Source organism: Pseudonaja textilis, chromosome 1 (assembly GCF_049901715.1).
Source record: "Pseudonaja textilis isolate UNSWEBS1 chromosome 1, rPseTex1.2, whole genome shotgun sequence".
NCBI classification, from domain to species: domain Eukaryota; kingdom Metazoa; phylum Chordata; class Lepidosauria; order Squamata; family Elapidae; genus Pseudonaja; species Pseudonaja textilis.
Window position 1 is genome coordinate 220,403,493 of NC_141990.1, and position 58,575 is coordinate 220,462,067.

The 58,575-nt window shown below is 41.1% G+C and overlaps 1 protein-coding gene across 4 annotated transcripts; it reads right to left on the reverse strand.

Annotated features, from left to right (window-relative positions):
- Nucleotides 1–256: 256 nt before the first annotated feature.
- On the reverse strand, nucleotides 257–51,236 carry LOC113441099 (protein lifeguard 3-like). 4 transcript variants are annotated; one of them, XM_087920566.1, is made up of 12 exons: nucleotides 51,139–51,236; nucleotides 14,767–14,884; nucleotides 11,113–11,177; nucleotides 9,756–9,820; nucleotides 8,994–9,047; nucleotides 6,497–6,547; nucleotides 6,269–6,308; nucleotides 5,558–5,595; nucleotides 3,703–3,790; nucleotides 2,796–2,891; nucleotides 1,665–1,718; nucleotides 257–823 (listed from the first exon to the last, which is right to left on the reverse strand). In XM_087920566.1, exons 2-12 carry the CDS (start codon nucleotides 14,870–14,872, stop codon nucleotides 677–679), a joined length of 804 nt encoding a protein of 267 aa, XP_087776692.1. In that variant the 5' UTR covers nucleotides 14,873–14,884; nucleotides 51,139–51,236; the 3' UTR covers nucleotides 257–676. The 4 variants fall into 4 exon arrangements, with proteins under 4 accessions (XP_087776692.1, XP_026563694.1, XP_087776691.1 ...); XM_026707909.2 differs by having other exon boundaries at nucleotides 11,113–11,180; XM_087920565.1 differs by having other exon boundaries at nucleotides 14,680–14,884.
- Nucleotides 51,237–58,575: the final 7,339 nt, after the last annotated feature.

Consider the following 58,575-nt stretch of genomic DNA (forward strand, 5'->3'; position numbering starts at 1 on the left):
ATTCCCTCAGTTCTTAATGTTGCTATATACACTGACAAAGGAGTGGCTATATACTCATTTCGTCTTGAATGGAAATGAAACTGTGAATAAGGACTTCAATAGTCTCCGGTTTCCAATCACACAGTAAATTCCTCCTTCGACGACAAAGCAAATTAACTTCTCCTTCAGATCATGCAAAGGATTGCTAGAGGACCATATTCTTAGTTGAGCAGGTAAGCAATATACCCTCTCCTTACATAAATACATGAAAGCTTAATTCAAAAATATATATTTTATTTGCACTTATGTAATAGAGTCTTGCAACAATAGATTTTTTTAATTAGAAGAATCGTCTGCACCTTAAAGGCTGACAATAATACAATAAATGGGTAAGTTAAAAGACTGCAATACATCATATCAGAGTGGTAATACATACTACATTCATTATTCCCAGGCACAAGTTAAAAGAAGGATATGCCACATGTGGAAATGCAGAAGCAAAACGAAAAGATTAAAATCCATATCTCACTGAATACAAATATATGGTTCCTTATTATGTTTCTGGGTCCACTCTGAATCCTTCCTTGGCATTTATACATTGGCTGGAGGCAAGCACATAACAGTACATTAGAGCCAGAAAGGTGTTGCTTCCTGATCTCTGGGGAAGATTGTCAAAGTCTTAAATAGTTTCATCCATCTAATCTCTGCTGCCCACAATCTGCAAGAGGAAGGTGAAGATATAAACAATGTCTGTGTAGATCTTGAGGGCGCCATAGACGTACTCTTCAGGGCTGATAGTGTGCTTCCTGTTGCCCAAGACCAGTTGAGTATCATAGGCAAGAAACTGTAAAAAGCCACAAAGTAGCAGTTAAGTTAGAAGGGACAAGAAATTATTCAACAATAAAAACCATTCTCCTTGCCAAGAGCTACATCACAAAAGAGGGAAATGCATTCCAATATCTGTAAGTCACAATCAGAAAGGATGCACGATGCAGTGAGTCAATGCCTAAATCTACTCAAGAGTTTTCCAAAGTTCTTCTCTCTCTCCTTATTTACTTCCATTCGATTTTAAAGAAGAGCCATTTCCCTTCCACCCCCTCCCTCCACCACTCCTCCAAATTTCAAATGCAAGTTTTTACAAAATGCTAAAAAATAAGCAAATAAAAATATAATTGAAACAAAACAAGTACGAATCCTTTTAAAGACAACAGGAAAGTTACAACTGGGTAAAAAGTATTTTCAAAAGACACTTGGGAATAGTATAATTCTGAAGCCAAAAATAGAATCATGTAAAAATAAACCCAGAATTTACTATTCTAGCACTTGGATTTAATTTACACAGCAGAGTAGATCCAATAAGGGAAAATTATTCCAGTTCTATTTGTAATCACAACATATTGATTCATTCCATAGTTCAAAATCCGTCTCCTTTTCTAGATATTATATAGCACCCCCTCTAAATATAGGTAAAGACAGAATCTTTACAGAGATAACCTATAAACTTTATAAAAGCGATCTCATTTCTCTACTGATGCACCCATGGACCCAAGTAAAAATATACCTTCAAGAGAGGACAGCATTATGATTGTAATTATAATTCTAGTTTTGCACATATTTTGCTTAATTTTAGATTTGTGTGACAGAGGATGGATAACTAAGTCTACAGAAGGCAACTTCCTACTAACCAGAGTGAAGGCGATTGCACCAATAGATGCATAGAGCATATGGAGCCAAGGAACCTGCAAAAAGAAGAAAAAAAATGAAGGTGGTCTACATCTAATTTTATTGGTTTGAATTTAATTAACTCTAACAACAGATTTTTCCAGACTACAGCACAAGTAATAGAAGAAGGGAATCATTATCAACTCATCATTCATTTTAAGAGACAAAAGTTTAGGGCAGGAATCTTCAAACTTGACAGCTTTAAGACTTGTGGACTTCAATTCCCAGAATTCCTCTTCCTGTCATGTTAGCTCAGCAATTCTGGGAATTGAAGTCCACAAGTCTTAAACTTGCCAAGTTTGAAGACCCTTGCTTTAGGGCTATTAATTACTCAACAATAGATCCTGTCTCCATGTTCTCTCTTACTATGTGGTCTCTCAGAGCAGTAGATACAAAGACTGTTGTTTTTTTATGATTCATTTTTATTAGTTTACCAAAGTATAAAATACAAAGAGAAATTTTAAAATCATAGAAAACTGAGGGGGAGAGAAAAAGAAAAAAGGAGAAAATATGATGTAAAGAGAAAAAAGAAAAGAAAAAAGCACCTACTCCCAACTCTCTTTAGCAGAGTAAAAGAACATTACAACCTCAACTTTCCACTTTTACACAACAATATATACTAGCCATTTCTGTAGCAACAAACCTATCTAATCAGTAGAAACAAAATCAAAGTTTCATTTTTCCCCATTTTGCAAGTGTAAAGTCCGGAAGCAATTTCCAAATAGAAGCAAAATTAAATATATTCTCTTTGGATAAAATAGTCAATTTAACCATCTCTGCTTCTCCTTGCTGTGGGGAACAGCGCATGCTTCTGTTTACTCATTACTTTTTATAAACTGTCATAAGGCTGTGTTGTTTTGATTTCCATACTGTGAGAGATCATAATGGTTGGACTGGGTTGTTGAAAACAGGAGATGAACTTGGAAACTGAATCCCAGTTCAGAAGCAACATGTTAACCACTATAGTATCCTGGTTCTAGGAGAGGTTCTGGGACAGGAATACCCTTCCAAATGCAGTAAAATTATTCAGAGTCACACATCTAAAAGGACCATTGGTCCCCAAGCCGATCCAATTTCTACCAATAATTTCTTACGTATTTGAAGGACAGGACTATGGCTGTGATAATTCCAGTCACCATGACAACGATGCCCAGCACACAGAACAAACCAGTGCAGGATGTGAAATCCACCTGCCAATGAAAACAAGACACGGTTTGGGAGAAGCTGGCATATAGCAGGTCACCTTTTGTGCACAGAGAATTAGCATCCTTTGTAGGAAATTCCTTAGCTTCACCACCCCCTTATATAAAAAGTGCCCAAGCATATGCATAGACACATTAACACCATACTGAAATGATATTCAAAATGCAAAGTGTGTAGGAAGAAGATTTGTAAGTTTTGGTTCTCATATGTATTATGCAACCAACAATTTTCAAAGAAACCCTAAAACTATGTAAGAACCTTGGAAGGAATGGGAAATATTAAAAAAAAAAGCATAAGTACTTCATACACATTTTACTATGCCTGCTAAATATTATTTCAAATTGAGATGATTATGATTGTGATGAACACTGAGAAAATCTATTGGAAAGTGTTATTTCTACATTGCTGTGACTGACCGTATGCCCTTCCTAATGGCGAAGGAACTATTCCTTGATAGTTATATTTAGTGTATATTGTGAACTAAAAGACAGCTGCCTTTTATGCATAGTGATTCTACAGAAATGTAAGAAATCCTTGAATCTGAGCCATTTTGAGCTTTCACAAATCTGAGCCATTTTGAGCTTTCTTGCCTCAGACAGAAGGGTTCTGATGTTGAATCAGCCAAATTTTAAGATCCAAATGAGCATTTTTGAGCCTGAAACAAAACAGCCCATCTAAAGCACAGATTTTCAACTTTATCAAAAAGACGCAAGAAACTTTTGGTGTCAACACTGGAGGAATCCAATCTATGTATCATCGAACAATGCTGACATTGCTTCAGAGAAAGACACTTCTCACCTTTGTCTGGAAACAGAAGATGGTAACAATTATGGACACAATCGCTGTAATGAGCAGAGCAATTAGAACAGCCTTGGTAGAGTACATGCTGCAAAGAAAGAGTTAAATAGAATAATTTCATCACATGATAATTTCAGTGGTTCTGTTTTCTTAGTTAGTTAGATATGGAAGGAACTATACAGTAATAAAACAGCACTTTGGCCAAAGTGGTTTGTTCAAGTTTATGCACAATTTGGGGTACCTGAAATTCTTTTACCTATATCAGAATCCCGAATTAAATATGGGTGGTGGAACATGAAATATGCAATTCAATTTGTGAACAGAGTTTCTTTGGTAGAATTCCTTAGTGATCTCTTGCAGCTGCCCTTGAAGACCACTTGAAAGCTACACAAATCCAGAATGCTAAGGTAGGCTCACAAAATGCCATCCTCCGTGAATTGCAGTTGAAAATCAAGGTGCTGGTTGTTATTTACAAAATCTCACACAGAACCAGGTCTTAAGGATAAGGATCTATCACCGATTGTCTCTGCCTAACAATATTAGATGCTCTGTGTTAGATGGCATGCTCTAGATCCCATTTGTTAAACAGTACCATCTCATAGGACCTAGGAAGTATGCCTTCTCTGTCCTGCCGAACAGTATCCCCCCTGAGATCTGGATGGGCCAACCCAGCTGGTGATTAGAAAGCCCCTGAAGGCCTGGCTCTTCCTCCACCAATAGGCCCAGAATGTTACATGAATTGTGAAATGAATTTTGACCTCAACGCTAGAGATGTACACATGTTCTTTTTTTTCAATTTTCTTTTTCCTCCCTGGATTGTAATTATTTAGATCTTTGTTGCTTTTAACATTACTAGCTAGCTTGAGTCATCAGCAAGGGGGTGGCTAAATATATAAACGCATCCCTATTTTTGTGCCATAGAACCTCTTATCCGGAGTTTCTCTGAAGATGACTTCAGTATGATACGCCGAGCTTCAACAATGATCAAGGCACTTCTCCATAAAGTGTTTCCATCACTCCTGGATCAATACACACTTCTGTGATCTTACACATTACCTCTTCAGCAGCCTAGCAGAATCTAGAGTTTACTTATGTGTAGCTGCTATGCAAGCAGAGCATCTCTGCAGCCAGTTTTTAGTTGAAAATGCTGTAGTTCTCTGAGATGGAGGGAGCTCTTGCCTCACTCCATTCATCCCAGGTTCTCCTGGTTCAGTCACCCTCTTTAACCCTTTAAAGAGGATGGGGCATCTCCCCTCAGCACTCCCAGCAGAGGGAACAAGATGACATCAACAAGATTTAGTCAATTTCAATGGAAGACTTGAACCTGCAAACACTAGGCTGGTCGCCTTCTCTAAAGAGAAGAAAGAAGCTTGCTTTGAAGCTTCAGGATTTGCAGCATCTCAGATCAAGAGAGTGATTTCTCCACTTGTTTTCAAGGCTGATAGATCTGAAGACAGACCCATACGGTCTTTAAATGTTTTGGATAAAATGGAAATGAACACAGTAGTAGTAACAGCATGTGTATCATCTCCCAGTCAACCATGAGATACAAATGAGGAAAGAGTTGTTGTGGAAACGGGGCTTCCCTATATATCAAAAGGTGGCATCATTTTATCTACAATTCTCCCTTAAGCATTTATTTAATAAAGTTATTTTCTAAAAACTGAATTGCTAAGTGTTGAATAAAATTATAACAAAGATGTTGCTGAAATAGGTACCCAGAACTGAGGTTTGTTTTCTTCACAGAAGTATTGGATAGCCTTCCATGAAGTACACACTCAAAATATTTAGGCAGAAACCGAGCTTAATTGAGCAGACAGAAACAGAATAGACATAGACTACTATTATACTTTACCTAGCAATGGTGCCTGTCATGAATCCCATCGCTAGTGTCTAAGAAAGAAGAAAAAGAAGATGACCAGCTGGTCTCCATGCAAATATGCACGCATATACACCAATAATCTTGCCTTCTACTATCGAGTGTGTTTGATTTATAAATTTCAGATTTCAAATGGCAGGCTCAATGTCTCCCTTTGTCTGTACATGCAGGAAATCTTCTCTTTATCCAAGATGGCACTGGATGTCTATGCTGACTACTACCGTGAAGCAATTCTTGACTGATGGCTATTATTTTTCAGTGTGCATTTCAATTTATGGATTTTTGTTTGTTTTTATGGTAACTGTGTTATCCTTGAATTGTATTACCATTAGCAACCTCTGATTCTTTTTTGCCACAAGCCAACAGTTTATTCCGTAGTACTTAAGTTTCACTGCTGCCCATTTCAATGTCAAAAACACATCGCCCTATATATCCATCTCATTCTACTTTCAAGCCATGACTGGATCTGTGCCCTAATACTAGTCCTTGATTTCAACTTTGAACCTCTCAATTTGATCTTATTTGCACTTTTGAAAGGATACATGGGAAACAGAAAAGCACAGTGCAATATTTCAAAAAGAAGGCAAAACAATGACTTAGTAATGATGCATTTTTAAAGTCCAACCATCCTACAAAGGGAAATTCATGTAATTTCAGCCACAATTCATAACAAAACCATTCACTTACAAAGATAGACAGAAGGATGAGGTTCCATGGAAAACGTCTCCTGCAAGAAATCAACAAAACCAGATCAGTTCAGCAATAGGGTTATTTTGAGGGGACACAAGACATGTTACGATTTCTGCTGTTAGATGTCCATTTATATCAAAAAGTATTGATCAATGAACATAAATCAACTGAAGTGAATTGATTCCCATTCAAATCCAAATGCCAATATATCTAGCATTAACTCACCGTGGGCCCTCACAACACACCAGCACCAGGTAAGTGACCAGGAATACAGCACTGGGAAAATAAAACAAGCATTATATTATTTTCAATACATCCTTGGCAAGAGCTTGGCACTCTACTGCAAAAAACACAAAGGCTATAATCATTTTGCAAATCTTCTACATCGTGGTATTATCAGGGGACTTGAGAGCACTTTGCTTTGCATCTTCAACATCAAGAAGTGCTATGTGCTTTTCTTTGCATCCTGCATGTCTGAGCAGTGTCAGATCTCACTGCAAATATTTTTATGTTATCTTTATCCCATCACTTGTAGGTGACTGGCTACAGCACAGAGTCAAGTGAACAGCTGCAGGAACTGAGTATGTCTAGTCTGTCAAAGAGAAGGACTAGGGGCAACATGATAGCAATCTTCCAATATTTAAGAAGTTGTCATAAATAGAATAGAATAGAATAGAATAGAATAGAATAGAATAGAATAGAATAGAATAGAATAGAATAGAATAGAATAGAATAGAATAGAATAGAATAGAATTCTTTATTGGCCAAGTGCGGTTAGACACACAAGGAATTTGTCTTCAGTACCTAAGCTCTCAGTGTACATAAAAGATACAAGGGATAAATCATGATCATAATCATCATAAATACATTCATCATGAATCATAAGATACAACACTTAGTGATAGTCATAGGATACTAAATAAGCAATCAACATAAATCATACTAGGAAACTAAATAAAACAATATAAATTGTAAAGACACAAGCAACAAAGTTATAGCCATAAGTAGAAAAGGAAATAGGTAATAGGAAGGATGAGAATAATAATAGTAATACAGTCTTAGTAAATAGTTTAACAGTATTGTGGGAATTAGTTGTTTAGCAGAGTGATGGCACTGGGGGAAAAACTGTCCTTATGTCTAGTTGTTCTGGTGGTGCAATGCCCTATCACATCATTTTGAGGGTAGAAGTTGAAACAATTTATGTCCAGGATATGAGGGGGCGGGGTGGACTACCTATTCTTCAAAGCACCTGAGGGCAGAACAAAAAGTAATGGATGGAAACTTATCAAAGGAAAATCCAACTAGAACTAAGGAGAAATTCGACAGCAAGAACCATCAGTGGAAGGGCTTGCCTCCAGAAGTTGTGGGTTGGGGGTTTTTAAGAAGAGATTGGCTAGTAATTTGTCAGGGTCTCCTGCGTGGGCAGAGTTCCAAGGTTCCTTCCAACTCTGTTATTCTGTATTGTGTATCTTCATCCAGCCTGAGGATCATGACAGAGTCTCATGTTTAGTTTCATCCGATTTTCACCAGCTCTTCCCAGATATCAAGTAAGATTTTTAAGGAGGGAAAAAAAGTGCTTTTACAATTACTTTGAAAAGCTCAGAAAATCTTTTAGCCGCATCAACTGATAGAAGAAGCAGCATTAATTCTTCTTTGCCTCTAAGGTCAAAGCAACAGATGTTTTCTTGGTTAATCCTAACCCTTCATGAGGACAGCTATTCTTATCTGTTAACCTAAACAGCCAACGTTTCAGAAGATACTAATACTAATAGCGTTAGGACTATACAAATTTAATTTTTTATATGTGTAAAATACAATTTAAAATTTTCAACATGGTTTATGATTATATAAAGCTCCTGAAACCCTTTTTGTGCGTGCGCCGTATTTGTCTTTGATAGAAAAAGCCTCATACATCTGCATAAAGCAGAGGTCCCCAAACTTGGCAAGTTTAAGACTTGTGGACTTCAACTCCCAGAATTCTCCAGCCAGGTATGCTGGGAGTTGAAGTCCACAAGTCTTAAAGTTGCCAAGTTTGGGGACCCCTGGCATAAAGAATCATCTCTAACATACTGTCCTTCCCATAGGATAAATTCATTGTTAACTTTATCCTACCAAATCTCAGTGCCTGAGTGTAGTGATTAAAGACACTGGGACAGAAGCTGGGACACTGTCAATTCTACTTCTGTCTCAGGAAAAAGCCAGTGGAGTGACTTTGAGCCATCACTCTCAACCTGGGGAAGAATGCAATAGCAAGCTACTTATGAAAAATGTTGCCAAGGCAATTTCATGGACTTGTTCAAGTAGTCACCAGGAGTCAAGATTGCCTTGAAAGTATAAAATTATACAGTATAGCAAAGATTTCCAGCATGAGGTAACCAGCTTCCCATGAGATGTATATGATAGAACACATCCATTCATATCTATCAAGAGCCTTGGCAGCTGGATGTATCACTGTAGTAATGCTCTGTAGAAAGGGAATGAACTCACATAATATAACTTAAGCCAATGTTCAGGCAAATCGTATAAAGCTCAAGCCCACTAAATGTTGCTCAGCTGCAAGTTTATCATAGGTTTTTTTTTTTCCAGAATAGCCAATGGGCATAAATGCTGGGAGTTGGGATTGCAAAACTTTTAGAGAGCCACAGGTTTCCCAATTCTGCTATAAAGTTAAGAAGCATAAAATAAATCCTCTAAGCATATAGAAGAAAAAAATGGTACTTACTAGGATGCGTAGTACACGGCAACATTACGCCTCACAAAACCTGACACAGGTTCACTGTGGAGATTGAAAAAAATTATATAGAAAATACGTTACCGGTGGTTACATCAGATATGATTTTAACAAAGAATATTTTGTTCCCCTCTCCATTCGGGACACCACGGTTTTCTAAGAATATCTGGTGGTTCCTTCATTTTCCAATCTTTTTCTCCCACACTAAAAAACCAACAAACCCCCAAACCAAACCTCACAGTTTCCCATGTATCATAAAAATTACAAAAACAAACTGACACTAGTCAAAATTCAGCCAGAAGCGCATTTATTCACAAAATATATTTTAGTAAGTGCTGAATACAGACACAACTTGGCCAAGTGCACCACAAGCAGGTATGCAAGTTATGCATTGCACAAAGATGCCATGACATGGGAGGGGGATGCCAAGCGATGAGAATGACAGCAGAAGGAGCCTACCCAGTTACTGTTCCGTGGGTCTGGACAACAAAAAGAAGAACAAAGTACTGGGAAATCACAGCTGCCACCTGACGTAACTTGATGTTCTGGAGGTGAAAAACTTTTTGCACAAACATCAGCGGTGGTCCTACAGCTATCTACTTGTCCCCTCCCTACACATAAATGCACATATATCCAGTGTTTCTATCTCACTAAACATCCTCCATTCAATCCTGGGTTGTAGCAGGATGTGGAAGCATAGTTGGCCAATTTTCACATCCAGAGAATAGCAGAACTGATCTTAGAAATACTTACACAAAGGTGAAGATTGCAATGATGCCTACTGTCACAAGCAACTGCACGGAGATAATGCCATAAACCTGGGAATCAACAGATAAAGGGCATCTGTGTAAGAATGGATTGCTTCAACTAGCCAAACAGCCTTTCAATTATACCTCTGTAATTGAAGGACTTCCTTAGAACTATGTGCAATGTTATACTAACAGCATAGAAAAAGAGAATTTGGCTTGTTGCAACCACTCCCTTTTTATATAACCTAACAGATATTATTGGCTTCAAATTCTTTGGTTGCAAACCATAGTTTTCTTATCCTTGTCTCTTATCCTGGAAAGATGACCTGGTGTCCTTTGGAATTCAGCTCCTATCAGTCCTATGACAACAGCATGGGATTGTTTGAGTTGTAGGCCTGAACATGGCAGATTGACTACCCCTGTCTGAGAGGGATGCAAATCTAAATGGCTATCACCTATCATGCTCACCTAAACGAAAAGCTAGGGATGTAGTTTCAAATAGATCTTTGTCTTCCATGACAAAGAGGGGATAGGCTGCTGCTTTTTCTTGTTATTAATGTTTTTGCATCAAACATTTTTATTAAGTTATAAAGTTACTGTAAAATACAAAAATAAATAAAAGAGCAGTGAAGTGGGAAGGAAAGGGGGAGAGAGAAGTATTAGGAAAAGAAAAAGAAGCATTAACTTCCGACTCTCTCTGTTGCAGTAGAATAGAGCGGGGTCTCCAACCTTGGCAACTTTTAAGACTTGTGGACTTCAACCCCCACAACTCAGCTTTGCTGAGCTTTGCTGAGCTTCAACTCCACTTTGCTGGCTGAGGAATTCTGGGAATTGAAGTCCTCAAGTCTTAAAGTTGCCAAGGTTGGAGACCCCTGGAATAGAGCATTAACACTAACATCAAATCACAGTTTTTATCCCCCATAATAATAATAATAAGTCACTTCTATAAAGATCTATCAATCTAATCTGTTGGTGCTGCTTCTTGAAATTCCAGGTTTTGGAGCAAGCACTTGGGAAAGCGAGTAATCCAAAAGCAAAAGGAAAAAAAAAACCCAAATGCACACTGGTACATTAGTGTTTCTTATTAATAAGCCTGTTGCACTTCCTGATAGGAATTCCCAAACCTTTCAGGTACAGATCCCTCCTGCTGATCACGGTTTTTCATCTTCCAGTGCAAGGCGGGATATCTTGGTCTTGTTATCAAAGACTATTTGAAACACTGATCTTCCCTGGACAAGTCTGTATATTGCCGTAATGTGAACCCAGAGTTGTTGTTGTTGTTGTTGTTGTTGTTTTCAAAAGCAGCATTCAAGAAAGCAATTTTCAACAAGATCAGTGCACGGCGGGTGCCTTCAGCTTACCTTGCGGATAAAAGTGTGCCTGACTTTCTTATCATCCCAATCGGCCACATGGAAATCACTGTTGACTCCTGAATCAATGACACAGAAAGACAAGATTTCATGGCCTTGCATATTGGTGCCATTCTTCAGACAAAAAAGAAGAACAGGCCAGCAAGCTCTTCTCTCTTAAAGTGATAGGGCACTTTCAAAACTGGCATACCATATCCACAAAGCGATAGATAAGTATACAAAACCATTTCTATAAAAGGCTTGTAATAATTCAAAGGACACGGCTTCACCCTGCCTATAGCAACTCCTTGACGTCCATGACAGATTAATTTGCCTCATGCTTTCACATGGATCACAAGATTAGTTAGCGCCAAGTTATTGCTTACAGCTGCAGAATATTCTTCCTTATAAATTATCTTTACACTGTGCACATTTATTGCACAAAGTCCCTTTTCAAAGGCATTTCTATTTCAAGATCTTTGTCTTGAGAATCAGTATATTTATATTCAGCATATATCATTCGTTTGGTTCTTAGGAAACACTTATGGTATTTTAACCTAAACTTTTTTCTTTCTTTCTTCACAAAAGAAGATAAAATCTTTACAGGTAGCCCTCAACTTATAACTATAACGGAGCCTGCCTATGTCAGTTCTAAGCTGTGACAGTCATAAAGTGACCTGATTTTTCAACACTTTTGGAGGGGCAGCAAATGGACATTGTTCGCTATGAGCCATGGTGCCACAGTGGTTAAGAGTGCAGTACTGCAGGCTACTTCTGCTGACTGCTGGCTGCCTGCAATTCGGCCATTCAAATCTCACCAGCCTCAAGGTTGACTCAGCCTTCCATCCTGGTTAGTAAAATGAGGATCCAGATTGTTGGGGGTGCAATAGGCGGACTCTGTAAACTGCTTAGAGAGGGCAGTAAGTCTAAGTTCTATTGCTATTGCTATGGGGCCAGTTTTTGGCAAAAATGTTGTAAAATGAAGTCATGTGACCACGACACCTATAAATGCCTGAAAATGTAGGCCAGTTGATCAGCACTCAAAAGATGGTCATGTGGTGATGGTGGTGGACCGCCATCAGAACCTCGGACTCAAGTTATAAATTGGTTTGGGAGGGGTCTGTTGTAACTTCAAATGGTCATGGTGGTAAATCAAGGATTGCCTGTATATAAAATCTTTTAAATATAAACTCATATTGTATCATATTTAATTTTACATTAACACCCTGGATTCTACTAATAATAAGCTGATATTTATTACTATTACTTCATGTTTTCATGTTTAGAAAGTGCTAAAACCAGTCACAATACACTGAATACTGTAGTAAGCTCTAGGTTTTAACCCGTCTGACTGAAACTGTACCTGGGTAATTAAAAGTTGATAATAATGTACTAATCTGTGTGTAGTCATATTTAGATTGATGTAAGTCATTCCAATCCACCTAACCAAACCCATTTCCTCAATGCTGGAGTTCAGTCTCTGCTTTGCAAAGGCAAGGAGAAAAATCAGTAAGCTGAGATTAAAAAAAGACAGATCAGAAATAAAAGTTAAAATAAGCACACAAAAAAAAGTAAGAGAACACCTGTCTGATCTTGATGAAAACAAATCACCGGGGCCTGATGGATTACATCCCAGAGTTTTAAAGGAGCTGGCAGAGGTCATCTCAGAACCACTGCACCATATCTTTCAAAAATCCTGGAGCACTGGGGAACTACCAGAGGACTGGAAAAGAGCTGATGTGGTTCCCATCTTCAAAGAAGGAAAAAAAACAGACCCAGGAAACTATAGACCAATCAGCCTAACATCAAGACCCAGGAAGATACTGGAAAAGATAATAAAAAAACCTGATCTGCCAACATCTAGAAACAAGTAAAGTAATAACTAGCAGTCAGCAAAGGTTTGTTAAAAACAGATCATGCCAAACCAATCTTATTTCATTCTTCAACACAATGACTAAATTAGTAGACCAGCAAAATAATGTGGACATAATATATTTAGATTTCAGCAAGGCATTTGACAAAGTAGACCACAACCTACTTCTTAGTAAGCTAGAAAAAAGTGGAATAGATAGCACCACCACTAGATGGACTCCCAACTGGCTGGCAAACCGTACTCAACGAGTAGTCCTTAATGGGTCTAAGTCTGCATGGAAGGAAGTAAGCAGTGGGGTGCCACAAGGTTCCGTCTTAGGCCCAGGACTCTTCAATATCTTCATTAACGACTTAGATGAGGGAATAGAAGGGGAACTTACCAAATTTGCAGATGATATTAAGCTGGCAGGAATCGCTAACACCCAAGAAGATAGGCTCAAGATCCAGATGGATCTTGACAGACTAGAACACTGGGCCATATCTAATAAAATGAAATTCAATATGGAGAAAGGTAAAGTCCTACACTTAGTACAAAAGTACACATATAGACTAGGTGAAACCAGGCTCAATAGCAGTAATTGTGAGAGGGATCTTGGAGTCTTAGCGGACAACCAGCTAAATATGAGCCAGCAGTGTGCAGCAGCCGCCAAAAAATCTAATGCAATCCTAAGTTGTATTAACAGAGGGATACAGTCAAGATCAAGGGAAGTACTAATACCACTCTATAAAACCTTAGTAAGACCACACCTAGAGTACTGCATCCAGTTTTGGTCACCACATTATAAAAAAGATGTTGAGACTCTAGAAAAAGTACAGAGAAGAGCAACCAGTATGATTAGGGGACTGGAGGCTAAAACATACAACGAATGGTTGCAGGAACTGGGCGTGGCTAGTCTAGTAAAGAGAAGGACCAGGGGAGACATGATAGTAGTCTTCCAATAGTTGAGGGGCTGCCACAGGGAGGAAGGGGTCAAGCTATTTTCTAAAGCTCCTGTAGGCCAGACAAGGAATAATGGATGGAAACTGAACAAGGAGAGCTTTAACCTGGAAATAAGGAGAAACTTTCTGACAGTGAGAACAATCAACCAATGGAACAGCTTGCCCTTGGAAGTTGTGGGAGCTCCATCACTTGAGACCTTCAAGAAGAGATTGGACTGCCATTTGTCAGAAATGGTGTAGGGTCTCCCGCCTGGGTGGGGGGTTGGACTAGATGACCTACAAGGTCCCTTCCAACTCTGATTATCTGTAATTCTTTGTTTGCACAAGGCAGTCACTTCAATTTAAGCAGAGAAGTAATTGGAGAGGAAACAGATATAGCAGCAGATGACATAATGTATTCTCTATAATTTGGGTTAAAATTATGAAATTAAATATTCTGACATATTTTATATATATACTCCTCATACCGTGCTTGTTCTTTCCTTCTTCATTCTCCCAAACACTTTCTTTTTTATCTTTTTTTTTTTTTAGAATGCAAACTTTAGAATAGCATGCAGACAGTCTCATGCTTTTCAATATATTTACCGCATTTCTAAATGGCTGTTTTTAAGGATAAAACCAGAGTGTAACATTTTAGCCTTGTCTACTCTTAAAACTTGCAATTGTGGAAGCTTCCACTTTTATCTCTTCTCTCCTTCTGCCGCTGCCCCACTCATTACCCCGCACATCTTATCAAGAGAGAAAGAAGGAAAAAAACCTAAGCATTACCAAAATTCATAGGTGGTGTAGGCACAGGAGGAAACGGCTGGGGGTACCCTCCTGGGTGGGAGTAGCCTCCCGGTTCAGGATACCCACCGCTATAGGGTGGTGGTTGTGGATAAGCTCCAGGATATCCTCCCCCTGGTGGAGGATAGAGGGGGTTCCGATCTTCATAGCTTGGAGGAGCAGACGGATGTGACATGTTGTTTCAGCACTGAAAAAACAAAAAGGCATTTTTTTGGGTCAAGCCCTAAATGAATACCATGCAAATCACCCTTCCCACCCTTTGTATCCTGTTTAGACAACCTGTCATTCCAAGAGCATTCCACAAAATGGCCAGCAGAGGGAGCCAACATCAAAGTAAGAGGAGTTAAGAACCTTGTAAGGTTTACATAGTACAGTGCCTCTGTTTGTCATTGTTTCCTGGTGTAGCTTGCCAGAAATGGCAACAGAGAAAGGGGCTTTTCTCTGAGGCTTCCTGTGGGTCACACTGGATTCAAGGCTGATTCACGAAATAAATAGTTTGCCCTTCACTGTCTAAATCTATTTTAAAACAGGTTAGAGTGCAAAATATGAAGAAAGCAAATATACTTGAAGGCCCCATAGCTTTGGACTGTGACATACATATATCAACGTAATTACAATCAAGAGTGAGAACATGAGAACCTTCAGTTTCTTTCATAACAGATTTTATTAACTACAATTGTGATGTACAGTATCTCACAGAAGTGAGTACACCCCCTCACATTTTATAAATATTTGAGTATATATTTTCATGTGATAACACTGAAGAAATGACACTTGGCTACAATGTAAAGCAGTGAATATACAGCTTGTATAACAGTGTAAATGTGCTGTCCCCTCAAAATAACGCAACACACAGCCATTAACATCTAAACTGCTGGCAACAAAAGTGAGTACACCCCTAAATTATAATGTCCAAATGGGGCCCAAAGGGTCAATATTTTGTGTGGCCACCCTTATTTTCCAGCATTACCTCTTGGGCACAGAGTTCACCAGAGTTTCACAGGTTGCCACTGGAGTCCTGTTCCACTCCTCCATGACGACCTCATAGAGCTGGTGGGTGTTACAGACTTTACGCACCTCCACCTTCCATTTCAGGATGCCCCACAGATGCTCAATAGGATTTAGGTCTGGAGACATGCTTGGCCAGTCCATCACCTTTGCCCTCAGCTTCTTTAGCAAGGCAGTGGCTGTTTGGAGGTGTGTTTGGGGTTGTTATCATGTTAGATTACTGCCCTGCATCCCAGTCTCCGAAGGGAGGGGACCATGCTCTGCTTCAGTATGTCACAGTACATATTGGCCTTCATGGTTCCCTCCATGAATTGTAGCTCCCCAGTGCCGGTAGCACTCATGCAACCCCAGACCATGACATTCCCACCACCATGCTTGACGGTAGGCAAGACACACTTGTCTTCGTACTCCTCACCTGGTTGCCCCCACACACACTTGACACTATCTGAACCAAATATGTTTATCTTGGTCTCGTTGGACCATAGGACACGGTTCCAGAAATCCACGTCCTTAAGTCTGCTTGTCTTCAGCAAACCATTTGTGGGCTTTCTTGTGCAACATCTTTAGAAGAGGCTTCTTTCTGGGACGACAGCCCCGCAGACCAATTTGATGCAGTGTCTCATATAAGGTCTGAGCACTGACAGGCTGATTCCACCCACCCACCCCTTCAACCTCTGCAGCGATGATGGCAGCACTCATACGTCTATTTCCCAAACCCAACCTCTGGATATGACGCTGAGCATGGGCACTCAATTTCTTTGGCCTACCATGACGAGGCCTGTTCTGAGTGGAACCTGTCCTGTTAAATTGCTATATGGTCTTGGCCGCCATGCGGCAGCTCAGTTTCAGGGTCTTGGCAATCTTCTTATAGCCCAGGCCATCTTTATGTAGAGCAACAATTCATTTTTTTTTTCAGATCCTCAGAGTGTTCGTTGCCATGAGGTGCCATGTTGAACTTCCAGTGACCAGTATGAGAGAGTGAAAGCGATAACAGCAAATTTAACACAACTGCTCCCCTTCACGCCTGAGACCTTGTAACACTAACGAGTCACATGCCAACAGGGAGGGAAAATGGCTACTTGGGCCCCATTTGAACATTATCACTTAGGGGTGCACTCACTTTTGTTACTCACTTTTGTTGCCAGGGGTTTAGACATTAACGGCTGTGTGTTGGATTGTTTTGAGGGGACAGCACATTTACACTGTTATACAAGCTGTATACTTACTACTTTACATTGTAGCCAAGTGTCATTTCTTCAATATTGTCACATGAAAAGAAATACTTAAATATTCACAAAATGTGAGGGGGTGTACTCACTTCTGTGAGATACTGCATATGTCAGAGAAAAAGGGACTGGAGGAAGGAGGGAGGGAGGGAAAGTATATAAAAGGGAATGTTAATATGACTACACAGGGACATGAATAAACAGTCACCTGTTTCTTCACCTGGGATAAGCCAGATTAACATCCTAGAGGTTAAGGAGGGCTCCAATTTTCATGCAAGCTACATGGCTGCCTTCAGATTAGCGGGAAAAGGAAGAACGGAACAATCTAGTGGTAGCATTCTTCTCTAGGGTATGTATGATATGCCTTCTCCTTTCCGTCATCAAATGTTAATGTAAAAGCCATGCGTAGCCTCTTCATTTCAAATACTATTGACCCCCAGGCAGTATGAAACACAAAGACTGATTTTAAAACAACCCTCCTAATCATGACATGAAAGTAGCATGTCCTTATGATCATTCCAAAGGTGCTTCCAGAGCTGAAGCAGCTTTTTGGGTGAGAAGTGAAACATCTTCAAAGAAAAACCAGAAAGTCCAGTTGCCTCTTGAAAAAGCACCTTTAGGACAACTTTAAGGACCTGGATGGTTTGAGAATCTCCACAGACACGTCCTTATGATGTTGCTTTCATCCAATCCCCAGAACAAAACTGAAATAGCTTCACCTTGATCTTAGCTATTCCAGTTTTAATGCAGCATTAAAAGTTTTTTCTACACTCAATTTTGATTGTGGATATGATTTGGCACATCTGGACAGCCGGTTTGGTGTAGTGGTTAAAGCATCAGGCTAGAAACTGGGAGACTGTGAGTTCTAGTCCCACTTCAGGTACAAGTCAGCTTAGTGAGCTTGAACAAATCTCTCCACTCTCAGTCTTCTTAAGAAGCAGACAAGGGAAAGCCACTTCTGAAATGGTGCCAAGTTCTAGTTCAAACGGATGCCAGGAATAAAAAAAACCCTAAAGGCACACCAACACAAACTCAATTTGCTTCACTTTACCAAAGATATGGTTGCTAATGTAGCCAGAGGGTGAAATCTGCCTAGCAACCATTGATAGCTTTTGGCTTTTCTCCCCTGGTGACTGCTCTCCCAATTTCTCTGCTTGGCTCAAAGGAAATGCTGCCTTGCCTACATAATGACTGGTGCTTTGGCAGATCTTATACAAATTCCTTATAGCACTAGCACTTAAGACTTATATACCGCTTCACAGTGCTTTACAGCCCTCTCTAAGCAATTTAGAGTGTCAGCATGTTGCCCCCCGACAATCTGGGTCCTCCTTTTACGCACCTTGGAAATATGGAAGGTTGAGTCTACCTTGAGCCTGGTGAGATTCAAATTGCAATCAGCTGGCAGTTAGCAGAAGTACCCTTCAGTACTGCACTTGAACCACTGTGCCATTTCAGCTCTCAATTATAAACATCAGTTTATAGAGTTTTTTTTAAAAGAGTATTAGACTGTATTTCAACACACTGTTTACCCATCAGCCAGATTAATTCTAAATACAAGTTTAGCTTCACAACAGCACTAAATTATGTTCAGAAATAATCCTACTGACAACTCAGAGGTCTAGGAAGAGCTCCATATCTGTCATCTGATAATCCAGCAATTTTGGAGTCCCAAAATTGGTTTGAGGAAGTACGCAAAACACCTCAAATAAATAAATAAAACAAAGATGTGATTCTAAGCACCTGCCTTTTCTTGCCCGAGTCTAGATTAAAGTGCTTAGTAGTTGTTTTCCCACTGGCAGGTGATGCTTAATAGGAGGACAATAGAGGATTCTACCAATCATTTCCCGTAAATCAGGACAAATCCTTGTCCCACTTTAAATCAGCAAGGATGGCCTCAGAGTGTTCCTACGGCAAAATAATGATAGCCAATGAGAACAGCACAACGTGTACCTTCACTTGCTGGCAGTTTAAGGAACGAAGAATAGCCCTTTAATGGGGCTTTCTGTTTTGCCTTTCTGTTTGGAATACAATGTCCCAGGTGGCCAGGTCTAAGTTCTCTACCTTTTTCCTATTAGATTAGGGAAGGACAACCTTTGGGGGAACCAGGACCATACTTAACATTTCCAAGATGGGGAAGGCTCAGTGATAACAAGGAGGGTTAAGTTTGGCAGTGGAGACTTTTTAGATGTATTATTTTATTTATATCCAGCCTTTATTATTTTTATAAATAATTCAAGGTGGTGAACATATCCAATAGCTCTTTCTCCTCCTATTTTCCCCAGAACGGCAACCCTGTGAGGTGAGTTGGGCTGAGAGTAGTGGTGGGATTCAATTTGTTTTTACTCCCGGTTCTGTGGGCGTGGCTTGGTGGGTGTGGCAGGGGAAGGATACTGTAAAATCTCCAGTCAGAGGTAGGATTTGCTGGTTCTCCAAACTACTCAAAATTTCCGCTACTGGTTCTCCAGAACTGGTCAGAACCCGCTGAATACCATCTCTGGCTGAGAGAAAGTGACTGGCCCAAAGTCACACAGCTTGCTTGCATGGCTAAGGTGGTACTTGAACTCAATGACTTCTGCTTTCGAGTGTCCTGCCTTAACCATTAGATCAAACTGGATTCCTTGCTCTAGAATCAGGGTGTCCAGAATCTGAGCTTTAGAGACTTGGCCACACAATTCTAGAACCAGTTCCTTTCATCTCTGGAAATGTCATTTGGGATGTAAAAAGGGGTTAAATATCTTTTTCTTTGATTAATGGATTAGTGCAGGGTCCATTGGTTGCCCACTCGTATTTGGCTGACAGTACTAAGTTACCACCTGTTTTAAATAATATAAATTCAAGGTACTGTTTTAAACTTACTGTTATATTGAATTGCTCACTTGGTACCGGGCTCTTTGATTGATTTGGAATTATTTTGTTGAAGAAGAATACTGGTAATAAAACCAGTTTGAATGTACCATGGATTGATTACAAGAAGGCATTTGACTCCCTGCTATATGATTGGATAATTAGGTGCCTAGAAACACAGAGGTCAGTAGAAACATCAGACTTTTGTGCAAAAATTAACAGGTCAATGTAAATCATGGCTGTTGGTCAATGGTTATGGATCAGGAGAGGCTAATATCAAGACAGGAATCTTTCAAGGAGATTTGTTTTCACCACTACTGTTTGCTATTGCATTGATTTTTCTGTCAACAATACTGAACAAGTCAGTCCATTGCTATCAAACCTCAAAACCATTTGCCAGGCTATCACACCTACCCCCTTTGCTTAGATGATTTGAAGCAAAAAACCCTCCAGGTGGCATTGTACATACGTGTCATAGAAGATTTACGAGACGCCTGGATGGTAAGGATGACCTGGTCTGTAAGACTGGCTTCTCTTAATAGTTGCCACTCAAGCACCACATGGTCAATTTGAACCACTGGGGATCTGGGTGGAGCAGTGTCCCCTGATGTAGTGAGATCATGTGGTCTGGAATCCTCCAGGGAGTGGCTACAGACAGGTTCACCAGATCTGCAAACCAGGGTCTCCTGGGCCAATGGAGGGGGGGGCTAGAAGAATCAGCTCTGCCTGTTCCTCCAACATCTTCCGAATGAATGCCGGAATGATGGGGAGAATTGGAAAGGCGTAGAGGAGACCAGTGGGCCATCTGCTCCAAAGTGCATTGGTCCCCTCCGCTCCCTGAGAAGGAAACCTGGTGAAAAATCTGTCTACTTGAGCGTTTTGGGGAGAGACGAAGAGGACTACCTCTGGGGTCCCGAACCTGAGGAAGAGATCCCTGAAAATGGACTGGGGAAGGGACTGTTCTGTGTGGGCAACTGGGCTCCTGCTCAGCCCTTCGGCCTGGGAGTTGTCAACTCCCGAGATGTGGTCTGCTGTAATAGACAGCAGATGTCTCTCTTCCCACCTCCCCAACCTTTCAGCTTACCTCATGAGGGCCCTGGACTTTGTGCCCCCCTGCCAGTTGACGTGCACCTTTGCAACCATGTTGTCTGTCAACACTAGCACACGGGACCCCACTATCCTGTCCCTGAAATGTTTCAGGGCTAGATAAATGGTTCTGAGTTCTAGCCAGTTTATGCGCCTAGTCCTGTCTAACAGGGACCAGATCCCTTGAGCCATGAGACCCTCCATGTGGGCTCCCCAACCCAGGAGACTTGCATCAGTGGTGATGATCAGTCTGTCTGGTTCCTTGAACAGGAGACCCTTCAAAAGGGCTGGGGAAAGCCACCACTTGAAGGAACAGAGGACCTCTGGAGAGAGCAGGACCGTGGCAGATGTGTGGCTGGTTCCTGCTCCTTGAAAAGGGAGCAGGAACCATTGTAGAGCCCGTGAGTGTAGCCGTGCCCACAGAACAATGCCTATGTATGAGATCATTTTGCCCAAAAGTTTGGACAACAGTGACAGGGAGACAGTGTGTTGACATTAGACCTGTCGAATGATCTCGATAAGGCTCTGCCCTCGGGCTGGAGACAGAAAAACTTGACACAGAGTTGTGTCGATGAGGGTTCCCAGATGGAGCAATCTGGTTGTTGGGAAGAGATGGCTTTTCTTGGTGTTGATGGAAAACCATGGTACTGGAGGCAATGAGAGTGGTTTGAAGATCTTGATGGGCAGAGTGGATAGAGGATGACAGGATCAAGATATCGTCCAAGTAGCATTGGATCCTCACTGGAACAGACCGAAGCGAAGCCACCAATGCTGCCAGTAACTTTGTGAAGACTCTTGGGGCAGATGAGAGCCTGAAAGGAAGGGCCCGATACTGAAAGTGGGAATTCTGGTAACAGAAACGGAGGAACTGGCGATGATGAGGCCAGATGGAATGTGGAGGTAAGTCTCCGTGAGATCAGTGGAAAAGAGGAGATCGCCCTCCCAAACACTCTCCAGAATAGAATGCAGAGTCTGCATTTTGAAGCGCCTATATGGGATAAACTCATTCAGAAATTTTACGTCGAGAACGGCTCACCACCCCTAGAGGCCTTAGGGACCACAAAAAGCCAAGAATAAAGCCCATGTCCATGTTGTAATTCAGGGACTGGTTGAATGGCCCTTATATCGACCAGGTGACTAATGGCCGATTCCATAAGTGCCCTTCGTGAACTGTCCTGGGAAACGAGGCAGAGTAGAAATTTTTCTGGGGGTGGTGATAGAAATTCTAATTGTAACCCCGACCTTACTGTATTGAGTACTCAGGCGTCTTTCATTGACTCCTCCCATCTGGAAGCAAAGGAGGCCAAATGACCTCCGATGGGAGGGGAGAACGAGAGATTATTTAGAACGACGGAAGTAGTGACTCCCTCCCCCATGAAAGGGCCATTTACCCACAGCTTGTTGTCTGCCGGTAGCCTCATGGCATTGATTTTGATGCTGAGAATACGCTCTCTGAGGTCTGGAGAAGCAAGAAGCGTTTTCAGGCTTGAATGAGGGAGGCCGGTATGGGGTAGGGTGGAAGTCTGCCCTCTTTCCTGTCGATGAAAGGACTTCCCTTTTGTCTTTTGTTTCAACAACAAATGGGTCAAGGGCATCTCCAAACAGCTTCTCATTGGTCCATGGGGCAGAAGCTAGTTTCCACTTTCATCGAGGCTCCGCTTGCCAATTTCATAGCCATAGCAGTCTCCTAGCTGCCACTGATGATGCCATGGCCCTGGAAGAGAACTTGGTGTCACTGAAGGTGGAGTCCACCAAGAACTCTGCTGCTGCTATGATCTTATTGAGGTCTTGATGTGACCTACAGTCTGATGGAGGTATGCGGCCTTGAAATTGGCATAGCCAGTGGATGGAAGACCTTGTAAAGAATGATGCAGCAATCGAGGCCCAGATGGCCCAAGCCGAGGCTGGATGGTTATGCTTCAGTGTTTGTTCGAAGAGTTTGCCTTTAGTACGTCCTGAGGCTCAGTTGGAGTGCTTGAGGAGAAGGAGGCCACAACTGGGGCGTCTACTGGGGGAACTACCAGAGCCATAGCTAAAGAAGGACCCATGTTGTAGAACCGTCTATCTTGGGATGATGGGCGGGGGCTGCAGTGGGGAAGGCAAACTGTTCCTTGACTAAGTCAAGAAAGATGATGGGGAAGGAAGGACCTCCGAATGAACAATGGGTTTTGAGAAGAGGGAATCCCCATGCTCTGATTGTACTACTTGAGGCAATTTCCTCCGCTGACAACTGGGCTGTTACCAGTGCCTTGAGTAGGAAAGGTTTGAATAAAGCGGATTTGAATACAAAAGCCAAAGGAGGCTGATCAGGCCTCAGATCTTCCTCTTCCTCCGAGAGGTTGGGGTCCCAGATTTCTCCCTCTTCCACCAGATCAGAATCAGGGGAGGGGCTGCGCTCAGATGATTCCTCACACTCTCCCTGAGTGAGGTCCACTCCTTCCGCATAAGTAAGATGGACCCTTTGTTATACACAGCAAACTAGTCCCCTTTGGGGAATCTGCACTGGAGGAAAAGCCGGGAAGGAAGTCTGTCTGAAGGCCTGAAGATATGTTGAAGCCCTTCGGCCAGACCCTGTCTGATGGCTAAGGAGACTACTTTGTTGATGTCAGAAGATCTGCCACTCGATGGAGGATCCAGGGACCGAAGACCTGCTGCTGTTGGAGTAAAAGTGACCTCTGGTCTTGATCAAGAGCTGCTTTGGGCCATGGATGGGATAGATGAAGAAGAAAGATCTCGGCGAAGTAGAGACCTGACCTGCTCAAGTCTTGAGGTCCTGGTTGGATTTTAGGTCACTCTGGGGACCAGGATTGGAGGTGGCTAAGAGGAGCTGAGGTATCTTCCCTCTCCCTAGAAATAGCTGGCTGAACAACTAGAGGATTGGCTGGTTGGGAAGCCTGTTGTAGTTGACCCCTCATCTGCTCAATAGTTTTGTTGAACTGCCTTTCTAAGGCTGCATGCCTTCATTTCTCTGCCTTTAATTCGGCCTGGAATGTTTTCTTAGGGCCCAAAGCTTTGGCCCTAATCTTGGCCGCCACCTCCCTTTGAACAGACTGGGAGCGTTGTCTTCTTCTCTTTCTTTTGCCAGCTTGGGGGCCTTGAGAGATCAGGCCTGAAGGCTCTGTGTGGGCCTTGTCTTGATCCATAGTATGAATAAACAGACACAAAGGTGCTGGAAGTGTCACTATGTGTTGTCTATGCAGTAGCCTGAATAGGAGCTTATGAATAGTAGAAGCTGGCCTTTGGGGGATGATGCCACCTAAAATGGCCACTCGTTACTTTCTTTAGAAGAAGCTTTAAAAATGGCCAGCTTGCCATGTGTGGTTGAAGAACAAGTCTCCAAATTGGCCACTCGCAAGAACTACAGGCTACGCAGGGGTTAAATCGCTCCTTAGGCTGTAAACAGCCCCAAACGGCAATCAAGTGAAAATTTGCAATCAGCTGAGAGGCAGCTGTTATCTCCAATGTGATGTTTATGATAGTGGCAGCCGAAATCACTGAGGGAAGACTGTGGGGGAGGATCAAGGGTTACTCCCTACTTTGAAGAAAACATCGAATCCACGGCATTGCAGGAGAGTGTAGCCCCACTCTCCTGAAGGCACAGCTGCACCGGTTCCCGGGGAGCTATGCCAATGATGAAGATAGCTTTCACTTTTGCTGCTAACTAAACTGCTTTTAGAGACACCAGCTTGTGGTCATCAAAAGAAGCTGAGTCAAAGCTGGGGGGTTTCTCCCACAGGCTGCTACTTTTATACTAGACGGACCCAGCTTGATGATGTCATCAGGAAGAGTCATACCCATCCTGGGCTCTCGCAGCAGCATGGAGAATGACAATGAGTGATGGCCTTCATCCATGCAGCAATGTTGACCAACTCTAATTATTTGGGGAAATAGGTGGGAGCAGAATATTGAGAATATATCAGACACCTGAAGAAGAAAAAAGAGCACTGGAAGAATATCTAAAGAATATGAAGAAGAGGCACCAAAGCTAGTACACCATGAATGCTGACTGATTACTAGAGAGACCAAACTAGCCTACAAGAAAGTTCAAGTGAAGAATACAAAAGAGACACAAGCAAGACATTACTTGGCCATTACATTAAAAAAAAAAGATGGGCAAGCAGATAACAAAACCTAGCAATGACTAAGAGCAAGAAAATTGAAGTTCCTCCTTTTATTATACATACTTATGTGATCGGCCAAAATGTTAAACAGTCCTCCTTCAGCATGTCTGGGTGCAATGCAGAAAATACTTAGCAGTCTTCCCTGGATAGAAGATTTGCTAGGCATATGAGAGATTGTACTGCTTATATAACACAACTGTGACATTTGTAAATAGTGGCAGTTAGGAATTATTATCCAGGGCACAGAGGAAGAAATAGGTCACCGTTCCTGGATGAATTGAGAAAACAGGTAATTTCTTCTTGTTGTTAGCATATCTCATATCTAGTCGTAGCAGTAGCTTATGCAAACGTATGTCTCATGTTGTCCTTGTTCTTTTAAGCAAACCTATAAAATGCTCAAAAGGGGCTATTCATGCCCAGAATAGATGCACAGATGTATTTATTTACTTAATGAACTGGGACGCCATCTTCCAGGGAAAGTCCATCAGGGAAAGTCCTCAGTTACCACGGAACATTGTGTGACCAGAGCAAACAGAAGTCCGGTGACAAATTGTAATGGAATGTATGGATGACATTGTGGAAAGAGGGGAAGAGGCACCGCCTAGGAAACAATTGGACCAGAGAGGCAGGAAAATGGTCAGAGGAAGAAACTTAGGAAGGGAAGGATCCATCCTAAGGGATCAAGCCGTTCAAAGTGGAGGCAGGAAATGTGTGTCTTTAGACTTGCAAGATTTTGTTAAGGTAGCCTTACAATAAAATAGAATTAGTTCGTTTTGTTGTGTTTCCTGTATGGTTTATTTGAGGGCTGACACATATCGTGGTCTAACTTGACCGAAATATAAACTGCCTTCGGATCTTCTCCCTAGTGGGACTGTGCAATGGTCCCCAACCTTTCTAGCACCAGGAACTGTTTTTGCGGAAGACAAATTTTCCATGGACCACAGGGGGGAATGGTTTCCATGCAACCTAGTTCCTGCGCATGCGCAGATGAACATTTGCTTGTTTGCCCGCTGCTTGTGCAGCCCGGTTCCTAACAGGCCACGAACAAGATATCGGTCTGTGGCCCGGGGATTGGAGACCCCTGCTGTAATAGATATCTAGAATGCTATCATTCCCAAATTTTGTGCATTATGATTTTCCTGGAAACTGAATCACCTCAAGTGGAACATAGAAGAAATTTTTAAGCTGAATTGGGAGGGTGGGGAGAGCTAGTTCTTCTCCCTCACTCTGCTGCTTCTGGGTCAGAGCATTGGTAAGTTATCGGTGTCTAAACCAAGGGTTCCTGATTTTTTTAGGCAAGTTTTACATTTACATGAATTTAGAGCATATTTATGGCAGGGGTGGGATTCAAATTTTTCAACAACCAGTTCTGCGGGTGTGGCTTAGTTGGTGGGTGTGGCTTAATGGTCATGTGACTGGCTGGGCATGGCCAACTCCAATATCACTCACATTGAGGCATGCATCTCCTCGCCTAGCCTCTCATGACTGTGAGGATGCTGCAACAGTCATAAATGTGAAAAATGGTCATAAGTCACTTTTTTCAGTGCCATTGTAACTTTGAATGGTCACTCCAAACAAGCAAAGTACCAGCAAAGGAAGGGGAAAAAACTCCAGAGACGTTCCTGAGACAGGAAGTCTAGTCCTGCCAAGAATGTAATAAGGGTTAACGGAGAGGCAGTTTTTGTAAGCAACACCAGAATGTTTCCTTCCTGCCTTCCTTACAGGATTAGGCCAGTAATTTATTCTAACAACTGGTTCTCCAAACTGCTTAGAGTGTTAACAACTGGTTCTAGCGAATAGGTGAGAACTGGTAGAATCCCACCCCTGATTTATGGGCACTCACCTAAAATGTCTGCCATGGGAAGTTCAGTTATCTACAGTATGATCAGGCCCATAAAGCAACTTCTCCTACTCATCCTATCTTACTTCTTGCTCTCAACTGATCCTTTTATTTCATTTTTTTTTCTGGCAGATGGGTAAGTTTTTAACAGACCACTGAGCTACACTCATCCATCAATTTCTAAAGCATACCTAAGAGTATTTAAATGTAAATGTAAATGAAGAGATGCCGGTTATTGGTGCTTTGCCACATTCCCATGTACTTCTTTATTAATTAAAATAAATTACAAAAAAACAATAAAGTGAGAAAATGGCGGGTATATATTTGCTTGCAGATATCCTGTGGAACATCTCCAAACTTAAACATACACAGAGAAAGCATTCACAAGCCCAGTTGTTACTTTTATAAATTTCTTTTCTAAATTGAAAAAAATCAACAAACATTTTTCTTTGGAAAGGAAACTTTTATGCCTTATGTTTGTTGTTAGAGGAAAAGAGTTTATGAGTAAATTCACTGCAGTTACACACCTCTTGGCTAATACATTTAGGTACAAGAAATTCAAGAAACAATTACTGCACACTACTTAAAATTCATCTAAGTGGATATAGCAGCTCCTGCTTCCCTTTAGGGGAAAAAAACAAAACTCATTTCATCAGTGATGCATTCTTCTTAAACCAGGATATCCCAAACTGGGGGGATGAAACCCCCTTGAGGAGATTCAGACAGAGTTCAGGGGAAGTGTGAACGTTTTTTTTATTTTTTATGTCTTCATTTTTTAAAAAATTTCATCATATTGTTTTCATTGTTTCTGTGTGTGTTCATTTTGACATCCGGAATTGAGAGGAAGTGTCAACATTAAGATTAGGCTAAAAGAAAGTGTGGTGGCAGAAAGTTTAAGGAACTCTGCTTTAAATGGAAGTATATCTAAAGAAAGTGGCATATGTGGAGCCCCACAAAGAACACCTTGTAAAGGGAATGTACATTTCTTTAGAGGAAGCAACTACAAGAAAGAGCCTAGGTGGATACTGACCAACCATAAATGCACTAAGTGGCAAATCTACAAATGAAAGAAAATGGCCTGGCTTTTCCCAATTTGATATCTTCCAAGCTATGCCAACCTTCCATAGGCATCCATAGAAGGAAACGAGGGGTGAAGAGGGCGTTGGTACTTACCTGATAGGCCCATCCTCTGTGAGCTGTGAAGAGCATCCAGTGACAGAAAGGTGCTTCAGTCCCTTCTAGGAAGGCTGGGCTTAAACTTGAGGACGCTCATCCTCCTCCACGAGACTTCTCCTTAGCGTCCCCAGATTTGCAAAGCCGAGGTATTGATACCCTATATGGCCGGAACAGACCCCCTACCAGACGGAATAAAAGGGTGGGACTGGATGTTCTTCACAGCTCACAGAGAACGGGTGTATCTGGTAAGTACCAAAGCCCTTTCTCCCATGAGCTGTTCAGAGAATCCAGTGATGGAACATACCAAAGCTTGGCACTGTCCTAAGGGAGGGACTCTGTCTGGGTTGCAGACCTAACTGTCTCTGAAATAACCTGCTGCAAAACTCGCCTACCAAATGAAGCCTCAGCAGAAGCAAATACGTCAATTTTATAATTTCTAATAAATGGAGATGGAGAAGCCCAGGTTGCAGCTCTGCAAATCTCCTCTATTGTAGCTTGGGTCACCCATGCTGCTGTGTTGGCTGCACTCCTGGTGGAGTGAGCGGTAATCCCTTGGGGCATTGGAATCGAGTGAGAGTCATACGACTTAGCGATGGAATGTGGGGAGGTCTCTTTGTGCCCAGGTGTTTGCTTAGCTTGTGGTGTGGAAATGTTTTTGTTTGTGAGTGCAGGCTTCCAGATAATTGACAGTCTGGTGGAGTCATCTCTTAAATCTCTATGGCTTCTCTGATAATTTTGTAGCTGGGGTTTTCTATAGTGGCTAGGGTTTGGGTGCCATTGAAGTCGATGCTATGACCTGTGGCTTTCATGCGTTGGACTAGTGAGGAAGTGTGTTTCAGCTTTTTTACTGCATTTTTGTGTTCATCCAGGTGGGTACTTATTCTTCTATTGGTCTGTCCAATGTATGTGGCAGGGCATGATGCGCAGGGGACTTCATATATGCCTTGGTTTTCCAGGTCAATTTTATCTTTGGGGTTTCTTAGGATGGCTGCTATATTTCTGTCTGTTTTGAGGGCAGTCTTGATGTGATGCCTGTGCAGTATCTTACTGATTTTTTTTTTCTGTTGTACCTCTTATGTAGGGCAGGACAGCTGTTCCATATGTCTGTTCAGATATATATATATATGTTATTCAGCTTTGTTCAGGAAATTTCCCACGTTATTATAGTTGTGCTTTTAAAGTTGTAGCAATCTTTCGGCAGAATCTCATCTGCTATCATCAGGCTTCTGTATAGTGTTCGTCTGTGAGTCAGAGTCCCCCTGATACCTCCAGCTCAAACACTCCAACCAGGCACCCAGATGAAACCTAGGTTCCTAAATAATGATAGCCGTCCATTTACTCGGAGCCAAGACGCACTAAAAGCCTCCAATACAGGAAACACAATGTTGCCAGCCAATCAAGACAAAAAAAAAAGCTACAAAACAGACAGAAGATATTAGAAACACCAATCAAGCAGAACACAGCAAACTCCAAGACCAATAAACATAGACCAAGACTCCCAACCAATCAGGATGAAGAAAAAAACATTCTGGCACAGCGTAGGCTAGCACCAAATTTAAAACAGAAACGGCTGTGAAAGTCTGACTCACAGATGAACACTATATAGAAGCCTGATGATGGCAGATGAGATTCTGCCAAAACATTGCTACAACTTTAAAAGCACAACTATAATGACGTGGGAAAATACCCAAACAAAGCTGAATATCATACATATAAATACCTGTGAAAACTTAAGAAAAATATATATATATATATATATATATATATATATATATATATATATATATATTTACATACACACACATACATATATATATATTAATAAGTTAAAGATTTGAAGAATTTAAGTCAATCAAGTCAATTTTTGAATAAAGTACTTGTAATATCAAATATGGAGACCAGAACACCCCCCTCCAGACCCAGCACCTATATGAGGGCACAGAGGTCTGTAACTGATACTTAGATTAGTTTAGCGGCACTTATTGCCTGTGGCATCCAGCAGTTCAAGTCCTCTATCATCCAGTGGACTGGTGGTAGGGACCCCCCTTCCCAGGTTCCCAAGAAGGGAAACCTTGTTGGGTAACTTGCCTCACAGACAGTAACAATTACTCAGCAAATTTAACCACGCAGCCATTAAAATGGCGGCTGCCTTGTGGCAGAATGAAAATGAGATTATCTGTTATCTGTTATCACCACCCAGCTTGCTGAAAGCAAAACCGCTCAGTGGGAAGCCACAGGGGCTAATTCCCTGCCCTGAGGTGTTCTGCGGGAAAAGCCTCATAATAAAAGGAAAAAAGGCTTTACTGTTTAAATTGGGACAGAGCTACTCAGCCAGCTGGGAGATCGGAGAGATAAGCCTCCTTGTTTAGAAGTTTAAGGCAGTGTCTCTGAAACAAGAAGCTTTTAGCCTCAGGGCAGATTGGAAAAATAAGCCTCAGAGGCTGGAACGTTAAAAAAAAAAAAACCCGAGCGAAATGACTTTTGGAGGTTCTCGTGGAGGAGGAGGAATGTCCTCAAGTTTAAGCCCAGGCTTCCTAGAAGGGACTGAAGCACCTTCCCATCACTGGATGCTCTTCACAGCTCGTAGGAGAACACGCAGCACAACATCGCAACACAAACTCCATCCCTGATGTATTTGCAAGTGAGGTTGCAACACCAGCGTGAAAGAAACACGCTTGCGTTGCGATGGAATGCATTTTGGCATCCTTGTGGTTAGGAACTGACGTCTAGCCATCCTTCCTCTCTTTTCTAACAGAAAGGAGATTTTGAGATCTTCTACTCCAACTCCGTCATTCCAGACAAATGGCTGTCCAATCTCTTTTCAAAAACCTCCCAACCCACAACTTCTGGCGGCAAGCCCTCCCACTGATTAATCATTCTTGCTGTCAGGAAGTTTTAGATTGGATTTCTTCTTCATAAGCTCCCATCTGTTACTTCATGTCCTGCACACAGGTGCTGTGCAGAATATGTTGACCCACTTTTCTCTGTGACAGCCCCTCAAATATGGGGCGATGGCTATTACATCATCCCTAGACTTCCTCTTCAAAATATAAATATAAATATATATATATATATATATATATATACACACACACACATACACACACACACACACACACACACACACACACAGAGAGAGAGAGAGAGAGAGAGAGAGAGAGAAAGTGAGTTCTATTTCAAGAACATGGGCTTATTGCAAAGGGAAGACCAGTAGCATATATGGAAAGTATTTCACAGCTCTTTTCCCCCAACAAACTAGTTAACTGTGAGTAAGAGAACAGTGGGAAGTAGGAAGCTTTGGTCACACGTAGAACTAAGAGTTACTTTATATGGAAATCTGGAGCCAGAAAAGGAAGATAATATGAAGGAGAAATCTGGCACAAGCATTGGTGTGTGTGTGTGTGTGAGAGAGAGAGAGAGAGAGAAACAGAAACAGAAAGGGGGAAGGCAGAGAATAATAAAGGGAAAGTAATTAGTATCGTAAAAGAAAAGTTTTCAGTGGAAAGTTTATCAGAATGATTCCAAGGTAAGGCTGCATTGACGCTGCCTTTAACTTTCACCCAGAATTGGTTTATACATTATTTAATTTTCCTCATTTGTGGAAGAGACTTTGGCACCACTAAAGAGCATTATCATAATTAAGAAAATTAAACAAAAAAGAACAAGGAAGTCAGACCAGGAAAGGATCGCTTATCTATCCTCACAACAAATGAAAAATGGCCTTTTTAGCATATCTTATCTGTTGTGTAACTACATGGAAATAAAGCGCCCAAGAACACTGCAAGCTCATTTCTGGACTGCTTAGCATGACTTAATGGCTGACATTTAAAAAGAGGCAAAAGGTTCTTACATACTGTGTTTATATAGGTAATCCCTGACTTATAACTGCAATTGAGCCCAAAATTTCTGTTGTTGAGATATTTGTTAAGTGAGTTTTGCCCCATTTTAACCACTTTTCTTGCCACAGTTGTTAAGTGAATCAATTGATACGTTAGCACCCCAGCTGTTAAGTGAATCTGGCTTCCTCCTTAATTTTGCTTGTTAAAAGGTTGCAAAATGTGATCACATGACCTTAGGACACAGCAATGGTCATAAGTATGAACCGGTTGCCAAGCATCTGAATGTTGATCAATGATCATGGGGATGCTGCAAAGGTTGTAACTGTGAAAAAAAATTCAGTGAAGATGTAACTTTGAATGGTCACTAAATGAAATGTTATAAGTTGAGGACTACCTGTACTGTGTAATAATATAAAAATTCTCCCCTCCTCCAATCCAAGGCTCAGGAGCCTAACATAATGTAAATTCTATATCTGTCCGCACTTGCAGCTAATGGAAGATAGTCTGCATATATCATTCGGATAAGACTACAAGGATCTCACTTCATCAAACACTTAACAGAGCGAAAGAGGGAAGGAAATCAAGTATAAGTCCCAGGCTTGCAAAGGTTACACAATCAAAACTTGAACAGATGCATAATGGAGTCATTTATGCAAATGACATTTGTGCAAGTGTTACTATATATTGGTATTCCATGTATCATTTGCCATATATTAAATAAATATGCAAAGGACCATACATTAGACACCTTTGATCCTTTAAAGATTAGAAGCATTTGTTAAATAACATGGCTGAAATGGTTAATGAAACCACTTCCATAGGAGGGTAGGACCTACGCCTGAAATGAACAAGATCTAGGGAAAAACATATACTCTGCTCAAGTGGAACCAATCTCTATTTAAAGCAGTGGTTGCCAACCGGTGGGCCGCGGCCCACTGGTGGTCCACAAGAAAATGTTGGTTGTCTGCAGAGAAATGTCACCCCCATAGCATCCCCCCAAAGCAGTTAATCCAGACTGCACAGGAACACAAGGCTGCGGTGCCCATATGGCCCTCCCTGCCCTCTCCTTGGCTGGGCAGAGCAGGGGAGAGGTAGAACAAGGGAGTTCAGAGGATGACCCAGGTCGACTCCCTCTTCATCCTAGGGCATGCAGGGAGGAATGGAGAAGAGAGCAACATGGGTTGCATGGCTTACAGGGGAGGAAAGCGCCCTGATTCCCTTCATTAGCCACACCTGGGAAAAGAGTTTAAAAGGTGCATGCTGAGTGCGCCAGCTGCTGGGAACAAATGTGAGTTTATCTTGTGTTGACTTTAGTTATCTGTCTTCCTGGCATCTTCCCAACTGTGTTGAATTATTGCCAGGCCTTCATGTCTGGAATTCTTGCTCCTGCCCTGCTGGAGTAATTACCTCATTTTGCCTTGATTGGACTTAGTAGTTACAGTTTTTGTTGACCACATTTTGGACTTGAATCTCTGCAGCCAAAGGCCATTCCTAGGAGAGTTTTTCTCCAGCCAGAAGGTAACCAGGACACTGGGGGCAAAGCTGGAGCTAATAAAGGGACTCCTACTGATTATCTGTGTTGCCTTTGTGCCACGTCCCGAGTCATCACAGTTTACTTTAGATGTTTAAGATTAAGTCAGCCCTTATTTCATGGCAGACCAATCCATGGCTCACAAGCACAGTCATTGGAGGATTGGAGAGCCCCTCCCACAAGCAACAACCCACTACTTCCTGCCTGCCAGGAAACCACATCCTGGGTTCTGCCGGACAGCTGATCAGAGAATGGCAAGGACTGTACTGGAAGCAGGCCTTGGGTTAGGTCCACCAACTGTTCAAAGTTATGACTGTGCTGAATGAAGGGGATTTAACAATCAGCCCTTAAGGTTGCAGCTGGCGCAGCACTGTAACTTCCTACGGTCAAATGGTTGTGATTTGTTTATTATTAAATTTGGGCCCTTGGCAATTGGCTCACAATGATGTTTGCAGCATCTCACAATCATGTGATTGCCACTTGCAACCTTCCCTACCGGCTACCCATAAGCAAAGTCAACGGGGAAGCTGGCAGGAAGTCACAAGTTGCTGCTGCCATTTTTTTTCCTCCCAAGGAGCTCCCAGCAGCATGGGGATCTTGTTCTTTGTAGTGCCCACCCATGGCACCCACCTGCACTTCGAGGCACCAACCCACCTGTAATTCTTGCCCACCAGCCTGTTTGCCTGAGGTTTCAGTGCCTCGTTCTTTGTGGTGATCATGTGAAGTCCTCACTTAATGTGGGCAACAGGAACTGCCAGGATTGCCATCGCTAAGTGACGTGGCTATGTGATACTGCATTTTATGATCACATTGCTCAACAGTGGAAATTTTGGTCTTAATTGCCATCATAACTCAATGACTATCTGTATTTATGCTTAACTGCTACTGCTTGCAGCAGGAAGCTAGCACTCTGTACAGATTAGTAGAGAAAGAAGCCTTATTGCTACTTGTATTACTCTCAGACCAGGCTCAGCTCTATTGGCTTCCCACTGTCACTGATTGCAGGCAACCAGCTGATATGAGAGGCATTGCTGGCTTTCCAAAGTGGCAAAGCTTCTGGGAAGAAGTAGCCATAAGTGGCAGGCAGGCCTAAATTCATCTCTCCTTTAGAAATCCTCATCAAAAACACTAGTGGAAAGGAAAGTTAAAGGAAAAATGATTGAATAGTATATGCTGGAGAGAAGTCTGTATGTATGAAAGTATGCATGTGGATGTGTGTAAAGCAGAGTGTGTGGGCCATACAGACTATGCGATCCCTCACATGGGATCATGTGCTATTTTAAGCCGTCTATTTCCACCTACTCTGTAATGTCAGTGATTCATAAAACTCACATGTGTGTCACTGCCTGGGAGAGTTTCACATTCTGACACACCTTACTTATCAGTTATAAAAACAGCTTCCTTACCAGTTCACATAGAAACCATGAGTAAAAACTTATGTAAAATCTCTGTGTTACAGATTTCTGGGAGATGTTTATTGTCCCAGATTCTAAAATGAAAGCAATTAAGTTTTTGAGATTTCTGGAGCTTTTCCTAAAGATCTATCTTGTTAAAGAAAACTTGGAGAGAAACTTGCTTTCTGTTGGTTTCTGAGAGCTGTTCAAAATGTAACATTTCCCTGAACTAACATTACAGATAAGACTTTTAGAGCACATAGAACTTTTGAGCAAAAATCAGGCAACTTATGAAAGACTGGGCCAAGAAGACAGTCATATATACCCAATATTATGTCTTTCAATGTTTACTTGGTCTGTGAACAACCCTCAGAATTCCAAATCTAGCCAGGCCTTACTCCATATATTGTGTTTGTTCTGTGAAGTACTAAGAAGTAACATAAAGAGGATTAAGGCAAGATTAATACTAAGAATATTTTAACAATGAGGCAATAGCAATAACACTTAGACTTCTATATCTTATTTACAGCTCTCTCTCAGCTGTTTATAGAGTTAGCATATTGCCCCCAACAATCTGGGTCCTCATTTTACCCACCTCGGAAGGATGGAAGGCTGAGTCAACCTTGAGCCAGTGAGACTAGAACTGCCAAACTGCTGGCAGCCGATGATCAGCAGAAGTAGCCTGCAGTACTGCATTCTAACCACTGTGCCACCTCAGCTCTTAATAACTAAACTTCAATGAAGTGATGCCTTCACTTAAGACAGGGTTTCCCAACTTTTATCTACTTGAACAGGTGTGAATTCAAGGGTCAGAACTGAAGTCCACGCTTCTTCAATAACCAATGTTGGGAAACACTGACTTAAGACCTCCTCATTGATCCAAGAATTGAATTTCAACTTTATCTCCTAAAACAAAGAATAGAGAGACGCAAGTGGATCTTCTTCATCCCAAAATATTTGTACTGAAACCATACTTTTAGACTGTGTTTTCTTACACAGCAAGAACTGGATGATTCCACAATGACTTCTTTTCTACCCTGACCTACCCTCAAATATTTAGCAGAGGTTAAAAAAAACTGCACTTGTTTATTTTTATACCCACTCCCTTGAAAACTCACCAAATAAAGTAAAACAATCATTGCCATAGATCTAAAAGCCCTTAAGAAAAAAATAAATCTAGAATTATTTTGAGTTTACTTTTAATGCTGCCTTGGAGATACCTCAAGGTTGGTCTATGAGGAGAAAAAAAAATGTCCACAAACCAGTGAATGGAAACCATTCAGTTTCTCAGTCCAAATAAAAATTCTGTGTTAATTCTGGGAAATTTGAAATATCACAGATATTTCTGCTAATGTATTCCAGCCCTTTTTATTTATCATTTGTATATTTTTTGCTTAACAGAATTTGTTAATCCCTGCCTCGGAAGTCCAATCTATGACAGAGGAGGTGATAATTTTTAAAAATAATTTACATGTCACCTTTCAGTGTAAAGGTTTCTTCAGATAGTTTACAATCCTAAAAAATACATAATAAGGGCAGATTTGTCCTTATTATATATTTTTGTCCCAGAAGTAGATATGAGGGTTATATTTATGTCTTCACCAAACATATTTATCTATATATATAAAGAAGTGAAATACCACTCACGCATCATCACAAAATCTCCATAACTGTAAAGCCTACAAACTTGAAAATTGGCATGTATGTTCCTCTTGGCTTCTAGGTACTCACTAAGAAAGGATTTTTTTTGAAATGACCATCAGAGCATTAGTATTTCGTATATTATTATTAACATGCTCTGATGCTAAGGAGTTCTACTCTTCTTTCTCACCTGGAAAAAAATTTGTTCCAAATGCAAAACACAAGCAGAGGGGAAGAGTTTCACTTTCAGTTTTAGTTTCACGGCAGCAACCAGCTTTAGTACAGAACAGTCGAGCTAAGCCACACCCAGGCTCCTTGCTGTCTCCTTCTCGCTCACACAGCAAATACTGTTTCAGTTTCCTCAACTCTCGCACACACGACAGGATGCTAGCCAGATGAATACTGATGGATGCTCGTAGGTAGAGGCAGAATTCCCCCCACCTTACTTTCCTTCCCAAAAACTAAGCCCGACCAAATACTTTCGTAGCGAAGCACAGGTATCGAGCTCATATATAGTAGCAGTCAGCTATAACTTAAGAACAAAGCATTCTGGCATTTGAGCCTCCGAATGTGTACTTTGGAAAGATTAACACTGTACCAGATACAGCCCAGTAGGTAGTGACATTATTAGTCCCACAGAATCATTGGGGTGGGAGGAGGTTGAGGCCCTAAAACTATTAAGCACACTGTTGTTGCTATGTACACTGGTACCAAATGTCTCTTCCTACAGAGTTGGTTCTATTTTGGGCTTCCTTACCCAGAGGCCTGCCCCTCTGAGTCACGCTTAAATCATCTGGCTGCTTGAGCAAAGGGAGTGGACTCCCAACACACACACACACACACACACACACACACAGCACAGGGAAAAAAATGCTCAGGAGGCGACAGTAGCAGCAGCAGCAGCAGCAGCAACTACAACATAGAGCACAATGGAAAGCATGTTGCTTGGAGGCCTTCTTACAACATCTCAGCAGTAAATACTTTAAACTGCTTCTGGCTAACATTCCGTGTTTTTCTGCTGAAAACAGACTATCCTGGCCTCTCTGGTGAAAGGGTATTTATTTAATTAGCATATGGCACAAAAGGTTAAAACGCACATCACAATTGTATCCTCAGTGAGCAAACATGAAGCTATTTACCCTATTTACAAATTCAAAGGTAGCCTATAGAATCAATACAGGATGATGGACTTGCATACAGAAAGTCTCTGAGGTTTCCCTGGTAAGCGCTCAGAGGACACTGTTCACAATTATGTCTCACTCTCTGCTTTGGAGCTACAATCTAAAGAAGAGGAGAGCCTTCCCCACTCACAGAGGAGGCTAGGCTACTAATTGGAAAAGCTGGAATTGATCACAGGACCCAGTGCCTAAAATCAGGAAAAAAGTGTGCTGGACTGTGTGACATTTTGCTTCGAGAATATATTTAATTAGGGGAAGAATCTCAAAAGAGGCAAAGGGCTACAGATCCTGCAACTTCAGGATGCCAGGAAATTCAGGGCAATCCAGTGTCTGGGAAACTGGCTCAGCATTTTAATAAAATAACCAGGTTAGGCTATATGTATATCTATTTCCCTCCTAATTTGGCACTACACTTTCCACAGATTCTCAGGTTTGAGCCAGTCTTGCCCAATCTGATAGTATCTAAATGTGTTGAACAGCCTAAGAGTCATACAGTACTCCGACACATCTAGAGGTGCCAAGTTAGAAGACTGGCACAGATCCATGTCACAGCATGAAAACAAATATTATGTAATTAGTCCACCAAGCACAAGTTGACACCAGAGTATTGGTCCAGATGCCACTCTTTTAGTTTTACTCTAGCTCTCTTTAATATTTCCTGCTACAACTTGAGAACTAAAAATGGATTTAAGTTTCTTTTCCAAGCAGTGAACCCATATTGAAATATATTTAATTTATCTCTCTCTCTATATAAAATATATAAAAATGAAATACCACTCACCATCATCATCACAAAATCTCCATAACCGTAAAGCCTACAAACTTGAAATTTGGCACATATGTTCCTCTTGGCTTCTAGGTGCTCACTAAGGAAGGATTTTTCGAAATGACTATCAGAACTTTGTATATTATTATTAACACGCTCTGATGCTAAGGAGTTCTACTCCCCCTCCCCACCTGAAAAGAAATCTGTCCCAAATGCAAAACACAAGCACAGGAGAGGAGTTTCAGTTTCACTTTCACAGCACCAAGCAGCTTTAGTTGAGCTAAGCCACGCCCAGGCTCCTTGCTGTCTCCTTCTTGCTCACACAGCAAATACTGTTTCACTTTCCAAACCGCCCCACCCTAGCTCTGGGGATAAAAGGCGGAGATGAATAGATGCGACAGACAACTATTCATCTCCCTGCCGGATGAACTTGTTAGCCTGCGGTGAGAGACAAACTTTGCCAAGGCTGCTGGCGCTCCTAATAAAGGAATCTTTGAGTTAACTTCCGAGGGTTTGTCGTGTTTGGGGAGCTGGATCAGGACACACTGGAAAAGTGGAAAAGACTGTTCCATCTTACCCTGAATAAAATCCCTTTGCGTAACTTGGTGCATTTCATGTTACTATTTCATGACACTATATTTCATGACACTATATAAGTCCTAAGCAAACCTAACTGTTTGGCACAGCAGTGAAACTAGGGGACTGTGAGTTCTAGTCCTGCTTTAGAAATGAAAGCCAACTGGTTGAATTTGAACCAGTCACCTTCTCTCAACCCAACACAACTGCACAGGGTTGTTGTAGGGAAAATAGGGAAGAGGAAGGAGTATTGTGCATTTTCACCATCTTGAGTTATTTATGAAAATAATAAAGGTGGGATAACAATCCCAAAACACTAAGCTTCACCAAGGCTGATATATTGATCCCGGTGATTCCTGCTGGCTTCTTTTCCTGCATTACCATCCCTTTCAAAAGCTTTCTTGTACATTCCAGGTTAGTCTATTACAAGCTGCCCTTTCTCTTCCTCTTAAGGCCATCATTGTTTCCAGAAACAAAGCATGGTTTCAACTCATAGTCGTGCTTCTGGCAGAAGAAGATAACAGAGTACTTGTTAGGGAGAAACAAAGCAAAATGCCACTTCTACATTTATGTGTAGCATCTCCTTTATTCCAGACTGTGTTCCAACCACTATTATTTCTGAAGCTCCTAATCAACAATTGTTTACTTTTCATGAATTATGTCACCAGGCTCTGAATTCAGGGAACGGTTCAGTTAACACTTTAGCACTAATGTTACAAAGCTGAAAACCAAAGTGCTTTTAGACAAACCTCTCCACATCTAACAATGTGACAGATCAATTTTTTCAGATCAATCAGTGATGCCATGGGATAATAGGAAATGACGACCAACCCATCACAAGAGTATAATACTGGGAAAGGGTGTTGAATTGCAATGCTTATCATCTCCAAGCAATAATCTTGCAGACTAAATATTCTAGTCCAAAACATCTGAAGGGTGCTGATTTTAAGAAACTTTACTCAGAGCAACTTTAATCTGATGGTCAATATTCACTGGCTCTTCAGCACATATTGCTAGCTACTCTTTGCTTGTCACAGCTGGACTGCTGTTGACTATCATAATTGTGAAGCTCTAGGCTGATGAAATATTGAGATGACGCCAGTGTAATTAACACCAGCTCTTTTCCCAATATTTTTTATTCTTTTTAGCTCATGCCTCTTATAATCTTAAAGCTTTTTAAATAATAACATTGATTGTTTGTACACATTATTTTAGCTAGGTTGTATCCTGCCCAGGGTCATTTAAGAGCTGGGTGGTCATATAAATATGACAAATAATTGCACAGAGAATCAGTTCACAGAAAGAAAGAAAAACAAAACTAGCAATAAATAATGTATCAAAGATTTTGCTTTGTTTCTTCAGCCACTCCCAGTTTTAGAAATACACTACTCTCTTCTGCAAAGATGGGTTTGCATCTTTCCAAAACTTGCTAAACTCCCCATTGGCCATGCCTCCTGGAGTTTATGGAAGCTGTAATTTTATAGTGCATTTAGAAGATGAAGGTTCTCCACATCTACTGTCCTCTATTTATATGTTTTTAAGAAGAGAATTCCTCTTTACCCTCCCAAAAATTCTGCAGTGTGTAGCGACAACACCCCCAAGATATTCTTTTAAAAATTAAAGATGGCTGGGCTCCATTGGCATTGTTTGCCTTCTGATATTTGGTTATTTTGTGATTGCCTATATCCACAACGGCAACTATTGTATTTTCTGAGAGCACTCAGAATAATATGCTTTCAAAATTCCAAGTGTGTGACTACCAGTCCAAAAAAGTTGGGGACCACTGACGTTTTATTCTCCATGAGTCTTAACAACCTCTCAAGTTGACTACCCCAAACAATGGTAAAAGTTAAATTTTGAACTCAAATCCAACACTGTACTCGCTGACCAAAACAACTTGGTTTAATTATAGGCTATGAGAATATTGCATCTGAGTTCAAAACAGCAACTCAGAATGCAGGCTGATTATTGTGCTTGTTGAAGCACTCATTATAAAAGCTACTTGTAGCAACAAGAATGACTGACTCTGAGCAATCAGTCGCAGCTGAAAGTCATTCGTAAACCAATAAATTAATTCATCCGTACAGTATAGTACTGGGGTGAAGGGAACAGGAAGCTTAACAGCTACCTTAATCCTATACCAGAGGTGGGCTGCACTTTGGTTGACAAGGGGTTCGCTGGTCGTGAGCGCTGCTTTGGAGCTGAAACACAGCTTCAAACAGGCAACTAATTGACTCAGGTAGCTCTGGTGAGTATAGCAGGGCAGCGCGGAACTCACTTGGGCAGCCCGGGCGGGGGAAAAGTTAGCTATTTAAGACAAACATAGCACAAGGGCAGATGGGTGGGCCCAGCCAGAGATCACAGCTAGGGGTTCGCCCAAGCCTCACCGACCATCCAGCAGTCTACCACTGTCCTGTGCAAGTAATTATTGGCAACAGATTCAAATCAACTGAATGTTAATTAGGTAAAATACATACTGTACAGTCAAATATCTGATTGTGCTATTTGTTGAATATACAGTTATTTTAAATTATTCATAGCTGGTCCATCTGTTCTCCAATAAATAAAGCCATGATAGTTAAGTGTGATGCATGCATCTACATACTTTTGGGTGGGAGGAAAAACAGGCACAGATGAACAGAGACTAATTCTAGGAACAAAAGCAAAGTAGGAAAAATGTTGATAAGAAACCATTTAGAAACTATTTCTTACAAATGTCTTCTGGTTTCATAAGTCAGCTGGTTTCCTTATCAAAGCTAAACCAAGAGCTGGAAATAAATTATATTTCAGGTTATGAACTGGACACAATAACAGAGAAATTAACTATTGCTAACAGTTGATGTTGATGCCTAGAAACGGAATCATTCTCAAAGAAAGGTGGGACAACGTTCACTGAACTCATTGAAAGATGTCATTCTTTCCAAGTCATGGGATTCCATTAATACAAATACTACTCCAAATCCAAAAAGAAAAAAGAATACCTACACAACGTTAGTGTCTTTTTAAAAGATTTCATGTGCTCAGCATACATATATTAGAGTATTAGTCATTCTCTTATTTATACAATTAAAATAAAATAAAATAAAACAACAACACATTAGAGCAGGGATGGGCAATTAATTTTCCCACATGAAAAACTGGGAGATTTATGGAAAGCCGACAACACACTGACTTGCCCCTGCCAACACAGTGCCCCACCAATGCCCCTGCAACACCCATGTTGACATCCTACCCACCACTGTGGGCCAGAGAGGGACACCTGAAGCAGCTCCTCCAGTCCAGGGCAGGCTAGTGCACCCGGGTGGAGGAGCAGCTGCTCCGGGATGACCAAAGGGCCAGTACTGTGACTACTGCAGCTCTGGAATATGGGACCGACTTTCCCATCAAAGTCAGCAAGACACCGTCAGTCAAAATTCATATTAATGGTCCGCGGGATTTAAAATTATGAGTTTGATGGTCCCTGTGATCCAAAAGGTTGGAGACCCCTGGACTGGATTCTTGTGTATAGGCTTAAGCAATAAATCTTCTTGACTGCAACCTAATGATCCTGATTCTTTACACCTGACAGTTCTATTGCTAGACTCCAATCACATTTTTAAAAATGAGAATGCCATTTGAAAACCAATGACAGAACAGGGAAAACAGGATAAGGAACAGGCTAGGAAAGATCTTTCAATTCTGTGCTCCTAACATTCCTAGCAGGGGACTCCAGTGCTATCACATCTCAGTTCTATTATTCAGTCATTACAAGTGCCGGTTTGTGATTTGTTCTAGAAGTGACAGAACCATGAAAATTGAAATCGAAAAAAAAAAAGGCCTACTGAAACAGCAGATAAAAATCTGTAAAATAAGGCTCAGCTTGCAAGCCTTTTATAGGCTTATTTTTTTTCCATAAGATTTTTAGGCTTAGCAAAGTCTAGACCTATTTCTATTATTTTAGCTTTCTCAGTTTGAGGAGATTGTACACAACCCATTTGAGTTCAGTGATCAATAGAGAATCCAGTATAACATTCCATTTTCAAAATGAATGTACCTCATTTGGGACTTAATGTGGAGATACTTATGTAAGACATAGCTCTTTGAACTTTTAAAGAACTCCAGGAGTGCTGGACTGCAATCTCCATCATCCCCAGCCAGTACAGTCTAAGTTGCTGAGAGCTGTTATCCAATATACTTGAACTTGGAAAGCAACAGACTGGAAGAAAAGATCCATGCCAATTCTGTGACATTTATGAAATAAGGGAGATGGCGAAGGATAAATTAGGCAAAGAACGTGGAACTGCTAAATTAGCTTGACTCAGGTTATTTCCCACATGGAAATTGCAGAAAGGGTTGGACTACAATTCCCACTCAAACTGGCTGAGATTGACAGGATTTATAATCCATATTGGGGACCTTTCAGTGGGGGCGGGAAAGTGTCCCAAACTAAGCTTCACATGTATTTGGCCTAAAACAGTGGCCTCCAACTTTTTGGGCATCAGGAACCAGTTCCATGGAGAAAGGTTTTCCGTGGATTGGCGGGGACGTGGTTTTGCATGCTGCCTGCATCCCACAAATGGGGCTTCAGTTGTTTCTGCGGCCTAGTTGCTGGCATGCTGTGGACTAGTGCCAGTCCTTAGACAGAGGGTTGGGGCCTAAAAGACAAACTATGAACTGGAATCCCAATTCTTCTTTCCCCAGGCAAATCTCCATGACTTTTTTAAGAGATGAAATTCAAGAAGCAAGAGGCATTTTGGCCTAAGAGTTGTGGCACATGACACCAATGTCCCTTCCAATTCTGTTATTCTATGTTCTGATTTGTAGGCAGCTACTCAGATTAAACAATGGCAGGGATTGTTGAAATGCACTTACATGTTGCATTTATTTGTCCAAAAGAAGTCCATGCAAAACTGGATCTTTTCATAATGGAGTGTGGAGATAGACTTTTTAATCTATCTTGTTTTTCTTTAAATCTGTGTGTAGCAAAACAAAAATATGCGTAGCTAAAAAGAATTCATGGATAATCCTCTTCAGCTGTATTCTGCCGGTCTATCTGGAAACCACACCATGCAAAATGTTTTTTCCCCAAAGAATGCCAGACCTTCTTATATAACTACGAGTCTGCAGTTCTCTGAGTCATATAAACAACTAAATATTTACAGACTCGGCGAACACATCCAAATTCATCTGCTTTGAAATGGCCACAAACTAGTTAGAGCTGGTAGGTTGTTTTTTTTTTCCATTTTCATTTGATTTATTTGTTATTGAATGGCTACTAAAATTCACAAGATTGTACATATGCCCCTTAAACATCTTATGGTACAACAGTCCAATGGACTAAAAAAAGAAAAAGGATTCCAAAATGCTGACATCATTTTTTTTTTTTTTGCCCTAAGAAAAGCTCTCAGAAGAATATGTTTGAAAGAAAAGTCTTCCTGCTATATCTCAACATGGTTTTCTGCTCTGCCGTGGCTTCTTTCACTTCCGCCTGCCTGCCTGCCTGCCTGCCTATCTATCTATAAAAGCGAACTACCACTCACGCACCATCACAAAATCTCCAGAACCGCAAAGCCTACTAACTTGAAATTTGGCATGTATGTTCCACTTGGCTTCTAGGTGCTCACTAAGAAAGGATTTTTTCAAAATAATTATCAGAACATTAGTATTTCATATATTATTATTAACAGGCTCTGATGCTAAGGAGTTCTCTCCCCCTCCCCACCTGAAAAGAAATCTGTTCCAAATGCAAAACACAGGCAGAGGAGTTTCGGTTTTAGTTTCATAGCAGCAACCAGCTTTAATACAGAACAGTTGAGCTAAGTCACGCCCAGGCTCCTTGCTGTCTCCTTCTTGCTCACATAGCAAATACTGTTTCACTTTCCAAACAGCCCTCAACTCTCTCACACACTGACAGGATGCTAGCCAGATGAATACCGATGGATGCTGGCAGGCAGAATTTTTTCCTCCCCAAAATCTAAGTCCGATCACTTAGTTTTGTAGCAAAACATGGGTATAGAGCTAGTTAGTGAATGTTATTCACTCCAATCTCCATACCAGAGGTGGTATTCAGCAGGTTCTGACTAGTTCTGGAGAACCGGTAGCAGAAATTTTGAGTAGTTCAGAGAACCGGCAAATACCACCTCTGACTGGCCCCGCCCCCATCTATTCTCTGCCTCCTGAGTCCCAGCTGATCGGATGGGTCTTCTTTTGTTGCCCTGCACAGGAGAACAGAGCTGGAAAGCAGGTTAGTGGGGTGGGGAGGGAATGGGAATTTTGTAGTATCCTTCCCCCAGGTTAGTGGGGTGGGGAGGGAATGGAGATTATGCAGTATCCTTCCCCTGTCACACCCACCAAGCCTATGCCCACAGAACCAGTAGTAAAACATTTTGAATCCCACCACTGCTCCACACGTGTGGCTGAAATAATCAAGCATTCTTAAAAGAAAGCTTTGGAGGGGACACGGGTAGCATTTCTTCAAGAATTCTTGTTTCAAGACTGTTCCCTTCTTATCTGAGAACAGCAGGAGAAAAGAGATGTCTAAAAACAAGAATGCTTGCAAATTTGTATTGCATGTAATTGGCTCTAAAAGTAGCACGTGCTTTAAATTTAAAATGTAATTCATGGAAAACATATAACAGATATCAGGAAAAAAAAAAGCTAAAAGTTGGACTCTTATTGATTCATCGCTCTCTCACTAAGTCTTGGTCCTTTGAATCTCACTCCTCATTCATTCAGCCACCTGCTCCTTATCAAATATGGAGCACCATGTGGTATAACTACAGTATATTGCTTTTAAATAATTAATTTAAAAAACAGTGCATGACTGAGAGGGTAGGGTAGTGGACATATTCACTGTTCTGTCTGAACAGCTTCCACTCATAAACACCCAAACCACTGGATGCAGAACTTTATTTAGATGTAGCTTATCGCCTATAATTATATACTTGTGTTTGTATGTGTATTTCCACATACATTAATTAGATCCACGTGAATTTATAAAATGCTTATTTCCTCTCCCCTTGCTTATTGCTGCTTACATTCATGTCTGATCACCACGATGTTTAGGCATAAAATACTTTTAAAATTCTGACTGAACAAGTTGCGTGAACCAGACAGTTCCGGTTTAATAAACCCGTTTAGCAGACTAGGACTTTAGATGACATGTGAAACTGACGAAACGCTCATCTACCATAAAGAAAGAGACAAAAAGTGCAATTCCTCTCCCCTTAAAAATCTCAATTAAAAAAAAAGGGTGTCAAGCAGGAATAAGATTCTTATTAGAAAGGCCAGAATTTGATCTTTCCCCACCTTGTTTTTAATGAAGATTTTTTTAAAAATCAAGCAAGTCAATAGTTAAGTCATGAAGGAAAACTTCTGCATAAGGTGTGGCTCCACACTGACTCTTCCAGGAAAAAGAAACAATACCACATCTTCTGCTTCTAAGTGCTGTATGGATATGGCATTCTTCCAGAAATTCCTTATTCAAATTGTAAAAACTGATCTGCATACATAGGTGACATCAAAATTCAGGAGACAGAAAACAAGCTGAGTTGAGCACAAGTTAAGTGTGCTTGGCAAACACTGCATATCCACCCTGTTCTTGGGGGAGGGCATTACAATCCTGCTAACTAAAACTAGAGGTGGGATTAAACAAATTTTTAACTACTGGTTCTGTGGGCGTGGCTTGGTGGGAGTGGTGTGACTTGGTGGGCATGGCAGGGGAAGGATACTGTAAAATCTCCATTCCCTCCCCACTCCAGGGGGAAGGTTACTACAAAATCCCATTCCCTCCCCACCCCACTAAACTGCTTTCCAGCTCCGTTCTCCTGTGCAGGGCAACAAAAGAAGACCCAGCCGATCAGCTGGGACTCAGGAGGCAGAGAATAGATTGGGGGCGGGGCCAGTCAGAGCTGGTATTTGCCGGTTCTCCAAACTACTCAAAATTTCTACTACCGGTTCTCCAGAACCGGTCAGAACCTGCTGAATATACCACCTCTGATTAAAACAGTCTGAAAAATATGGAGGGCTCCAGCTTGCTGACAGAACCTTTTTATTCAAGGGGACTGTTGTCAGTCAGCAGAGAAGAGGATATTAACTTAAAGGAGCCTTGTGGTGGCTTAGGATTCTGGGACTTGTAGATAAACTTCTCTGGGCAGTGTTAGGTCAGGAAGACTGGAGTAACTCTTGATCTAAAACAGTTGCATGCAGGTTATATTTTTTGAACCCTGTGACTCTGAAGGAGCTGAAGTCCACTTACTTTAATTGACGGTTAAGCAAAAATAGTTGGAGCTAAGAAGGAGCACATGAAAAAGAAAGAAGCATAGCCTTCAGAGATGGGAATGCGATCTATTTCACACTTTCAGGATTTCCTCCCCAAAGAGATTTGGTCATTTCTGTATTATTATTATTTTTGCTACGCCTGCACTTTCAATAGCAGTTTTGTTTGCAAATGAGACAGGTGTGACCTGAAACTACAATCTGCAACGTGAAGAACTGTGGAATTAAAATGCTGCTTATCCAGCTATATTTTCTTTCAAGGCTATTCCCCCTACTCGGCCCCTAATTTTTTTGTTTATGTCATCTGGGAATGTTTTTTATGGCACAGCATTAGCCACAATCAAGGGATTACATTGGGAGGGAAGGGGAATCACTATTGTAGCTCACCTTCTAAATTCACGAGTTGCACGTAACATACAATTACATATCTAGAGGTGAACCTGGTATGAACAGTGTAAGAACAAGCCAAATGCTTTATGTAGGAGAGCTCACCGGGGCATCTATGTTTTCAGCATTGCCAGCACCATTGTGCTGGTTGGTTAAAATCTGCAATGAAGCAACTTCAGCCTCAAAACATTACTGGTAGTCCTCAATTTATAACCCACAAATGGGCCCGGAAAGTTCATCACTAAGCAATATGGTCCTTGCATTGCATCCAATTTTACTTTTTTTTTTTTTGCCTTGGTCTAAGTTCATGGTTCATGGTTAATAAACAAATAGAGATACTTCCCCGAATTGACTTTGCTTGTTGGAAGTCCCCTGAGTTTTATTTATTTAGCATATGTTAACAATTGTTAAAAAGCACATCACAATGACATTCCCAATGAGCAAATATAGAACGATTTACTTTATTTACAAATTCAAAGGTAGACTGTTTACATAGCCAATACCTAATGGAGTTGCATACAGAAAATCTCATGGCTTCCCCCCAGATATGTGCTCATATGGGAAGAGGGAAGAAGCCTCCCCAAAGAGTGTAGGAACCATACATTTGGGTATCCCCCAGTAACGATATAGAGCCAGCTAATTCTTCCACAACAGCAGCCAGACAATCCTTGCGATCTCCTGACTTAAAGCAACTCCCCTGAGAAAATTGTAAATGATGATCACATGACCCTGAGATGCTGCAACTGGCATAATAAATACATGCTGGTTGCCCAGTGCTCAGATTTTAATCATGTGACTGCAGACACACAGCAACAGTTTCAAGTGCAAGGACCTATCATCATTTTTTTCATGGCCATCATGACTTAGATGTCATTAAAAAAATGGTCTTGAGAACTAGTTGTAGTTCCATGTTTCCCTAGACACTTTTGCCTGGTTTCATAACTTCCAGCTATGCTGTTGTGTAAGAGACCAAAAAAAGAAACCCAAAGTTACCCCAAGTTTAAGAATCAGGTTGGACAAGTCAGAAACCTCACTGCTCTTGCTGGTTGTGTGGAAAGATTAAGGATAAGGCAATGCGGGCCAGAAGTCAGGGAAGGCCCTGTTCCACCCATTACATCATTCTTAATGGTCACCAAGTGTGGGTGGCTTCTTCTATCACCAATTACTAGTTTCTGAGTTACTCAGGCATCAGTTCAGTCTAGTTTGGAAGCCTCCAAGAGCCGTGGTGGTGCAGTGGTTAGAATGCAATACTGCAGGCTACTTCTGCTGACTGCCGGCTGCCAGCAGTTCAACAGTTCGATTCTTACCAACCTTCCAGCCTTCCGAGGTGGAAGGACCCAGATTGTTGGAGGCAATAGGCTCTGTGTTAGGCAATAGACTCTGTACACCACTTAGAGAGGGCTGTAAAGCACTGTGAAGCGGCATATAGTGCTATTGCTGCTATTGCTCCTTGAGTTTTCTACAGAGAAAATGCAGATTCCTTCTCCTTCCATTTTCCAATCAACACCTCTTGCTGCATAAAGGATTCCCCACCCCCCAACTGAAAAACCCAAGGATGTTATTATAAAGTAAGCCTTCCATCATGCCTACCAGCCACACTGACTCAGGTTGAAAGTTCCAGGCTGAAGAACACAGGGGTAAGGGGCCCGGGGCCCTGACTTGAAGAACTGATACTTGCCCTTCAATAAAGGGCATTAGAACCTCCACATATATGCTCACAAACTACTGTTAAACATGCTAAATGTGGTCATGTAGGTATATAGAGGTCATCCAACTCCCTTAGTTCTCTTTGGAATTTATACTACATTTACAAAGCCAGAATAAAAGACAGGAAATTAGACAACTGAACGCCATCAATCTGCTAAACAAGTAATTCCCTCAACACTGTCCAACTATTTACTAAGTCTGCATTACTATTACTATTCATCTTCTCATCACTCCTTATTATCCATCCCTTCCCACTTGTGACTGTATAGCTGTAACTTTGTCACTTGTAAACTTGTGATTTATATTGACTATTTCCTAGTTTGATTTGATTGCTTATTGTATCCTATGACTATTATTAAGTGTTGTACATTATGATTCTTGACTCTTGACAAATGTATCTTTTCTTTTTATGTACAGTGAGAGCATTTGCACCAAGGCAAATTCTTTGTGTGTCCAATCACACTTGGACAATAAAGAATCCTATTCTATATTCTATTCTCTATTCTATTCTATGTATAGCTGTTTCCCTGGGCCCAAGCCACATCACAATAGGATGCAGGTGAGTTTCTCTAGGGCCAGCACTGCAGTTAGAATTGCTGCCTCTCCCCTCTAGCCATACCCTGGACAGTGAAGGAGCCTGATGATAAATGCCTACTAAAGGTCATAGGGAGCACACAGAGGCAGGCCTTGATATAGCCACCACACCCATCATAAAGAAAGTCAGAGAAAGCCAAATTAAAATAAAGCAACTGCCCAATATCTCAAACTATGAAACATTTTCATAGCAGCAAGCAAACCAGAAAACCTCCCATTCCTATTAATGGCTGCAGTTTCTTAAATAGGTCACTGAAATCACACTTTAGGCCAATGGTTCTGAAATTGTGTTCTACGGACCGCTGGGGGTGGGGTGGGATGGCAAGTGATGTCATTATGGTATGATTTAAATCTTAAGCCTTGGTGGTCCACCCACTGAGCTAGGCTTATTCTGGAGAAAGGCTGTGTCACAAGTCACAGAATCTAATAATTATGTTGCCTGAACAGTAACACCAGAGAGCCACTGAGCATATGCGGAAGGTTTGTCAGCAGAAGTAATCGCTCACGCCCTGCTCCCTTGTATAGAAGTAACAGGTAATCCTCGACTTACAAGCGTTCAATTAGTGACCGTTCAAAATTACAAGGCCCTGGAAAAAAAGTGACTGACGACCATTTTTTACACCTACAAACTTCATAGCATCCCCAGGACCATGTGACCGATATGCGGACACTTAGCGACTGTCTCATATTTATGATCGTCACAGTATTCCAGGGATCCTGTGATCCCCTGTTGCGACTTCTTGACAAGCAAAATCAACGGGGAAGCCAAGGTTCCCTTAACAACTGGGTTCCTAATTCATCAGCTGCAGTGATTCACTGAGCGGCTCTGGCCAAGAAAGGTCGTAAAATGGGGGCAAAACTCCCTTAACACGCCTCTCGCTTAACCAACAGAAACATTGGGCTCTATGACGGTCGTAAACCGAGGACTAGCTGGCACTACGTTTTACAAGAGCGCAGAAGCTCCTACGCCTGTTGAAATAGACTAAGATATTCCCCATCAGCCAAGTCAAAGCCCGGGCTTTGTGGCACCCGCAGAACGGCGGTTCTGCTTCTGCCCGTCACCGCGGTGGATTTCGGAACGAAAGCAACCACCAAGGGTCTCAAAACCCCTTTCCAAAAGGGAGCCGCGCTCCTTTAGGTTTGTTTATCCGGATTAAACCAGAAAGCCGTGAGAAGCAAAATCAATAAACAAATCCCAGCGGACCAAACGACCCCGATAAAAACCCCACCGGCGACTCTAAAGCTCTTAACCAAACTTTTTCCAGACTTACCTTCGCAACCGGCTCGCGGCTTCGCCCCACCAAGGAACTTTCGCGGCCGCTCCCAACAACCCTCGCACCGAGCCGAAATTTGCGACGGTCCGACGGCCCTCGGAGAAGAAGGCGGGGCGGGGCGGGCCAAGGAAAAGGCAGAGGACTACGCCCTCGCTGGCCTAAACTAATCCAGGGCGGACGAGCCGCACACGGAGGCGCCCCCAAGAGCCGTGGTCAGGAAATTACAGACGGAGAGTTTGTTGGTTACGGGATGGAGGCGGTGGGAATGCAAGCGGAAGGTCCTTTGGAAGCGGAAGTGTCCGCCCCGACGACCTGAGAGCGGGTAGCGTTTCTAATATATGACTGCTATGGCTCAGACCCTGCGTGTAACTGGTGCTCTAGGAGGTGGTGGCCTACACGCCTATCCCTGGGTGACTGTTTAGGGATGATGTAAGTTGTAACCCACCTAGAGAGCCCCAGGAAAAGGAGGAGTGTTTTGGTCGTCAGAAATGGTATAGGGTCTGCTGCTTGAGCAGGGGGTTGGACTAGATGACCTATAAGGTCCCGTGCAACTCTGTTGTTCTATTCTATTCTATTCTATCTTGGCAGCAACTTGCCCTGGAAATAAAATGAAGAAAAAATGAGCTGAATAGAAAAAGAAGAATATAATGAACTGAATGGGGACCTTAGCATTGCGTTGCTGATTATTCGGTTTCAGAGTAAGAGATTATGAAGTCTTGCAATGCATAGATGTATTTTTCCCTCCAAAAATATCCCCCACACGAGTGTCCACCAGAATTTTGCTTGGAAGTGAGGGGGGAACAGTAAGATGAGGTTATAATTTGTGCTCATTGAGTGCATTGCTACAACGTAGCCTGGAGGGTGCGCATGCGCAAGTCTGCCTGCTTTGAATAGAAACATGTGAAACTGGTTTGCATTGGCTCAGACTGTGCTTTACATTGTTCATCACTGACTGCATCGAATTGTAACTATTCTCCTGGTTTCTTTCCCAGCACTAACTGGAGAGACTGGGGCCTAAATCGGAAACCTGCATGCAAAGCTCATGTTCCTGAGTTACAACCCTTCACTATGTCTTGGAGCTCATTTGCTCAACCTGTGCTTGGCAGCACAAAGACACCCTACTAACTGCTTAATGACGACATCAATGCCCAGTGTCATCCTTAACTTACTCTTAGCCCAACACAAAGGCAGTATCCGCTTGTCTTTTCTTGCGCCACTTCAGAAGCTGGATTTTGGAGGTTTTCCCAGCACAAGCTGCTACTATCCGGTCTGTCTCACGTGCAATCATAATGACCTAAGATAAGAGGTTGGGCAGCTGGCTTTCGCCCATTGAGCACCTGAAGTGGGTGCAGATGCATGCTCTCTGGTTCCTGGTGAATTTTCAGGGCCCTTTGCAATTTGGCAGGAGGAGAAACAAGACTCTCCCACTATGCCACAAAGACATCACTCCTACTTCTCTTGCCAACTCATAGGTGCCAGGCAAAGCAAGGAAACCAGGATGCAACACCAAAACATCCCGATTTCTTACCACAGAAAATAAAAGAAAGTAGGTCTCCTGTGTCAGTTTCTGATGCTATCTTGATGCTGGTAGTGAAGGAGCTGCTCTCCTTCATTTCTCTCCTCCCATGAAAAACAGTAAGGTGGGAGGGGGAACAGCTCCTCTGGTGCCTGTCCACTGTCCTCTCCAGTCTCAGAGGAATAATTTTTGTGGGAAGTGCAGGAAGAACTGGATATACAGATAGGTAATTGAGCTCAAAACCCTCTTTCGCATTGTTGATCAGTCATTTTTAATCAGCTGACATAATGAAAGTTTTGTATTACTTGGACAGAGAATTAGAAGAATGGTATTGGAATGAAATGCACTAGATAAGGGGTAGTAACTTTCCTGATGAATAATTTGAGATTATAGGGTTCTGTTAGTGGCTAAGATACCATGCTAGAAACCAGGAGATTCTGAGCATTGGCCCTACCTTAGGCACACAGTCAGTTAGGTGACTTTTACTGGTTATGTTCTCTCAGACCTTGGAAGGAAACAGTGATGAACCACTTCGGAAAATGCTACCGAGAAAACTCCAGAGACTAGTCCATGCAGTTGCCAAGAGTCAATGCTGACTCAAAGCATAACAAAAAAGTTACGTAAATTAATGGACTTCCGGTTTGTCGGCTTCGGTGACAGCAGGGATTCGCTTTTCTCTGCGATCCCTGCTGTGCTAGCCGCCTTGGTGCCTCCGATCCTGACAGATTTGGAGGCTAAGGCTGCCCTGTTGGGGCAGCTGAAGAAAGGGGATCCGGACAGGGGTTGAGGGATATCGCAAACCCCCTCCCCAGCCGGCAATAACCCCCTTCTCTCAAGATGGTGGAGCGGCGGTCTTAATGGCCGCCATAAAGAAGCCGGCAACTGGATAAAGAATGTGCAGGAGGAAGAAGAAGGAGTTTTAAAACAAAAGTTTTTTCTTGGTCGAACTGGGACCTTAAGGACATATTTAACACCTGGGAAAGTATTGGCCTGGACGCTACAATGTTCCCGATTGATGTTTTCAGCTATGAAGAAAAGTGATGAAAAGGGGAAGTTACTCTCCCTCCCTTATGGAATTAACAAATGGACAAGGGAAACCAGCCTTTTGATAGAAGGTAAAACCTAAACTCCTTTGTTATAAGTGGGAAGGGAGAGGCTTGGAAAAAAAAATTTTTTACTCTAAGACTTTGCTGGAGGAGATGCCTTGAAGATAAAGAGAATAGAAATTAATTCTAAAAAAGATTTAAAGCACAGATTGGACGTTTTTTCTTTCCCTAATTTGACTTCACCCCTAGAAGAGAAATTGTAAAAAGAAGAAGCTTGTACTCTGCCTGGACTGTTTGATGACTGTGGGATTTTGGGACTTTTGGGAACTGTTTTAAGTTTGGAAATAACTGATTGGCTTAATAATAAGAAGAGGATGCAGAAAAAGAAGAAGAAACAGTTCAAAATGGTTCTATCTCTTGATGAACTAAAAAAACAATATTTAAAAATAAGGAAAGAAGGCAAAGATGTTATGGGAGAAGCCCTTTGTTTCCTAGATATGGCGCTTGTCATGTGTTAGCAAATTAAACAACAGCTGGAAGAAGCCGAGGAAGAAGAAGCCATTTTTAATGAACTAAATGGTGTGACTAAGAAAGAAAGGAGAAAGAGAGGAGCGAAAAGGAAGGACTTAAGAAATAAAAAAATATTTATGAAAGAGAAAAAGAAGATGCAAAAACAACAGAATGCTAGAAAGCAAAAGGAAAGAGGAATGCAACAGAAAGGGGAAACCAAGAAGGCAGAGGTTTGGAGAGGAGGGGGTAAAAAGTTTAGGCGGGCTAAGAAGGAAAGGGAAAAGGGGGAAAAAAGTTACAAAGGTATAAAACAAGATGGAGAAAAGAAATTTTTTTAGGGATAATGGGTAATGTATGGGATTTTTTAAAAACGGGGGATTCTGCAAAGTACACATGAGTATTGTAATAGTGGTATTTGTATTATAAGTAGATAATCAGAACTTTTTAAGATCTAATAAAAGACTAAAATATTAAGGTATAACTTTAAAATGTTTAATAATGAATGATATTAAGTTTTAATAAAATACTAAAGGGAATGTTTAAAATATTAGTTTAAATATAGAGTTTAATGGATTAATGTGTTGACTGTTATGGATTTATTATTGTAGTATTGGTTTCTAAAATAGTAGTATGTACTAAGCAGAATCTGATTGGGATTTAGGTGTTATTTTAAATTTTAATTTAGGGGAATGATAGAAAGGCATCATACTCTGATTAGTGATTCCAGGGGAAACTATTCTTTTTTAAATTGGAAATGAGACAGATGTAAATGGAGAAATGGACAAAAGATATAAACATATTTTTCTTTAAAGCAAGATTAAATATATAAAACAGAATTAAGATGAGGCAAAAGTGGAGAGGAGTTATATAATAGATATAGAATGGTAAACAAGATAGGTAATGGTATATAAGAAGAGCATGAATTCAATTGAAGTCCATACAAAAAGAGGTAATCTGGGGCCAAGTTACCTTCTAAAAGAAAGTTTTATGTTTTTATGTTTATGTCTTATGTGTGTGTGTTCAATTAAGAATTAAATAATAAAATCTCGGAGGAAGACTAGATGAGAATAATTATAAACAAGCCAGAGGAAAATATAAATGTGATGATTGAATAGCAGATAAATTAGAAAGGAAATATGATTGAATAATGATTAAAGAGAAACAATGTGGAATTTGGTAAAGGGAATTTACGTGTTTATATGGAAATGGGATAAATTATAAGTATGTGATATAAAACAATATGTTACCTGTCTTGTAAAGATTTACAATGGAAAGAGGTTTTATGTTTTTAATGTTTAATTATGTTTTGTTTTGTTTGTTTGTTTGTAAAATCAATAAAACTTGTTTAAAAAAAAAGTTACGTAAATTAATATGGTGTTAAAGTCTGATGTTTTAATTTCAAGAAAGATATCTTCCTATTTTATTCTTTTAATGCAAAAGTCGTCTTTAAAAAAGTCAGATAGGTCAGGAAATCTGTAATCATGTTGAATAATTCCTGTTCTACAAAATTAGGTGCAGGATGCTGCCCGCCTCTATTGTATTTTCACACACCAAGTAATGTAGTTCCCAAGAACTTCCTTTTATTTTGCTTCATATTGTAGAAAAGGTTGAACTAATAGTTTTCTTATGATTGCAACTGGGAAAAGATATTGCCAGAGGGAGCTATTGAGCTAAATTAGAATACTTTCAAAACTCCATAGGTAATATCGAACTAGTCCTTATGTATTCTGTTCTATAAATGGACCTTCATCATTTTTTGGCAAAAGATTAAAACAGTGCAGATATGTCTGAATTAAAGCAAGGTTATGGATTGGAAGGGATGTGGTCTTTTATCCTCTACTCTTTATTCAGCTGAAATCTCTTCCACTTAATTATTCTTAAATGCTATTTGTCCTGTGAATCATGTCATGCAATTAATTGTATAAGCTATCATATAAGCTATGATCACAATCTGTCAGGCATTTTTGATGCTGCTTGGATTTTTAAATTCTTTTGCCTCTCTCCCTCCGAAAGTTCCTTTTGATTACAGATTCCCTTGCATAGTATACAGTTTGACTCTGTAAATGACCTAACATGAGATTTCCCCATTTTTATGACAGGTAGAAAATTTCAGAATGGGTTTCTGCACACTGATTTTTTTTTAGATATTTGCCAGAACCTTACTGTGTTTCTATAACATTTTTTAAAGTAAGAAAGCCTAGAGTTATGTTAAAATCAATATAATATTCTTACTTATGTGACTGCCTTTTCCTGGTTGTTTCTATCCAATCTGGCAAGAGAGGCATGTTACAGATACCATCAGCCAAGGAGTGCAAACTGGTGCAAGCCAAAAAAGAGCTTTTTCTGCTGTGGCACCCGTCTTCTGGAAGATACTATCCCTCCTCTCTGGCTTGTACTGTGTTGGCCTTTCTACCCTCCCTGAGGCTGGAGCCCTGTTTCCTTGCTCTGTTGAACGGCTTGTGTGATTCCCCAGCTGTTGTGTGGTTTTGTTTTTTGTGCTTTTAAATTAAAAAAAAAAACCCTTTTAGTCATTGTAATAGATGATTGTTTATTTTAAAATTGTATACTGACTAGAGTCATGTATGTAAGTTGGGCAGCCATGTAAATTGAATAAATAAATCCATTCTCTAAAAGCAGGTTGTTGTTTTTTTGTGGAAAACCATGTTGGTGGTCCTCATGTTAGCTTGAAACATTATCTTCAGCTTTTTCTTCAATTAATCGAAATGTATTGTTAGTATTGAAGTCACTGAGAAGAATAGACAAGGCAGCTTTTTCTCTCTCTTGTCTCACTGGCACAGAACAAGCATTTATTTATCCAAAAGTGTCATGTGAACAGCCATCTTATATAATTACGATCCTGGGAGGCTAATTACATGAAATGATTTTTTTAAAAAAATCTCAGCAAAAGTATACATTATCAAGATACCATTGTACTTTCATCCCAAATCCACATGTGTTGGGCTCACCTCTCACCCTGATCCGATGCTTCAACCTGCACGAAAGGCTAAAAGAATAAGAATCCTCCATATTTCATAGGGGAGTCTGGTCCACAGGGCAGGTAGGTCTTCTTCCTGTAGAAGAGAGTCTGTAGAGAAGGTCTTCTTCCTGTAGAAGAGGGTCAGACTGTTTTGGGGGGTACTTGAGAGAGGTGTGCTGCAGTTAAACAGCACAGCCTGCAAAACAGAGAAAGAATAGAATTCTTTATTGGCCAAGTGTGATTGGATACACAAGGAATTCGTCTTAGTGCAAATGCTTTCAGTGTACATAAAAGAAAAGATACATTCATCAAGAGTCAAGAATCATCAGGTACAACACTTAATAATAGCCATAGGGTACAATAAGCAATCAAATCAAAAGGAACCCAAGCTGTGAGTCTCAATTCCTACTACAAAATGACAATTTTTCTGTTTGTTTGTTTGTTTTTCACTTACTAGAAGGCAGTATTGAGTCTTTCTAGTGTACCTGATCTGGCAAGCCAGCAGAGAAAGAGAGAGATAGTCTTCCAAATCCTTCTCCCTTCTTCTCTCAAAACAAGATTAACGTATTTTCAGGAGCTATTCCAGGGGTGGGCAAACTACGGCCCGCGGGCCACATCAGGCCCGTTGGTCTTTTTAATTCGGTCCGCCAAAGATTGGTACAGAAGTAAGGTTTGATGTGAATGATTGAATGATTGCATTCATTTGATTTTGACTTGTAATGAGAGGCATTTCGACACCAGGTGGTGCATTAGGCGCAGTGACTTGATTTTTGCGGAGATTTTGCAGTTTTTTATATGTATCGTATCTTGTGCTGACCCGGCCCGTCTGTCAAATTTTAAAAGTCAATGAGGCCCCCGAGCCAAAAAGTTTGCCCACCCCTGAGCTATTCCTATTCTGTGTAATCACCATTGAAGGTTTCCCTAGGCCAGCATATCTTTGTTGATTTTCGATGGCTTTGATGATTCAGGTAGAATTTGAGATACTTGCTCTTTTACGATTTTTTCATACTATCTTCTTTTCTTGACAGGTTTGAGTTAACCTCCAAGATGGTCCTCCTGAGTTAACCTCCAAGAGTTGTTTCTCTTCAGTTAACCTCCAAGGTGTTTGTTTACGCTTATGTTTTATCTTTTCTAAAGATAAGTAAGCAATGATAACATTATCTTTAGAAAAGATAAAGCATAAGCGTAAACAAGGTTGGGTATATTATAAAAAGTATTTTACATTGTATTTGGTTAAAATAAAATCATATAAATAAAATAAGACACCAAATAAATGGATTGTCTTGTCAACAGCATTATCTTTTTTCCTGCTACAAGATCCAGTTCTGGTTTACAGATGTAAAATAAAAGCTTGGCTTTTTAGCATGGTTTTTATTATCTTAGCT

What these genes read in the sequence shown, in the direction of transcription:
- LOC113441099 (XM_026707908.2), bottom strand. Translation starts at nt 14,872, where the DNA reads ATGTCACATCCGTCTGCTCCTCCAAGCTATGAAGATCGGAACCCCCTC. An exon ending in GGCACACTTTTATCCGCAAG is followed by an intron (nt 9,821 to 11,112) that starts GTAAGCTGAAGG and finishes GTTGATTCCCAG; the next exon opens with GTTTATGGCATTATCTCCGT. An exon ending in TAGTCCTGTCCTTCAAATAC is followed by an intron (nt 1,719 to 2,795) that starts GTAAGAAATTAT and finishes TTCTTTTTGCAG; the next exon opens with GTTCCTTGGCTCCATATGCT.